This window comes from Triticum urartu, chromosome 7A, assembly GCF_056163025.1.
Source record: "Triticum urartu cultivar PI428250 chromosome 7A, HENAU_Tu73, whole genome shotgun sequence".
In the NCBI taxonomy this organism is placed as follows: Eukaryota; Viridiplantae; Streptophyta; class Magnoliopsida; order Poales; family Poaceae; genus Triticum; species Triticum urartu.
Window position 1 is genome coordinate 623,295,652 of NC_141879.1, and position 72,089 is coordinate 623,367,740.

The 72,089-nt window shown below is 44.7% G+C and overlaps 4 protein-coding genes and 1 pseudogene across 6 annotated transcripts; 3 read left to right on the top strand and 2 right to left on the bottom strand.

The window, feature by feature from the left end:
• The first annotated feature begins 8,979 nt into the window (after positions 1-8,979).
• LOC125523209 (uncharacterized) lies at positions 8,980-11,203 on the top strand (annotated as a pseudogene). The gene is made up of 2 exons (XR_015610089.1): positions 8,980-9,138; positions 9,965-11,203. The product of XR_015610089.1 is annotated as an uncharacterized LOC125523209 (transcript).
• Positions 11,182-12,614, top strand: LOC147960760 (uncharacterized). The gene has a single exon (XM_087535616.1). It carries the CDS (start codon positions 11,349-11,351, stop codon positions 12,294-12,296), a length of 948 nt encoding a protein of 315 aa, XP_087391742.1. The 5' UTR covers positions 11,182-11,348; the 3' UTR covers positions 12,297-12,614.
• Positions 12,615-28,928: 16,314 nt separating this feature from the next.
• LOC125519169 (wall-associated receptor kinase 5-like) lies at positions 28,929-34,653 on the bottom strand. 2 transcript variants are annotated; one of them, XM_087534488.1, is made up of 5 exons: positions 33,792-34,548; positions 33,540-33,601; positions 30,687-30,861; positions 30,394-30,597; positions 28,929-30,304 (listed from the first exon to the last, which is right to left on the bottom strand). In XM_087534488.1, the coding sequence occupies exons 1-5, from the start codon at positions 34,474-34,476 to the stop codon at positions 29,076-29,078; spliced, it is 2,355 nt and encodes a 784-aa protein (XP_087390614.1). In that variant the 5' UTR covers positions 34,477-34,548; the 3' UTR covers positions 28,929-29,075. The 2 variants fall into 2 exon arrangements, with proteins under 2 accessions (XP_087390614.1, XP_048540005.2); XM_048684048.2 differs by having other exon boundaries at positions 30,394-30,546; positions 30,631-31,122; positions 33,540-34,653.
• A 1,090-nt stretch (positions 34,654-35,743) lies between these two features.
• LOC125524627 (DNA-directed RNA polymerases II, IV and V subunit 8B-like) lies at positions 35,744-38,497 on the top strand. The gene is given in 5 exon segments (XM_087534489.1): positions 35,744-36,117; positions 36,451-36,528; positions 36,786-36,850; positions 36,918-37,087; positions 38,091-38,497. Coding segments are annotated over 4 exon segments (570 nt in total). The 5' UTR covers positions 35,744-36,117; positions 36,451-36,455; the 3' UTR covers positions 38,353-38,497.
• A 1,125-nt stretch (positions 38,498-39,622) lies between these two features.
• On the bottom strand, positions 39,623-40,619 carry LOC125524628 (uncharacterized). Its single transcript, XM_048689666.2, has one exon. The coding sequence runs from the start codon at positions 40,409-40,411 to the stop codon at positions 40,034-40,036; it is 378 nt and encodes a 125-aa protein (XP_048545623.1). The 5' UTR covers positions 40,412-40,619; the 3' UTR covers positions 39,623-40,033.
• Positions 40,620-72,089: the final 31,470 nt, after the last annotated feature.

The window sequence follows — 72,089 nt, forward strand, 5'->3', positions numbered from 1 at the left end:
CTGAAGTTTTATGATCATCATCATTAGCATCCTCACTAATTGGTGTAGGAATCACTGGAACTGATTTCTATGATGAACTACTTTCCAATTCGGGAGAAGGTACAATTACCTCATCAAGTTCTACTTTCCTCCCACTCACTTCTTTCGAGAGAAACTCCTTCTCTAGAAAGGATCCATTCTTAGCAACGAATATCTTGCCTTCGGATCTGTGATAGAAGGTATACCCAACAGTCTCCTTTGGGTATCCTATGAAGACACATTTCTCCAATTTGGGTTCGAGCTTATCGGGTTGAAGCTTTTTCACATAAGCATCGCAGCCCCAAACTTTAAGAAACGACGGGTTAGGTTACTTGCCAAACCACAGTTCATATGGTGTCGTCTCAATGGATTTAGATGATGCCCTATTTAACATGAATGCAGCCATCTTTAAAGCATAACCCCAAAACGATAGCGGTAAATCGATAAGAGACATCATAGATCGCACAATATCTAATAAAGTATGGTTACGACGTTCGGACACACCATTACGCTATGGTGTTCCAGGTGGCGTGAGTTGCGAAACTATTCCACATTGTTTCAAATGAAGACCAAACTCGCAACTCAAATATTCTCCTCCACGATCAGATCGTAGAAACTTTATTTTCTTCTTACGATGATTTTCGACTTCACTCTGAAATTCTTTGGACTTTTCAAATGTCTCAGACTTATGTTTCATTAAGTAGATATACCCATATCTGCTCAAATCATCTGTGAAGGTTAGAAAATAACGATACCCGTCGCGAGCCTCAACACTCATTGGAGCGCATACATCAGTATGTATTATTTCCAACAAGTCAGTTGCTCGCTCCATTGTTCCGGAGAACGGAGTCTTAGTCATCTTGCCCATGAGGCATGGTTCGCAAGCATCAAGTGATTCATAACCAAGTGATTCCAAAAGTCCATCAGCATGGAGTTTCTTCACGACCTAAATGGCAGTGCCACAAATAAGTTGCACTATCATTATTAACTTTGCATCTTTTGGCTTCAATATTATGAATATGTGTATCAATACAATCGAGATGTAACAAAAATAGACCACTCATCAAGGGTGCATGACCATAAAAGATATTACTCATATAAATAGAACAACCAGTATTCTCTGATTTAAATGAATAACCATCTCGCATCAAAAAAGATCTAGATATAATGTTCATGCTCAACATTGGCACCAAATAACAATTATTTAGGTCTAAAACTAATCCCGACGGTAGATGTAGAGGTAGCGTGCCGACGACGATCACATCGACTTTGGAACCATTTCCCACGCGCATCGTCACCTCGTCCTTAGCCAATCTTCTTTTAATCCGTAGCCCCTGTTTTGAGTTGCAAATATGAGCAACAGAACCAGTATCAAATACCCAGGCGCTACTACGAGCATTAGTAAGCTACACATCAATAACATGTATATCAAATATACCTTTCACTTTGCCATCCTTTTTATCCGCCAAATACTTGGGACAATTCCGCTTCCAGTGACCAGTCCCTTTGCAGTAGAAGCATTCGGTTTCAGGCTTAGGTCCAGACTTGGGCTTCTTCCATTGAGCAGCAACTGGCTTGTTGTTCTTATTGAAGTTCACCTTCTTCCCTTTACCCTTTTTCTTGAAACTAGTGGTCTTGTTCACCATCAACACTTGATGCTCCTTCTTGATTTCTACCTCCGCAGCATTTAGCATCGTGAAGAGCTCGGGAATTGTCTTTTCCATCCCTTGCATATTATAGTTCATCATGAAGCCTTTATAGCTTGGTGGCAGTGACTGAAGAACTATGTCAATGACACTATCATCAGGAAGATTAACTCCCAGGTGAGTCAAGTGGTTATGGTTCCCAAACATTCTGTGTATGTGTTCACTGACAGAACTATTCTCCTCCATTTTGCAGCTTTAGAACTTGTTGGAGACTTCATATCTCTCAATTCCGGCATTTTCTTGAAATATTAACTTCAACTCCTGGAACATCTCATATGCTCTATGACGTTCAAAACTTCTTTGAAGTCCTGATTCTAAGCCATAAAGCATGGCACACTGAACTATCGAGTAGTCATCAGCTTTGCTCTGCCAGACGTTCATAACATCTGGAGTTGCTCCTGCAGCGGGTCCTGCACCTAGCAATGCTAGGACATAATTCTTCTGTGCAGCAATGAGGATAATCCTCAAGTTACGGACCCAGTCCGTGTAGTTGCTGCCATCATCTTTCAACTTAGCTTTCTCTAGGAACGCATTAAAATTCAAGGGAACGGTAGCACGGGCCATTGATCCTCAACAACATAGATATGCAAAAACTATCAGGTACTAAGTTCATGATAAATTAAAGTTCAATTAATCATATTACTAAAGAACTCACACTTAGATAGACATCCCTCTAGTCATCTAAATGATCACGTGATCCATATCAACTAAACCATGTCTGATCATCACATGAGATGGAGTAGTTTTCAATGGTGAACATCTCTATGTTGATCATATCTACTATATGATTCACGTTCGACCTTTGGTCTCGGTGTTCCGAGGCCATATCTGCATATGCTAGGCTCGTCAAGTTTAACCCGAGTATTCTGCACGTGCAAAACTGGCTTGCACCCATTGTATGTGAACATAGAGCTTATCACACCCGATCATCACGTGGTGTCTTGGCACGACAAACTGTAGCAACGGTGCATACTCAGGGAGAACACTTGTACCTTGAAATTTAGTGAGGGATCATCTTATAATGCTACCGTCGTACTAAGCTTATAATTCTACCGTCGTACTAAGAAAAATAAGATGCATAAAAGATAAACATCACATGCAATCAAAATATGTGACATGATAGGGCCATCATCATCTTGCGCCTTTGATGTCCATATCCAAAGCACCATCATGATCTCCATCGTCACCGGCTTGACACCTTGATCTCCATCATAGCATCGTTGTCATCTTGCCAACTATTGCTTCTACGACTATCGCTACCACTTAGTGATAAAGTAAAGCAATTACATGGCGATTGCATTTCATACAATAAAAGCGACAATCATATGGCTCCTGCCAGTTGCCGATAACTGTTACAAAACATGATCATATCATACAACAATTTATATCACATCTTGACCATATAACATACAACATGCCCTACAAAAACAAGTTAGACGTCCTCTACTTTGTTGTTGCAAGTTTTACAAGGCTGCCACGGGCTTCTAGAAAGAACCGTTCTTACCTACGTATCAAAAACCACAATGATTTTTCATCAAGTGTGTTGTTTTAACCTTCAACAAGGACCGTCCATAGTCAAACTCGATTCAACTAAAGTTGGAGAAACAGACACCTGCCAGCCACATGTGTGCAAAGCACATCGGTAGAACCAGTCTCATGAACGCGGTCATGTAATGTCGGTCCGGGCCGCTTCATTCAACAATACCGCTAAATCAAAGTAAGACGTTGGTGGTAAGCAGTATGACTATTATCGCCCACAACTCTTTGTGTTCTACTCGTGCATATCATCTACGCATAAACCTGGCTCGGATGCCACTGTTGGGGAACGTAGCATGCAATTTCAAAAAAAAAATCCTACGACCACGCAAGATCTATCTAGGAGATGCATAGCAATGAGATGGGGAGAGTGTGTCCACGTACCATCATAGACCGAAAGCGGAAGCGTTAGCTTAACGCAGTTGATGTAGTCGAACGTCTTCATGATCCAACCGATCCAAGTACCGAACGTATGGCACCTTCGTATCCAGCACACGTTCATCTCGATGACGCCCCTCGAGCTCTTGATCCAGTAGAGGGTCGAGGGAGAGTTCTGACAGCACGACGGCGTGGTGACAGTGATGGTGATGTGATCCGTGCAGGGCTTCGCCTAAGCACTACGACGCTATGACCGGAGGAGTAAACTATGGAGGGGGGCACCGCACACGACTAAGAGAAATCTTGGTCTGCCTTTGGGATGCCCCCGCACCCGCATATAAAGGGGGAGGAGGAGGTGGCCGGCCCAAGGGGAGCGCGCAAAGGGGGGAGTCCTACTTGGACTCCTAGTCCAAGTAGGATTCGCCCCCCCTTCCTTCCAACGGAGAGGGGAAAGGGGGGAGAAGAGAAGGAAAGAGGGGGGCCGCGCCCCCTCCCCTTGTCCAATTCGGATTGGGCAAGGGGGGCGTGTGCCTCCTCCCGTGGCCCACCTCCTCTCCTCCACTATGGCCCATTAGGCCCATTAACTTTCCGGGGGGGGGGGGTTCCGGTAGCCTCCCGGTACTCCGAAAAATCCCCGAACCTTATCGGAACCATTCCGGTGTCCGTATATAATCTTCCAATATATCAATCTTTACCTCTCGACCATTTCGAGACTCCTTGTCGTGTCCATGATCTCATCCGGGACTCTGAACAAACTTCGGTCACCAAAACACATAACTCATAATACAAATCGTCATCGAACGTTAAGCGTGCGGTCCCTATGGGTTCGAGAACTATGTAGACATGACCGAGACACATCTTTGGTCAATAACCAATAGCGGAACCTGGATGCTCATATTGGCTCCTACATATTCTACAAAGATCTTTATCGGTCAAACCGCATAACAACATACATTATTCCCTTTGTCATCGGTATGTTACTTGCCCGAGATTTGATCGTCGGTATCATCATACCTAGTTCAATCTCGTTACCGACAAGTCTCTTCACTCGTTCCGTGATGCATCATCCCGCAACTAAATTATTAGTTACATTGCTTGGAAGGCTTATAGTGATGTGCATTACCGCGAGGGCCCAGAGATACCTCTCCGATACTTGGAGTGACAAATCCTGATCTCGATCTATGCCAACTCAACAAACACCTTCGGAGACACCTGTCGAGCATCTTTATAATCACCCAGTTAAGTTGTGACGTTTGATAGCACACAATGTGTTTCTCCGGTATTCGGGAGTTGCATAATCTCATAGTCAGAGGAATATGTATAAGTCATGAAGAAAGCAATAGCAATAAAACTAAACGATCATTATGCTAAGCTAGCGGATGGGTCTTGTCCATCACATCATTCTCTAATGATGTGATCCCGTTCATCAAATAACAACACATGTCTATGGTCGGGAAACTTAACCATCTTTGATTAATGAGCTAGTCAAGTAGAGGCATACTATGGATACTCTATTTGTCTATGTATTCACACATGCACTAAGTTTCCGGTTAATACAATCCTAGCATGAATAATAAACATTTATAAGGATATAAGGAAATATAAATAACAACTTTATTATTGCCTCTAGGGCATAGTTCCTTCACTTCTATATTTCCATCAACATAATCAAGACTTATCAGAGATATTCCACGATAATGAATACAAAGGATCATCACCACATTTTTATCAATATCAGATTTCATCCCTTTTTGTTTGTTATCCAAACGTGAACCACCGGATAGAAACATGGATCTATCATATTTGCAGGAGGAAATACAAGCTATAGGTGCACAAACCTCATCAACCATCTAATCCACCATGATGTCGGAGGCCATCTCATCTGCTTCTTTCTTCACAACAATCATCATCATCCTCTTAACGTCACCAATCACCGTGGTGATTTTTCCTTCATCATCAAACAACCATCATTTCTCTCATGGTTCCCCTCAGTTCTCTCCCATGGCAAAAATCCAGCCACCTCTCCATTTGTGCCAAATTTGGGGATTTGGCTTCCTTCGTAGTCCACACCAATACTTTGAAAAAGGACGGTGGGCAGCCCGCGTGCAGCCTCTTCTGCTCCCCTAGATTTGTGCGGCAGAGCACATCCATCGCGAGACTCTTCATGCTCTGGTACTCGGCCTCTGCCTCCATCTCCTTGTGGAACTTGATATGGGTTCCAGCTTCGTGAACAGCGACATATTGTCTTGTTGTTCCTCCCACCGACTTTGATTGTGAAACCTTGCTAGCCTGGTCACCAGTGGGGTGTCGTCTGACGCCAAGTGTTCACCAAGATCCTCCATCGGATCCAGATCTGGCACCCCTCCTATCTGATTTCCTGAAGATAGCCCGGGATATCGAGGCAGGCAATCGCCCTTTCCCTGAGAGATTGGTACATCTCCCTGAGAGATGGGACATCAATGACATACCATTGCGTCGCTAGGGATGCGGCGAACAAGCTAGGGCAGCGATGATGTAGATGGAGACGTGGTGGTCGCGACGGTGTGGAGGGGGGAGGGGAGCGATGCGGTTTCGGTGGTTGGTCGCGTCGGTCTAGCCCAACCCATAACAAGCACACACAAAATCCCACATTAGGCTCTCAATTCAATACCCCTATGGCCCTGAGAGCTATATGTCGCTTATAGCGAGTATAGCTCTCGTCTCGCCTGAATCGGCTGATTATAAGGTCGGCCCATTAGCTCATGTCGCTCGCATCACTCGCTATCAGACTCAGATCGCTCGCTCGTTATTCCACATAGTGCATTTATTTTATTTTCCCTTTTCATTTCATTTAATTTTTGTTTACGGGTTTTCTTATTTCTTCACTGGTTTTCTTTGATTAGGTTTCTACTTTTCTTCCACTATTTTTATTTCTTTTTTTCATTGGTTTGGTGTTTTTTGCTTTCCTTTTTTATTTCTCAATTTTCTTTTGTTTCTTTCCTCATTTTTATTTGCTTTGTCCTCGGGTTTCACTGTTTTCATTCTTTTGTGTTTGTTTTCTTAGATTTTCATTTCCTTTTTTTGGTTTAACTTGTGGTTTTTATTGGTTTTCGTTTTCTTTGGTTTTTTCCGTTTCTTTCTTGGTTATCAACGGGTTTTATTCTTTTTTTCTTTATCGGGTTTCACTATTTTCCATTCCTTTTGCACTTTTTTCTTCTGTTTTCTTTTCGGTTCATTGTTTTTCATTTTTTCTTTTGGTTTCATTCTACATTTTGTGTACATGTCAAGAATAATGTTCTGTTTAAAAAATTTCAAATACAAATTTAACATTTTCGATACATGGTCAACAATTTCATACACATTTAAAAGATAAATAAATGTTTGATTAAACTTTTTCAAGTAAAACATTAACATTTTTTAGTACATGGTCAATATTTTTTCTATACACATTTAACCCGTTTTAAATGCTTGATTAATATTTTTTAAACACTTGTTTAATATTTTTTCAAATGCTTGACTAAAATTTTCTAAATGAATGATAAACTCTTTTCAAACATATTTTATATTTTTCGACACATTTTTCGTATACAGGAGACATTTCCTTTACATACATTTAACAATTTTCATTTTTTTAATACATGGTCAACATTTTTTCTTTACATATTTTTTATATTCTTCAAATGTTTGATTAAATTTTTTGAAATACAAAACTAACATTTTTTTTGAATACATGGTCATTTTTTCTATACACATTTAAACATTTTGCAAAGGTTGATTAACATTTTTTCAAATACAACTTTGATGTTTTTTAATACATGGTCAACATTTTCCAAATGATTGATTAAGATTTTTCAAATACTTTTTAAATATATTTTCAAATGCTTGATTAATCTCTATTAAATACAAGATCAATTTTTTCACACACATTGTATATAGTTTTTTACATTTTTCGTACACATGAGAAATATTTTATTTATACATATTTAACATTTTTCAAATGCTTGGTTAGCCTTTTTTCCAAATATTTAATATAAAGTGTTTTTGTAATGTATTATCTATAATCTACTATTATATTATATTATACTACTTAAAAATAATGTAAGTTTCCCATTTTACCTTTCTTTTTACCACCCCTTCGTCCAACCTTTCATGTATATGATAAATAATCACCTTAATTTACTTACCTTATGAATCAATTCCACTTTATTTCACTTACCAAACTTATAATCAAAATATAAGGTAATTCACGGTCAGAATTTGATGAACATTTATTTACACAATCGCATTATTATTGACAGGTAAATCAGTAGCTAACGTACTAGAATATTTATATCCTGTTGCAACGCACGGGCATTGTTCTAGTTTATTTATAATATTTGGAAGTATGAACGAAAGTAATAAATAAAAGACAGAAAAAACGAAAGCAAAAAACGTGAAAACCATTAAAACAAGTCCGTGGCCTCGTGCACGCCTGGGCCGGCCCATTAGCGAGACATAGCGCTGCCCCCTACGGCCTTGTTTGGAGAGAGAGAGAGAGAGAGAGAGAGAGAGAGGAGCGCTGCTCGGCAGAACCTATTTGACGCTCGTTAGCGTCAAAAGGTCGCGCTTTCGCTGAGGGGAGCCGCCTGTCTGGCCGGCCCATGTACGGGCTTCGCGTTTTTTCCGTTAGCCACAGCTTCCTTCGCTGTTTCCTGCGTTTTTTTTCTGTGTTTTTTTGCTTTCGTTTTTTTCAATGTTTGTCCGGTTTTTCAGTGGTTTTGTTCTGATTTTTTTGGTTCGTTTTTCCTTTCGGCTTTTCCTTTGTATTTTATTTTTATTTCTTCTTCTCTTTACTATGTGTTATATAAAAAGTTCACCTCCTATTACGACAATGTTCATCATATATTAAAAAATGGTTCGCCATACATTATGAAAAGTTCACTATGCATTCCGAAAATGTTCATCGTGTATTACAAAAATGTTCATCATACATTTAACAATTATTCATGACATATTAATAAAATGTTCAATGTAAATGTTCAGCGTATATCACACAAATGTTCAATGCCTATATCACACAAATGTTCAGTGCCTATTTAGAAAACATTCATTATATATTTAAAATTGTTCATTGTATATTAAAAAGATGTTCAATGGTTGAATTTTTTTTATCCGTCGCTGCGCTTATTTGTTAAATATTCTCGCACCGAATTAATCAGGAGTATTGGTGAGCTCAATTGGTAAAGAAGACGTGCAGTCTATCGTTGGTCGCGTGTTCGATTCCTCGACTGAGCATCTTTTTTGCTAATTTAGTTGCAGCCCGCAGTGAAGCCACCGAATGGGCCGGCCCAATTCGATGCATGCCCTGCGCGAAAGCTCCTCCTGTTGACGCACGCGAGCGTCAGCTAGGAGCACTCGCGCTGCTCGGGCGGCTCTGGAAGCGAATGGGACGGAAAGCGAGCCGCCTGCGGCGACGCCGCCAGCCGCCGGCCGGCATCAGCCCCACCACGTCGCCGTCTCCTTCGCCTGCATCCTCCTCAAGGTATGCACTCTCCCCGTCCTCCCGCTCCTCTTCACCTGAAGCCCAGTTTCTCGTCGCCTTTTCCCTCGTTCATCTCTCGTGTACGCGTTGTTTGTCTACTCCGTCGTGCAACTGTGCAATCAATCGTTCTCGTGGAAAGGGAAGAACTCGAATCGCGTCGCCGCTGTCGTAGGTTTAGATTTTTCACTCGATTTCGCCGTAAAGGATACTACTGAGCCTAGGAACCCTAGATGGGATGTGCATGTACGGATAGTATAATTGGTTTGTTGGTTTTGAGAAGAAAATTAGGTCGAGTGTTCGTCGTACCCCAATATGTGATTTGCAAATGGAAAGGAGTACAAAAAGTACCCAAGCAGAAGAACCCGTGAAATTCCAGAGTATCCGTACTGTACATGTCCTGACAGTCGGTATTGGTAGCACATTGTTATTTATAGAGCTATAACTGCAGCTGTTTTATTCAGTGTTTACAGCCAAGCGAAATGTCATAGCGTCTGTCACCATTTCAGTATCATGATCTGAAGATGCAGATGGTTTTCACTGTCACGAAAAGTTTTAACTACAGGGTGGCTTTCCAAAATAAAATTCTTATCTGTGCATGCTGTCATCTTAGCCCTGTCATATAACCATCTTACAAAATAAATCGATCAACTTGCTGCTTATTTGTAAGTGTCGACTTTCTTGACATTTAAGGGATATACAAGATCTGGAGAACAACACATGCTTAATTGCTTGTCCATGGTCCAAGCATGCTGTCTGCCTTTTTTCATTTGTTACTGGACTAATAATCTTTCTAACCTTTCTGCCTTGAATTTGTTGTGTTTTGCAGAGAGTTTGCCATCATGCAAAGCCCGAGCAAATTGCCTGACCCATCTGTCTCTACTCCCCCAGGAGTGTTGGGGCACCAAGGTTGGGCTGACCTCCCAGATAAACTGCTTCACTCCATTGTTCCTCTGTTGGGATCTTTCCTCGACCTTATTGCGTTTGCTAGCACCTGTGGTTCTTGGCGTGCTGCCTTCTCTTCGTACCCATCCAAATCGACCATCTGCACCAAACTCCCACCTCTCCTCGTCCGACCCAATGTCTGTGTCGATGCCCCTCATCTCCCTTCCAGCAATGGTCGTCACAAGCTACGCACATGTAAGGTCATTGATCTGGCCAACCAGAACAGAGCCCTCCGCTGCCAGATTCCTCAAGAAACTTTTCAGAGGATGCGTTTTGCTGGCTCTTCCTATGGGCATCTCATCTGCTGCCGCCGAGGAAATTGCCTTGTTGTTGATGTGTTCACTGGTGCCGAGGTTTCACTTCCATCTCTCCCATTCAGTGGTGACTGTGAGCAGGAGTTCTACTTTGGCGGCACTCTGACAGCTCCCCTTGCATCACCCAACTGCCATCTCCTTGTCAGCACACGATCCTCCCTGTTTGATTGGCCGGTTGGAAGTGACTCTTGGTCTGAACTCAAGCTTTCTGATGCACGGGTAGATCAGATTGTGGAGTTCATGGTCAGTTCATCGCCATGGATTATTCTCAGAGGATCTACATTCTGAAGTTAGCCCCCCAGCTTGGCCTGCAGGAGATAACAACCGAGTGGTGGGATGACATGACTGAATGCCCATATCTAAGACCATGGCTGGTGGTCTGCGGTGATATGCTTCTCATGGTTGACCATTACATGAGCTTATCATTTGGAGCACCAGTCTTGTATAAACCCTACCACCTTGATATGTCGACCAGACCTGCAAAATGGGTGGAGGTGAAGAAGCTAGACAATTGGGCACTCTTTGTAGGGGGTGATGTGAGGAGCCCGCCGTTTTCTTGCTTGACCCCAGAGAAGTGGGGAGGGAGGAGCAACTGCCTGTACTACGCCCATTACTCTCAGCCTTGGAGCGTACATGGATTAGGTGACGCGGCAGATGCTGTGTGGGATCATTCCACCGACCCTGATCTTGTGTACAAGAGAAACTGGTACGGCCAGCTGCAGGCCTTCTGGGTGTATCCAAGCATGTTCTATTCCGATGCTCCAGTAGTGACGGGGCACCAAGACTGGGCTGACCTCCCAGATAATCTGCTTCACTCCATTGTTCCTCTGTTGGGATCCTTTCTCGACCTTATTGCGTTTGCTAGCACCTGTCGTTCTTGGCGTGCCGCCTTCTCTTCATACCCATCCAAGTCGACCTTCTGCACCAAACTCCCGCCTCTCCTCGTCCGGCCCAATGTCCGTGTCCAAGCCCCTCATCTACCTTCTAGCAATGGTCGTCACAAGCTACGCCACATGTAAGGTCATTGATCTAGCCAAGCAGAACATAGCCCTTCGCTGCCAGATTCCTCAAGAAACTTTTCAGAGGATGCGCTTTGCTGGTTCTTCATATGGGCAACTCATCTGCTGCCGCCGAGGAAATTGTCTTATTGTTGATGTGTTCACTGGTGCTGAGGTTTCACCTCCATGTCTCCCATTCAGTGGCGACTGTGAAGAGGAGTTCTACTTTGGTGGCACCCTGACAGCTCCCCTTGCATCACCCAACTGCCATCTCCTTGTCAGCACCCGATCCTCCCTGTTTGATTGGCCGGTTGAAAGCGACTCTTGGTCTGAAATCAAGCTTTCTGATGCACGGATAGATCAGATTGTGGAATTCAATGGCCAGTTCATTGCCATGGATTATTCTCAGAGGATCTACTTTCTGAAGTTAGCCCCCCAGCTTGGCCTGCAGGAGATAACTACCAAGTGGTGGGACGGCATGACTGAGTGCCCATATCTAAGACCATGGCTGGTGGTTTGCGGTGATATGCTTCTCATGGTTGACCATTATGTGAGCCTATCATTTGGAGCACCAGTCTTGTATAAACCCTACCGCCTTGATATGTCGACAAGACCTGCAAAATGGGTGGAGGTGAAGAAGCTGGACAACTCGGCACTCTTTGTAGGGGGTGATGTGAGGAGCCCGCCGTTTTCTTGCTTGAGCCCAGAGAAGTGGGGAGGGACGAGCAACCGCCTGTACTACGCCCATTACTCTCAGCCTTGGAGCGTACATGGCTTTGGTGATGCGGCAGATGCTGCGTGGGATCCTTCCACCGACCCTGATCTTGTGTACAAGAGAAACTGGTACGGCCAGCTTCAGGCCTTCTGGGTGTACCCAAGCATGTTCTATTCCGATGGCCAGTGATCATCGATGGGGCAACTACAGCTTGCTGCTCTACCAGCTTCTTCTCGGAAACTATCACTTCCAACAGACTTAGGCAGCTGAAAAAAGGTGCTTTTTCATGGTGACAGTCATGCTGAAGCTTCTGCAGTTAGTTTCATCCTTCTGTTTTAAAACATTGTAGGAGGCGTTTAGGGTTGCAATCGGTGCTTACTCTAGCTTTTGCCAGTTAATTTGTCGTTCAATTTGCTGTTTGGTTGTTGCACTGTATGGATATGTACTTGACTACGTATTGCTCATCTGTGCTGGAGTTGACTAGTTAAGCACCATGTTTCTGCATGACGAAGAGTGTTCCTGCATGTGCCCGTGCTCTTATTTGCATCTTAATCTATTTTAATTCGACAAGTTAATTACAACAAGCAGACTTGCATAGCTAATTTTGCTTGAAGATACATGATGTGTCACTCTTGAATTCGCCCGGTCTGTGAACAAGGCATTTTTTTCTTCAGTTATTGTAACAAGAGTTGCCCCGAAGTGTGTTTTGTTGTGCATGTATGATATACAGAGCTGTTGGTGTCAGCGTGAAATATCGCTGCACCGTTCATAATTCGTATGCGCATAGATATCAAGATGCCTGAAATTCGAAACACATTCCCGTTGAAAGAACACTAATTTCTCAGTTTGGTAACCAAAGAAGGCTTCTTCAAACTTCATGTACAAAACAGTAGGGTTCTAACATAGCCCAGTTTCTAATGATATAAGAATCAAAAGGGATATTGATTTTAACAAATGCATTTTTATTGAAAAGATATTTTAGCCCGTAAAGGCAGCAGGATCTCCTTGAACGTATGGTGTTTGTTCAACATTGGACTTTGGATTACTCCCTCACTACAAAAACAGAATTAAGATTCTACATTTACTTCAAGGAATCGTCCGCTTTCATCTTGTAGCAATCAAGTGTGTCCATGTACAATTCTTCTGTTCCTTTCTGTACACTTGGAATAAAAGTTCGGAGGCAGAGGTGAAAATTGCAGTTCCACATATAGGTGTAACATTGCAATGTTCATCTCTTAGTCCCTTTTTTTTTACGAATACAGCTGGTATTTGTCGTCCCGGGAAAACTCTAGCTCTGGAGCTGGTGCTTCTGTCACGAGCTCATCCTTGCAAGGGATCGGAGAGGGGAAGGGGGATGAGATCGAGACTTGGAGAAGGGGGATTTCTTTCCAAGGGTGGAGGTACAGATTAGGTGAGAGGTTCAGAGACTTGACATAATTTCCACACACGCACACCTACTCGCTCCAGCTGGCTATATAGCCAGGCAACACTTGGCAACTCGCCTTACAGGTGGGTCCGTGCCAGTAGGCAGCGGGGCCCACCGAATCACACGTCCACCGCATCAGGTCCTGATGATGCCGGTGTGACATTCCCCTCTTCTTCAGAACGAGCGCCATCTTCCGAACGAGCGCCATCTTCAGGAACGTCGTCATCGCCAGCCGCTGGCGCGTCCCAGGCTGCTGCTTGAGGGAAACGGCGGCGGAGGGTATCGTAGTCCTCCCAAGTAGTTGCTGCCTCGCCACTGCGCCAACGCACCTTGACTTGCACCAGAGCACTTGCGCCCCGCTTGACCATGCGGCGCTCGACAATCTCCACTGGTTCGTCGTCGTAGCCGGCGAGGTCGGGCGGTCGGGGCAGCTCGGAGAAGACCGGTGTGTAGTTGGGAGTGAACGGCTTGAGCTGAGAGACGTGGAAGACGGGGTGGATTCTGCTGTCCGTTGGCAGCTCCAGTTTGTACGCCAGCTTGCCGATTCTGTCCAGCACCACAAATGGCCCGAAGAACTTGTATGCCAACTTGGCGCATGGTTTGTTCGCCACCGAAGACTGCGCGTAGGGCTGGAGTTTGAGAAGAACCTTGTCGCCCACCTCGAAGGAGCGCTCGGAGCGATGCTTGTCCGCCTGTTTCTTGAAGCGATGTTGGGTGTGAAGAATTTGTTCGTGCGGTCGTGCCGTGTGCAGGCCCCAGTCCCAGGGCTCGCCGTCGATGATGGGCACCGTCTTGTCGTCCCAAAGTGTCATGGCGCCCAGGTTGGGTTCAACGCCATACAGAGCTTTGAAGGGGGTGCACTTGATCGAGGACAGGAACGACGAGTTGTACCAGAATTCCGCTGTAGGCAGCCAGCGGCGCCATTGCCTGGGCGAGTCGTGCACGGGGCAACGCAAGTACATCTCCATGCACTAGTTGACACGTTCGCTCTGGCCGTCCGTTTGGGGGTAGTAAGCCGTGGAGAAGAGTAACTTGGTGCCCGCCCTGGCGAAGAGTTCGCGCCAGAGCGTGCTGGTGAAGACGCGGTTGCGGTCGGAGACGATGGAGCTGGGGATGCCGTGCAGCTTGACGATCTGATCCCAGAAGACCTTGGCGACCTGAGGAGCCTTGAACGGGTGCCGAAGCGGAATGAAGTGCGCAGATTTGGTCAGCCGATCCACGACTACCATGATTGAATCGAAGCCCTCTGATGATGGTAACCCTTCCACGAAATCCATGGTGAGGTCGCGCCAGGGAGCAGTTGGCACTGGCAGGGGCGCGAGCGTGCCCGCCGGCTTGGACTGCTCGTGTTTGGCATGCTGGCACAAGGAGCACTGCCGCACGTAGTCGGAGATGTCGGTCTTCAATCTGTCCCAGACGAAGAGCTTCTTGATGCGCTGGTAGGTGGCCGTCGCGCCAGAGTGGCCACCCAGCACGCTGTCGTGCAAAGCGCTGATGATCTTGGTGCGGAGAGCCGTGTTCTTGCCGATCCACAAGCGCTCCTGCTTGCGGATGAGCCCTTTGTAGAGCTGGTAGCCGTCGTCATCGGGACTGTGGATCGCAAGGCGCGCCAGACGATCCTGTGCGTCGGCGTCCGTGGCGTAGGAGTTGGCCACCTCTTGCACCCATGCCGGCTGGCAGATGGAGAGCGCGTCGAGGTTCAGGGTCGCGCCCACACGAGAGAGAGCGTCCGCGGCTCCATTGTCGTTGCCGCATCTGTAGCAGAACTGGAACTGCAAGCCCACCAGCTTGGCCATGGCCTTGCGTTGCAAATCAGTGGCGAGCTGCTGATCTTGCAAGTTGCAGAGACTCTTGTGATCGGTGACGATGGTGAAGGGGGCCCGTTGCAGATATGCGCGCCATTTCTCGACGGCCATCATGACGGCGAGGAACTCCTTCTCATACGCCGACAGCTTCTGATTGCGCACTCCCAGGGCCTTGCTGAGAAACGCCACCGGGTGTCCGTCCTGTGCCAGCACCGCGCCGACACCGGTGTCGCACGCGTCCGTCTCAATCGTGAACGGTCTCACGAAATCGGGGAGCGCGAGCACTGGCGCGGTCACCATGGCGCGCTTGAGGAGATCGAACGCCACTTGTGCCTTCTTGGTCCACTCGAAGCCCTTCTTGGTCAGTAGGCTTGTGAGCGGCTTGGCAATGATGCCGTAGTGTGCAATAAACTTGCGGTAGTAGCCGGTGAGGCCGAGGAAGCCGCGCAGCTCGGTGGCAGTTGTTGGTGTCAGCCATGCCACCATAGCTTGCGTCTTCTCAGGGTCCGTGGCGACGCCGTCCTTGGAAATGATATGGCCGAGGTAGGAGATGCTGTCTTGCGCGAACGAGCACTTGGACTCCTTGGCGTACAGCTGGTGCTCGCGAAGAAGAGCGAGAACGAGACGAAGATGTTCCAGGTGCTCCTCCAGCGTTTCACTGAAGATCAAGATGTCATCCAAGAAGATAATTACGAACTTGCGCACGTACTTGGCGAAGATTGCGTTCATCAGGCACTGGAACGTGGCCAGCATGTTCGTCAGCCCGAATGGCATGACCTTGAAGTGGAAATGGCCATGGTGCGTTTTGAATGCCGTCTTCTCTTCGTCGCCCGCGCACATGCGTATCTGGTGGTAGCCAGCGCGGAGGTCCAGCTTGGACAAGAATGTTGCTCCAGCCAGCTCATCGAGCAGTTCGTCCACTATGGGCAGGGGAAACTTGTTCTTGACCGTAGCGTCGTTGAGCCGGCGATAGTCGACGCAAAAGCACCAGGTGCCGTCCTTCTTCTTGACGAGCAGCACGGGCGCGGCGAACGGGCTCATACTGTGTTCAATGACACCTGACTGAAGCATCTCTTGAACTTGGCGCTCGATCTCGTCCTCCTGCAAGGGCGAGTAACGGTACGGCCGCGAGTTCGCGGGGCGCGCGTCGTCCACCAGGGTGATAGCATGATCATAGCGACGGTGAGGAGGCAGGCCCTTGGGTTCAGCGAACACATCAGCGAAGTCCGTCAAGACGCTCTGCACACTTGGTGGGATTTTGGTCGCCTGCGGCTCAGGTGAGCGGGGCAAATCCAGCACGGCCATGTACCAAATGTCGTTGCCGGCTTGCCATTTGCGCAATTGGTCTGGTTCGATTTCCTCCACCCGCTCGTGCTGCTTCGGTCGAACACCTTGTAGGGTGATCATGGCGCCGTGGTGCTCGAAGGTCAGCGTCTTGTCGAGCCAGTGGCAACTCATCGGGCTGAACTGCTCCAGCCAGTCCATACCGAGCACGCCGTCGTACGCACCCAACTCCAGTTGCCGCATATCAGTGGTGAAGGTGTGGCCCTGAATCCACCAGTTCAGGCCTTGTACCATGCTGTTACAGGTCATGCGCTCGCCGTTGGCCACGCGAACCTCCACTGCGGGCACTGAAACGGTTGGAGCATGCACGCGCTCAACGAACGCCTTGGAGACGAAGCTGTGCATGCTCCCCGAGTCCACCAGAAGCAACATGACTTGATTGCCGACGAGTGCGCGCAGACGGATGGTGCGCGGCGACTCGGTATCGGCGACCGCATGGGTGGAGAGCACGCAGCACTCGGGCGCGGGATCCTGCTCCACCGGGGCGTCGAGCAAGTCCAGGGCGTGCACCGCGTCGTCAGTAAGCACTTCCCCATAGTCGCCAACTTGGATCGTGAGCAGTTGTGTGGCCGGCTTGCATCGATGGTCGCGTGAGTAGCGATCGCCGCATTTGAAGCAGAGTCCGTTGGCGCGGCGATGCTCACGCAGTTGTCATTCGCGCGCGAGGTCATCGTTGGGAGCCGCCGCGCCTCCCGGCCGGGGCGCACCCACCGCGCGGGCCGGAAGCGGCAGTGGTGGTGGTGGTGGAGGTTGTCACGCCCCAAAACATGGTTCGGACGTAACAGCCGCCACACGTTTATAAACAAAAGATTATAAACGTGTGAGGCCTAAACTAAAACTTTTCATAATAATACACATAATAAGCATGTATTCTTTATTCTGGGGATACATAGTTCTTGCTGAAAATAAACTTCTAAAGTACTTCAATTTATTCCCTCCCGGCGCGTGCTACGCCTACTGCTCAAAGCCAAGCTCAGGATCATTACCACTTTGGGCTGCAAAAATAGAAATTAAGCAAGGGTGAGTATGATGATTCATACCCAGTAAGTAGCATTTATTCAAGGGTACAAAAGGAGAAAGTGTTATGGATATCACAACGGTGTAATTCAGTTTCAAGGAAATGATACGACAGCAATGGACAGATTTAGCGGCGGAAAATAAAGTAGTGCAAAAGGCTGAATTAAAAGATGATATTAAACAGAGTTCAACGGAATACTGGAAATATTTATAGCGGTGTATAGGGAAAAATATTGGTATCACACGTGACCAGCAAGGTTCCCTACCCGGGACTCACAGGGGTGAATATTAACACTTTTACACTCTTAAGAGGGGTACTCCGACATCGACAGTCTCGACCAGAGCCACGTGGGTTCTAGAAGAGCAGAGCCCTTCGACCCCCTGAGGCACGACAACTTGACTTACTAGTATGGGTCGTTCCCAAGGATCCATCACCGATACCCTGTTCGGAACAAGTGTCGCCCCCAGCGGAGAACTCAGACAGTCTCATACCTGAACCGTGACCGGTACAATATGTTTGCGGTCGTGACACCAATATAGACAATATGTGAATATGGAAATAAGGAGGTAAGTGGTATGATGAAACTTATGTAGTAATCCTCACGTCTCCACGTAAGCCCAAATAATCATGACGATTACTTGCTCACCGGAACATATTTCTCTTCAACAGTACCGTGGCCAACGAACAGAGGACAGTTGCAGAAGAACTCATATATCATGGTACAGTGGCTAGCAAAAGAAATACTAGCAGCAGTATATCTCTAGATCAGTGTAACAGTGTGCAAGTCGCAGGACCAAGCACAACAACGAAATATGAACAGAGGAACTGCTACTTGCCTGACAGCAGTACCCGTCTACCACGCGGTCGCTAGGAACAACACCAGCGAGAGCTCCAACTTCTTCTTCCAGCAGACGACTCTGACTAGTGTGTCAATGGTCCTACGCTACAGCACCCGGTCGCCTTATATACTGGTAACAAGTGAGTAGCTCCTTGTGAACACATTAATCGTCGTCCAGCTGCCGCCGTAACTCCTGCTTGCTCCAAAGGATAAGCTAGTGCCCCTTTGCTTCACCTAATGGCTGGTTCGATGCACCTACTAGCTCATGCATGCATATGTTTCTAACCAGAGCAATGACACGTACATTCTATCTCTCAAGGAAAAGACACGTAGCCATGCAACAAGCCTTCTCATCGCTGCATGCAAAAATATCTACTGCCCTAGACGGTGGTACAGTGTAATCCAAGAGCTAGCTGGCCTGTGAGAAGAAAATACAGCTAACCTTACTGAGCTAGTCGGCAGGCTACGTACATGCATTACGGCAACGGTGACTAGATGGATGCATGCAGTGCGTTGAGTACAGATCATGGATGTGGTGCATGCCATGCATTGATGCATGCATGTAAGTGTACGTGGATTGCTCAAGCAAATGCAATACTCCACCATCTTCTAATACAAAGAAAATCTACTAATGATTGGGATGCATCTATTGGTCTTAAGATATTTATCTCCAAAATTATTTATAAATACTAGCATGCCTGAGTTATTAGAAAAATGATAGTTAAGCAAAATTTAATTCTAAATGACAATCGATGCATTTTAATTATCCTTAAGTAACACACGGGTGTTACATCCTCCCCGCCTTATAAAAATTTCGTCCTCGAAATTCAATTATCGGTCGATAGAAGATGCGGAAAGTTTTTGTGAAGTTCGTCTTCTTTTTCCCATGTCGCCTCGTCCTCATTGTGGTTACTTCACTGGACTTTGACAAATCGGATAGTCCTTTTTCTCATTACTCGATCTTTGACATCTAGTATTCTCAGGGGGTACTCCTCGTATGATAGGTCTGGTCTCAGTTCCACGATTGGTAGTTGTGTTGCTTCTGGCAGTGTCTCGCATTTCTTCAGTGTGGATACATGAAAAACATTATGTACCCCTGACAATTTTGGAGGCAGCTCTAATCGGTAGGCTACTGGTACAACTCTGCCAATAATTTGAAAAGGTCCTACATACCTTGGACTCAACTTTCCTTTCAAACCAAAACGTCTCGTACCTTTTCGAGGTGGAACCTTTAGGTATACTAGATCTCCCTCTTGAAATTCAACTTCCCTCCATTTGGTGTCTGCTTGTTTCTTTTGACGGTTCTGTGCCGCCGTTAAATGCTCCCGAACTACTCGCAGTTTTTCCTCTACCTGTTGAACTAATTCTGGGCCTATATACTTCCTCTCACCAATTTCTTCCCAGCATATAGGAGAACGACATCTCTTACCATACAAAGCTTCATACGGAGCCATCTTTATACTGGATTGATAACTGTTGTTGTATGCAAATTTGACTAGAGGAAGGGACTCATCCCACTTTTCTTTGAAGTCCAACATGCTTGCTCGAAGCATATCTTCCAGTATTTGTATGACTCGCTCTGTTTGTCCATCAGACTGGGGATGATAGGCTGTACTAAAATTCAGTTTGGTCCCCAAGGTCTTATGTAAACTTCTCCAAAATCTTGAAACGAACCTTGGATCTCGATCTGAAGCAATATTTACAGGGACGCCATAGTTCGTAACTATCTCCCTAATATATAACCTTGTTAATTTTTCAAGGGTCATTGTTTTCTTGACTGGTATGAATTGTGCCACCTTGGTCAATCTGTCTACTATAACCCATATAGAATCATATCTTGCGGAAGTTTTCGGCAATCCGGTAACAAAATCCATACTGATATCCTCCCATTTCCAACTAGGAATTCTTAGCGGTTGCAGGAGGCCTGGTGCTTTTTGATGGTCCACCTTTACCTGCTGACATATTGGACATTTCAGGACGAATCTTGCTATTTCTCTCTTCATATTTGGCCACCAAAAATTTCCTTTAATATCCCGATACATCTTTGTGCTATCAGGATGTACAGTGTATGGAGTGGTGTGAGCTTCTTGCATGATCTCCAATTTCAACTCTGCATTTTTAGGTACACAAATATGTTCTCTCAACCATATAGATCCATCCATCCGTATGTGAAATTCTGATGGCTTTCCTTGCTCTATGCTTTCTCGGAGACTGACAAGAAAAGGATCTTCCAGTTGCTTTATCCTAATTCTTTCTTGAAGATCAGGTTTGACCTGTAGTGCCATAATAGTGATCGATGGGTCACGTACATGCACCTCTATTCCCATCTTGTCTAAGTCCTCCAAAATCTTCCTTTGTGAGGTGATTAAATATGCCACATTGCAATCAGCTTTTCTGCTTAGCGCGTCAGCTACTGCTTTTGCTTTACCCGGATGGTAATTGATATTGACATCGTAGTCTTTAAATAGCTAGATCCATCTTCTCTGCCGCATATTTAATTCCTTTTGTGTGAAGATATATTTTAAACTCTTGCGGTCAGTAAAAATCTCACAGTGTTCTCCATACAAATAATGTCTCCATATTTTTAGAGAAAAGATTATAGCACCTAATTCCAGATCGTGTGTTGGATAATTTTTCTCATATGGTCTAAGTTGTCGAGAGGCATATGCGATTACCTTGTTGTTCTGCATGAGGACACAACCGAAACCAATTTTTGAAGCATCACAGAAAATAGTAAATCCAATCCCATTTATTGGTACTGCGAGAACTGGGGCAGACACTAGTCGACGTTTTAATTCTTGAAAACTTTCTTCGCACTTCTCGGTCCAGTCGAACTTTACTCCTTTGCAAGTGAGCTGTGTCAGTGGCGCTGCAAGCTGAGCAAAACCTTCAATAAATCTCCGGTAATATCCGGCTAACCCAAGAAAACTTCTTATCTCAGTAATCGTGGTTGGTCTGTTCCAGTCCAACACTGCCTGAACTTTTGTTGGGTCTGCAGATATACCCTCTCCAGAAATAATGTGGCCTAGGAATGATACTTTGTCTAACCAAAAGTCGCACTTCTTGAGTTTAGCGTATAACCGGTGTTTCCTCAATGTTTGAAGTACTGCTCTCAAATGTTCGGCGTGTTCCTCTTCTGTCTTTGAATATATTAAAATATCATCAATAAATACCACAACAAACTGGTCCATGAATGGTTTGAATACACGATTCATTAAATCCATAAAAGCTGCGGGTGCATTTGTTAATCCAAACGGCATGACTATATATTCGTAGTGTCCGTATCTGGTGCGAAAAGCTGTCTTTGGAATATCTCCTTCTTTAATTTTTAGCTGGTGATACCCCGATTGCAAATCTATCTTTGAAAATATCCGCGAGCCTTGTAGCTGATCAAATAAATCATCGATCCTAGGCAAGGGATATTTATTCTTAATAGTTACCTTATTCAGCTCCCGATAATCAATACATAATCGCCAACTGCCATCTTTCTTCTTTACAAATAATACTGGAGCGCCCCATGGTGACATGCTTGGACGAATAAATCCCTTTTCTTCTAACTCTTTGATCTGTTGCTTGAGTTCTTTTAGTTCTGCTGGAGCCACTCTGTATGGGGTCTTTGAAATAGGATTAGTACCAGGGACCAGGTTTATGCCGAACTCAATCTCTCGGTCCGGTGGAATTCCAGGTAACTCTTTAGGAAATACATCAGGAAATTCTCTAACCACAGGAATATCCTCTATACGTTTCTCCTTTATTTCCAAGTTCCTAACTTGTGCGTACCTTGTTTTCTGGTGGCTCCCTTGGTACACTATTTTCTGTTGACCAGGTACTTGAAGTATCACTTTCTTCCCATGGCAATCAATAGTTGCATGATTTTCAATCAACCAATCCATGCCTAGTATTATATCAAAATCATGCATATCTAGTACTATCAAATCTGCCCGAAGTTCATGTCCCCTTATAATAACCGGACAATTAGTGCATACCCTTCGAGTTATCATCTCAGCCATTGGAGACTCTACCATGATTTTTTTCTTTATAGGTGTACTTTCTATTCCATGGGTACCAATAAATTTAGAAGATATAAAAGAGTGGGTAGCACCAGAGTCAAACAAAACAACCGCATTATGAGAACATACTCGGAACGTACCTGTAACCACATTGCTATCATTGTCCACCTCATTTTGGGTCAAATGATTTACTTTAGCACGAACAGGCTGTTGCTTCCTTCCAGGATTGTTCGTGTACCGAGGAGCAATATTCGCCTTACGAGGCGGTGCAGGTAGGTACAATGGTGTTTTTGGTGCAGGCAAAGCAAATGACTGATTATGAGTAAAATTCTTGTTCCGGCACTGACTGATAACATGTCCCTCCTTGCCGCATCCGAAGCATTTTCCCTGTCGCTGCTCACACTGGGAAGCCATATGATCTCCATGACAAATAACACATTTATTAACTATGGGCTGATATGTTGCTCGATTATTTGGGCGCCAATTTTGATGTGCCTTCCTTTGCATGTTTCCTTGACCACGGTCGTCGAACCTCATCTTTTTGTTTGGTTTCTCAACTTCAGCACGTTCTTCAAGGTATGCTTGTTCCACTGTAAGAGCCTTGTTAGCTATGTCACGAAATGATTTTAATTCAAATACCTCCACGCGCGCCTTGATGGGTTGACGTAAGCCTTGAGCGAACCTTCGCGCCTTTACTTCATCATTTTCAACGTACGCCATCGCATCCCGTGCAAGTCTAGAAAAATTAATTTCATATTCTGCCACGCTTTTATCACCTTGCTTTAGCTGTAGAAATTCAAGCTCCATTTTCCTCTGAACACTTTCAGGAAAATATTTTCTTTGAAATTCTTGCCTAAATATCGCCCAAGTAACCAAATAATTTTCTGGATATTTCTTTTTGTGCACATTCCACCAATCAAAAGCTCCACCTTGTAACATAAACGTAGCTAGTGTCACCTTCTCTTGCTTTGGACAGTGCCTTGCTTCAAATATTTTTTCTATCTCAGTTAACCAGTCATCTGCGTCCATAGGATTAGCACTGCCAAGAAAGGCAGACGGCTTCAGTCGCATGAATTGGCGCAAGCTGTCCTTTGTCCCACCCTCATGAGAGTTCTCTCCTCGGGGTGACTGTTGTACTAACTGCTCCAAGATTACAGTCTGTCGCATTTGAGTTTGTTCCTAGTGGTTCAAAATCTCCAAGAGCAAATTACTTGGAGGAAGTTGATCTTCTGCGGTCCTTTGAGATCCACCGCTACCTCCGGTGTGGGTAGTAGAAAAATCTCCATGATCGTGGTTAGCCATCTATACAATCATGAAGGATGGAGAGCAAAATAAATAAATAAACTGCCACTCTTCATAGCATGCATCAGTACATAAAAGTTGATTTTACTATATAAGAGGGGTTGACACGTACAACCAAAATTTGCACAGCCTCACCTGACAGGAGTGCTAGTGTCAACATCAAGCTACATGCAAAGGCTAGTAAAAGTGGAAGCAACCTACTACTACTAGGGTTGCTACAGGAGGCAGACATCACATGCGAACTGGATAGGTCACACCATTACACACTAGATACTAGTAGCTCTGCCACTTCATTTATTTAAGTTAGTACGTACGACCACTCAAGTTGTACTATCGTCTGCTAGCTAGTACGTTGCACGCCCTTAGTTCTTTCCTTTCTCATCCTTCATTGCTACAAGCTGCTGACGGAGGCACCAGTTCTCTGCCTTCAAATCCATCATCTCACTCTCCTGTTTGTTGTTGACGTCTTCCAGCTCATCTCTTTCTTGCTTCAGCTTCTTGGTCTTGTGTCCCTCCTCCTCGATCCAGCGATCGCGGTCCTCCACCTCTATTTCATGGTCATGCTTTATTTCATAAAGTTGGGCCTGATGCTCCTGCTCTAACTCGTCTAGTTCTTGCTTCCTACGAACCTCATGGTACTGCTGGAGTTGTGCAATCTCCTCCTGGTGTTGCTGCTCAGAACGTGCCAAGTCCAGCAAAGTCTCCCAGTATTCATAGCTGTGCAAGTCCACTAGGCCAAAGTTCAGACTAAAGTAGAGTGATTTAAGCGCTTCACGAGCCGCCGAGCACTCATCTTCATGATCATCCTCGCCATAGCCATAGAAGGTAGTGTATGCACCAGGGTCATGTGGAGTGACTTGCACGTGCACAGCTCCCTGGATTCCTCCATCCGAAAGAGCACTAGTAGAGATCACTGGTGGCTCTAGGTGAAAATGATCGGCTACCTCCTCGAGGATTTGCACAAAGTTAAGATGGAAGATGGTTGGGCCATCCATCCCTGATTCCAACCACACATATTAGCACTAACAAAATTCATGCATAAGAAGTGAAATACTAAATTTCATGACAGGACATATAATCAAATGAGCCACGTAAATGTTAGCTTCACATAAAATAAGCACAAAAAAGAGCGTTTCTAACTTACACGCACAAAATAATACCCTGGTTATTCCCCATTAGTTGCAACAGTTTTTAATTTTATTTAACCTAAGCTCTGATTACCACTTAAGCTGTCACGCCCCAAAACATGGTTCGGACGTAACAGCCGCCACACGTTCATAAACAAAAGATTATAAACGTGTGAAGCCTAAACTAAAACTTTTCACAATAATACACATAATAAGTATGTATTCTTTATTCTGGGGATACATAGTTCTTGCTGAAAATAAACTTTTAAAGTACTTCAATTTATTCCCTCCCGGCGCGTGCTACGCCTACTGCTCAAAGCCAAGCTCAGGATCATTACCACTTTGGGCTGCAAAAATATCATTTATTCAAGGGTACAAAAGGAGAAAGTGTTATGGATATCACAACGGTGTAATTCAGTTTCAAGGAAATGATACAACAGCAATGGACAGATTTAGCGGCGGAAAATAAAGTAGTGCAAAAGGCTGAATTAAAAGATGATATTAAACAGAGTTCAACGGAATACTGGAAATATTTATAGCGGTGTATAGGGAAAAATATTGGTATCACACGAGACCAGCAAGGTTCCCTACCCGGGACTCACAGGGGTGAATATTCACACTTTTACACTCTTAAGAGGGGTACTCCGACATCGACAGTCTCGACCAGAACCACGTGGGTTCTAGAAGAGCAGAGCCCTTCGACCCCCTGAGGCACGACAACTTGACTTACTAGTATGGGTCGTTCCCAAGGATCCATCACCGATACCCTGTTCGGAACAAGTGTCGCCCCCAGCGGAGAACTCAGACAGTCCCATACCTGAACCGTGACCGGTACAATATGTTTGCGGTCGTGACACCAATATAGACAATATGTGAATATGGAAATAAGGAGGTCAGTGGTATGATGAAACTTATGTAGTAATCCTCACGTCTCCACGTAAGCCCAAATAATCATGACGATTACTTGCTCACCGGAACATATTTCTCTTCAACAGTACCGTGGCCAACGAACAGAGGACAGTTGCAGAAGAACTCATATATCATGGTACAGTGGCTAGCAAAAGAAATACTAGCAGCAGTATATCTCTAGATCAGTGTAACAGTGTGCAAGTCGCAGGACCAAGCACAGCAACGAAATATGAACAGAGGAACTGCTACTTGCCTGACAGCAGTACCCGTCTACCACGCGGTCGCTAGGAACAACACCAGCGAGAGCTCCAACTTCTTCTTCCAGCAGACGACTCTGACTAGTGTGTCAATGGTCCTACGCTACAGCACCCGGTCGCCTTATATACTGGTAACAAGTGAGTAGCTCCTTGTGAACACATTAATCGTCGTCCAGCTGCCGCCGTAACTCCTGCTTGCTCCAAAGGATAAGCTAGTGCCCCTTTGCTTCACCTAATGGCTGGTTCGATGCACCTACTAGCTCATGCATGCATATGTTTCTAACCAGAGCAATGACACGTACATTCTATCTCTCAAGGAAAAGACACGTAGCCATGCAACAAGCCTTCTCATCGCTGCATGCAAAAATATCTACTGCCCTAGACGGTGGTACAGTGTAATCCAAGAGCTAGCTGGCCTGTGAGAAGAAAATACAGCTAACCTTACTGAGCTAGTTGGCAGGCTACGTACATGCATTACGGCAACGGTGACTAGATGGATGCATGCAGTGCGTTGAGTACAGATCATGGATGTGGTGCATGCCATGCATTGATGCATGCATGTAAGTGTACGTGGATTGCTCAAGCAAATGCAATACTCCACCATCTTCTAATACAAAGAAAATCTACTAATGATTGGGATGCATCTATTGGTCTTAAGATATTTATCTCCAAAATTATTTATAAATACTAGCATGCCTGAGTTATTAGAAAAATGATAGTTAAGCAAAATTTAATTCTAAATGACAATCGATGCATTTTAATTATCCTTAAGTAACACACGGGTGTTACAGAGGTCGCCCTGCCGGAATGATCCGTGGTCGAGCACGTTGCGTGCCGGCCTCTTCTTCCATGATCCGAGCCAACACTGTCGCGCGTGTGATGCTTGACGGCTCTTGGAGGCGAACCGCAGCCCGCAGATCGTCGCGCAGACCCAGCAGGAACTGTGTGACGAACAACTTGGGGTTGAGCATCGCATCCAGGGCGAGCAGGTGGTACATGTGGGTCTCGAACACCGTCCTGTACTCGGCGACGGTGCTGGTTTGGCGAAGGTGCAGCAACTTGTGCATCTCCATCTCAAATTCGTCTGGAGCGAATTCGCTGATGACGGCCGCGGCGAACTCTTCCCACGTCGGCGAGCGATGTGTCTGCCAGTACGCCTGGTACCAGCGCGTGGCGTGGCCGTCGATGTAGAGCGAGGCCGTGGTCACCCAGCTGTGCAGAGGAACACGGTACAGGTCGAAATAGGTGATGCAGCGATCGATCCAGAGGCTTGGCGCGTCGTCGTCGAAGTGTGGGAAGTCGTGCTTCGGCGGCTTGACCGTGTACTCCACGCGCTGCCCGGTGTGCGCCTCGCGGCCCGCCATGAACGCGGCGGACTGCCCCACGCCCCCGTACGGCATGGTGTGCCGAGTGGGTAACAGGGGAGGGCCGTTGTTGGCGAGGCGGACGGCTGGACCTTGAGGCCGAGATCCACGGGCGTGCTCCAGCGGCGTCACCGTAGAGGCCTGGGTGTCGCCGTCGTGGTGGTCGGCGGTGTGCGGTGGGTGGCGCTCCGCTGCGGGCGGCGAAGGCGGGAGGTCGCGCTGCTGCTGGCGAACCTCGTCGACGTCAGCTTGGGTGAGATCCAGTTGCTTGCGGATGTGCGCCAGATCCGCGGAGACTTGCGTGTTGAACGCGATCTGGGCCTCGCGCTGCTTGTCGCTCGCAAGCGTGGTCTCGTCGAAGCGCTTCAGGAGCGCCTGCAGCATGGTCTTGAGCTCTCCCGTGGATTCCGTCATGGCGGTGATGATGTGACGAGACTGAGCAGAAGGTTTGCTGGGCGGCGCCGTCGCACTCGCTCCAAATCAGGCCAACCCCGCTGGGGCTTTCGCGCGGATCTCGCCGGAGCAAGACCGCACCCGCAGCGGTGGATGTTACGGCTCGATCGAGAGGGTATGAGTGGTAGCGAAGAAAAAAAAATTGCGGGGGGGGGGGGGCGAAACCTAGCTCTGATTACCAAATGTCACGAGCTCATCCTTGATTTCTTTCCAAGGGAGGAGGTACAGATTAGGTAAGAGGTTCAGAGACTTGACATAATTTCCACACACGCACACCTACTCGCTCCAGCTGGCTATATAGCCAGGCAACACTTGGCAACTCGCCTTACAGGTGGGTCCGTGCCAGTAGGCAGCGGGGCCCACCGAATCACACGTCCACCGCATCAGGTCCTGATGATGCCGGTGTGACAGCTTCATCGAAGGAAGAAAACAAACGCCATAAGTTCAAGGCAATGTGAGCATGTCAGTAATATGTGTACAAATCCAAGAGTTTTAGACTGAACTTCTCCAAATTATGATAAGTTTCCATTATGGAACTTAAACCTCATATATTCCAATGGGCTCTGTACACCTCAGGGATGCTTCGATTTATGAAGATTGAAGAGCTGAAAGCACCTTCATTCTAGAAAAAAAAAACCTTGATACAGCAGAGCCAGACATGACACCCTACACCTTATGTAACCTTTTTTTTAGGGATACATCGTATGTAACCTTTGACTAAAGGAAGATGCAAAACACTTAGAAATTCAAAGAATAAAAAGAATATGCAGCACTCTAGCTGGTTACTTAAAAAAAAGGAGAAATATACTTATAGCAGGAATGGCTCCAGTTCAATATGGGAATATCATTTCAGCAAGGGATGTGTGTTGATAGAGTGCAATATATCAAGGATGAAACACCAAGTTTGTTGAGTAAATCCATCATTCATCAACTAAGATGGAACTGTATGCTCAAACAGAAAAAGATGGTACTGCATAATACATTTTGTGAAGAAGAGGATTGCATGTAGGGCCTTACAAGATCAGGTGATCTAAGACGGTGCTGCAAAATACAATTTTTGCCTCAGCTTAGAAAGAACAACCATGGCAAAAACACTAGAGAGCTGACAAGCATATCTAGCGGGGCAGGCTAGCGGATGCGAGGAACTCCTGCTCCAAGCTATAGCATGCGTTTTGGCTGCGCTGAGATGTTACATTGTAAGTTCTCCCGGCTAGGTTCATGGCCATGGACTGGTGGCCTTGCATCTCATACTCAACGGCTGGATAAACTTGAGATGAATTTGTACGATTCATTCGTAGTTGCTGCAATGTTGTCTCGACTTCCTTCATTGTAGGCCTTTCCTCACCTTTTAGCCTCAAGCACTTTTCCGCAAGAGAAGCAACCCCGTTGATCTCCTCCTCGCTCGCTTCTTCAAGAACTTGTGCCGCCACTATTTCTTTGGGTTGCCTCGACCTGATCTCCAAGAGGAAGTAGTTACACAAGCTCTCGTCCATTCCCGACTCAGCTGTAAAAACAGGTTTTTTCCTGATAAGAAGTTCTAGGAGTACCACACCAAAACTGTAAACATCACTCTTCTCATTTAGCTGCCCAGTCTGGTAGTATTCTGGATCAAAATAACCGAATGTGCCCTGAACATTTGTAGCAACATGAGTTTGATCAATGGGGACAATTCTTGAAGCACCGAAATCCGAAACCTTTGCTGCATTGTTTGTGTCTAGGAGTATATTAGAGGACTTCACATCACGATGAAAGATTGATATTGAGGCTGCAGAGTGGAGATAACATAGAGCACCCGCAGCTTCTGATGCGATCCGTAGGCAGTCATTCCATGTCAAAGAAACCATGTTGCTAGAATCATGATGAAGACTTTCAAACAATGAACCATTGGGAATGAAGTCGTACACTAGTAAGGGGACCTCAGTTTCAAGACAGCACCCGAAAAGTTTCACGATATTCCGGTGATTTATCTGAGAGAGAATTGCAACCTCATTGATAAAATCGCTGATCTCACCTTCCCTGATAATCTGGGATTTTTTTATGGCTACCACATGCTGGTTTGATAAGATCCCTTTGTAGACTGTGCCATGCCCTCCACGTCCAAGGATACGTGCAGGATCAAAGTTATTTGTTGCCCTTTTAAGCTCTTCAAAGGAGAAAATCTTTTTCCTCTCGCTCGCATTTTCATCCCCTGATATCAATTGTTCCAAGAGAAGGCCATTGTTCCTTCGGAAATACTTCCTTCTTAGTTTCTTCTGGACGTCTCTTTTCCATCTTTGAACGAGAAATATCGTAGTTAAACCGAAAAGTAGCATGCCAAGGCCACTGCTTAACCCAATCACAATACCTACATAACGAAACTGATCCATCAATCCTCATTATATCCCAAGTATCTTTTGAGGGGATGAACAGAACATACAGTAGAGATGGGCTCACCTAAGTAGAAATTTTGCTTTCTTACTGGAGTGCACTGCATTTTTGTTATATCATACTCTGTATGATCAGGGCACTTGGTGCAGGTGTAGTTTCCGATAGTGTTCTGGCAATTCCCTTTGCAAAGTCCTGGTGTCCGTTTGCACTCATCAATATCTGTAACCATATATCTGTCAGGAGATACATAACATTTGTACAAATAATAAACTACAGTTGTAAAGATAAAGAGAAGGGGAGTACCTTCACAACCATCTGGGATGTATGGATTTCCTTCAAAACCGCGCAAGCATGCACACCTGTATCCAACATAACCTTCCATGGAGCTGATGACACCCAGGCAAAAGCTATGGACACTAACGCACGCATATCCAGAGGTGTTTTTTTCCGCCTCTTGGCATGTAAGATTAGCGACAGCCCACTGCACAGAGGCTGATTCCAGAGGATTGACATACAGGTTCGGTTCATCAGCTTCTGAAGATTGTAGCATAATGTTAAATGACTCGTCTCCAACACTCGACTCATATTTGATTCCCAGGAGCCCCTCATTGACATTTATGTATGTCACTTCAACGAAGCCATTATTATGCCAGAGAACGGGCGGTGTAGTGTCTGAGCAGTTGAGCTTAAAAGTTTTCCTCGCAGAACAACCTTCTTCTATGCCAAAAGGAAATGGGACACTTATATTTCCACACCGTCGAGAACAATTCGCCTTAAGTGGTCTTGAATTATACTCTATTTCTCAAAAGATATTCAAATTCATCAGATTAGCTAAAGAAGCAAGATAATGTGCTCAAATATGGAAGTCATTTATCAACATAGCACTGTATAACTGTAAAAGTTATGGTGGAATAATGATATTTTTATCCTTTTCTAGCTATTTTTATTAAATGGCCCAACTCCTCAATAGGACTAGTTTACACTCCCTCTGTTCCTAAATATAAGTCTTTTTAGAGATTTCAATGTGGACTACATACGGATGTATATAGACGTAGTTTACAGTGTAGATTCACTCATTTTACTCCTTATGTAGTTCATATTGGAATCTTTAAAAAGACTTATATTTAGGAATTAAGGGAGTAGTTTATACTTGTAGTTGTGGTGATAAGATTAAAAATCACCAACACGCAATCAGATGAAAATGCTGGTAGCTCGGTAGATTAATGAGACTAAAGTGAATCTTAAGAATTTAAATGACATCCCACCAAGGCAAGTTTAATATTTCTAGCACATAATGGTGCTTGTACATTAACTCAATCACAGCCGTATTATACTTAAATATACATAACAATCCAAGGCATAGAATAATACTCATCTTTCAAGTGGGATAAAAATACATAGAAAAACTCATAAGTCGCTCTTGTTCTCAACACCACATGCCACACATCTCGGTTCACTCACAAACACTCTAAGATTAGTTTTATTGATCATCAGCCTGTGCGTCTGCATTGGCCAATTCAGATGAACACAAAAGTAGCAGAGGTTTTTAAATAGCATTTATTATACATACATTTGTCCAAATTAGAAATACTGGAAGAAACTAAGTAGCAATATATGTATTTGAAATATTACCATTATACATCCAATAGTTTTCATTGCTACTATAGAGATGGAAGTAGCAATCATATGACCAGTGGGGCCCAACAATAAGCGTAATTACAAATTTAAGTAAATAATTTAAAACACAGATTTTCTTCTTGTTTTTAATAATATGCATGTATTTTTGTGAAATTAATATTAGTGATTCTCCCTTTTTCACATATTTGTTGATCTTATGATTGCCATCCTTTATCTTCTTTGCTAATGCGATCAAATTAGATTTGAACTTCAAATGCAAATGAATGTGTGGCAACCAGAGAACTACATGCGCAGTGTGTTTGTCAATTGGTCATGTTAAGCTGCTAACCTAGCACAAAATAAAAAATATTGTTTACTGAGATGAACCTCTAAATGCTACTAGTAGAAGGCACGCGCTATGCACGTGTTTTTCACTTCTTCTTTTTTTCGAAAAAGTGACTTCATCATTTAATTTGTTGGATTTTGAGAAAGGATTGTCAAGGTGCTGCATTTGGAATTCGGTGGATACAAACGACGTCGAGTGCTTTGATTTGTAAAAGCTTAATGTCTTATATTTTAAGACGAAGGGAGTATATGTTCACCCATCGATTTGACAAATGTTAGTTGTTCAGTGAGTCGTTGTTTGCTAGATATTCCAGACCTCCCGTCATTGAGCAATGAAGTTCAAAATAGCCACAGAAGATCCAAAATAGCAGACTTTAAGTTGCACCAGGACGTGTGGTGTGTGGTAGCATTCGGTGCCGTGAGTGTTCCAGAAAGATCGTGGAGTCATGTTGGCATGTGTTTGTACAGAGCAAATCCAGGAAACATGAACCGTTAGATCACTTGGGTGTGGTACTGATAAACGGTGGATATTCATCTTCTAGAACAAATCAATGGCTCACAGTTGCTCATGAATCTTGATGGATAGCTAGTCCGAATTCAAAAAATATTGTAGTATAGTACTCCCTCTGTTTTAAAATTCTTGTCTTAAATTTGTCTAAATACGGATGTATCTAGTTACGTTTTAGCGTTAGATACATCCATATCTAGACAAATCTAAGACAAGAATTTTGAGACGGAGGGAGTAGTAGAGAAAATGGAGTCCCAGTAGTGTCACAGGTGAAAAGCAAAACGTGTACATGACTTCAAAATAATGCTGCTTAAGTTGGACTAGACATGTTCCTAAGATTACTCAGTAATTCCTCCATTTCAATATATAGTGTGTATTTTTTATTTGTTAAGACGAGTTATTTCACCAATAGTTGTCAGTTAATTTGTGGTTTATGTTATAAAAAACCACAAACATAAGTAAATACTTTTTAAATGAATCGGGTGACATCAATTCCATGTCACATATACCACATATTAAAGCAATTGTTGGTCAAGGCCTTGTCATACAGAGAGACCGAAGAAGCCTTATATTTCAAAATAGAGGGGGTACTTAGTGAGATAGTAGATATTAATTTTAACAAATAGTTGGTATTGTTTCTTTGATTATCGTGGAGTTAGTTTCATAGAACTACATATTTTTTTGTTAAAAACAAATCCAAAAGGAACTTCAAAAGATAAGGTATGATGGAGGAGATTATTACCATGGACAGCTGAGCAGCCACCGGAGATATATGGATTGCCTTCATAACCACTGATGCACCGGCAGATATAACCTTTATCGGCAAGAGGAACCGTGCATTCGCTGTGGTGGCTGACACATGCATAGTTGCTATCCTCCATGCTCCTGGAGCAGCTCGTTTGGTCGAGGATACTCCATATGATTAAGATATTAATAGTTATGTCGATTGTATCCCACAAGATGTTGAGTCTAGATTGTGTTTTTATCTTACTTGTCTTGTGGGGAACAAATTGAAACTCGAGGGTGCGGACTGTTAATGCAGAATATGTAAAAGAACACGACCCAGGGCCATGTCGGTCCTGCCTATAAACTTGCTCCGCAATTTCTATGCTGGGGCAGGATACCTTGCAAATCAACTCACGGTTACCAAGGTCTTTATGCACCAAGTACACACCCAAGTCGCAAGCAATGACAGAAAGGGACATTGTACTGAGAAGGCTAAAAGTTTTCCCTGGAGTCCATGACATGTTGTAGGCATCGAGACCAGATTTCATGGGGATGGTTTTGGAGAAGTTGACAAAAAAAGAGCTGAACTGCAAGTGCTTGCCCCAGAAGTTGACTGACATGCCACTGGGGTAAATATCGCCCACAACCTGGGTTGTACTTGTACTACTACCATCGTGCAAGAAGAGTTTAGGGGGATTGGTGGTGTGGTTGCAAATGAGACTGAATTCAGGATTCCTAAAGCAACCAGCTCCTATGCCGAATGGGTAGCTGAAGGTCAAGTGACCGCATCTATTGGCACAGCTGAGAGTCAAATTTGAAGAACCCATGCCGGCGTCCAACCGACGGATCAGGCGGTTCAGAGACTGGGTGGTGCTCCCATCAAAGCTTCTCACAACTGCAGATGCTCGTGCTTCAGCCATCCCTAGCATGGCAAGTATGAGCAAAACAAGCATGGTGTTGAACTGGGTAATTCGCTCGACACCTTGCTCAGCAAGTGAGGTGTGGGAGAATTTGTGGAGAAGTAACTGGCATAGAATACCACAGCTGATGGGCTCTATTATAGGAGGACATGGAAGATGTCAAAATCACTAATGGGCCCATGCACTGTACTGTACTGGTACTTACGGAGGAAGTTTCTCCATTTCTCTTATTAGGACAAGAAGTTTCCTCTATAATACAATACAAAAAGGAAGCATGATAGGGTTTACATTAAGGCCACACAAAAGAAGCATGATACTCCAATATTAACCATGTGCTTAGATAAAACCATTTTGGCGGATATAGGTAAGGTTGTATCTGCTTTTGCTTTTATCAAACAGATCCACAACATCTGTATTCTGTAATTAACATACTAATTTCTACCATAACAGGAGTCCCAACTTTAGATTCTCTCAAAAGCAAATTTTCTTGTGCGAAGGAACGAGCATAACTAATCGGGGAAGAAGCAATGGACTAAAATCAAGTCTTAGATTGCGGCCACTCAATGGACAGAAACATTCTAACCCATGAAATGGGGCACTGACTCCATTGACCTTGAGCAATGGACTAAAATCAAGTCTTAGATTGCGGCCACTCAATCCAAGCAGGTACCACTCCATTGACTCCATTGGGTGGACTGAAAGTCAGTCATTGATGGAACTGTGTACACTCAATCCAGGCAGGCACATGTATTCATTTTTTGCGGTGGACAACGATAATACTGGAAGCTAGGATCTCCGTTTATTTTCCATCTGAATAATACTGTGTTGTTGTGTGATGTTTCTTTGATTTATTTAGGGGAGAAGCAATTTTTTGGTGTGGGCATGCGGAGTTACAATTTTTCGTGTTTCACGATAAATATTTCAACCACCTTCCTTCTTTTTCGACACCTACAATGTTTACATTAGACAGAAAATGCTTCATTGTTCACAGCTAATGCATTTTCCAATTTTCACAGTTTAAACTTGGCCATTCACCCACCGGTGCGTTCAGACAAAGCTAGTACTACTAACAATTTACAGATTCAAATGCCCGAAGAATTACCTTGCTACGTTGGTCCAGTGCTCCTTGCTGCCCGCTGCTCGCTGCACTTGCGGCTCACCTGCTCTGCTAGTCATTGCCCAGCTGCAGCTGCCAACGAGCGATTCAATCAGATTAACCGATGCATGGTGTGATTGTGGTGTCATGACCAGTAGGTCGAAAAGAGGGAGAAAACTGAAGTCAAAAAGGCTTTACAGGTTTGCTGAATCTCCGATGGCCCTGATGTCCTTGTGGCTCTTGCGCGAAACTGTGAGTGTGCCGGCGGCCACGGCCATACGCCCGGCAGCACCGCACGGAGATCGGACCTCGGAGGGGACGGCCGTCGGCAGGGGGTTCGGATGTGAGGCTGAGGCTGTGGGGTCTGTATGGGCTGTTGTGGTCGTGGGCATAGACTAAGGCCCACTGAGGCTCTAGAAAAGGCTAAAGGCCCAGTGGCTGCAACCAAAGCCTCCACCGCCGGCTCGCCACCGAGCCGCCTTTCCCCTGCCGGCGACCGCCGCGGAGACGGAGGCCAGCTCTCTGCCGACAGGTCCTCTCCTTTGCCCCCTTCCCCGTTGGACATCCCACTTTGCTTGGTAAACCCTAATCCACCTCTGATTTCCCCTCTTGTTTTCTAAGCACAACTGATTCCATTTATTCTTCAGAAAGGAACCATGTGAAAACTAAATATTAGTCATGGACTTGATATCCTTGAACCTCAGACGCTCGGTTATTTGTGGCGTTTGGGGGAACTGGGCCGCGCCACATTTGGAAGATTTTTTTTCTTGGAAAACATGAATTAAGAGGCACTTGTTTGGATTATTTTTAGGACCAGTCGGTAGGATACAAGGATTGCTGTGAGCTGCTAGCAATTCTTTTTTACTTTAGCACTGTGCAAGATTTAAGTTCTCGCTCTCCCTCTTGGACAGGAAAAATGGCTGGGCATCTCTTTGAGGATATCTTCATTATGACCAGGATCGATCCTGATGGGAATAAGTTAGACAGAGGTGATTCTCTCTGGCTGTTCCACCTGATGAATTTTGTTCTACTAGGCCGCGCTTTACTCTGCCGAACCGTGCCACTCATGTATGTTGATTCTTTGAGTGCTGTTAGCAAGACTTGGTAATAATTTATGTCTAGCCATTTTACAGTGCACTATGTAAATATTTAGATCCTGGGGTGTTCAAATCATAGCTACACTTACACAACCTCGTTGATTCAGATGTTTATTGAACTGTGTTTTCCTTTCCATATTCGTGTGCAGTTAATCGCAGCGAGGCTAGATGCGAGTAGTTCGATATGTAGATGGAATTAGATGTCGCTACCGATGTCAACCTGATCCATTATGTGTTACGATTAATTGTTGTTATTTTCAGATGGACGTGCCTTCATGGAGGGCACGTGTTTAGGGCCTGATGATACTTTGTGCAGGAAGCTCACATTGTATTCATTTCTTTCCTTCTTTCAGGCTGGTAGGAAAACCCTTGCTGACAAGTATGACTATGTCATGCATGGAAAGCTTTACAAGATTTCAGAGGACAGTTCCAGTGGTCAAGCTACTAAAGTGTATGATCTCTTAACTTTAGATTAGTGATTTTTTTAATGTAGCAGGATTTGATTGTGCGATATATTGCGTGCAATATATATGATTTCGTGTGAGGTTGATTCCTGATCTTCATATAGCTTATGAAGCTTTTGTTCTGTAACATGTTGCTGAAGTAGATGAGTCTGAGAGTACATAGTGATTCTCTTGTTTTCCCTTGAGCTTGACAATCCTTAATCCCAGCACCTAATGCATGTCTACATAATCTTTTGTGGCCGGGGTGGTGGTGGGGGGCAGAGGTGCCGTGGGAAGGCGTTGAAATTGCTTAATGTGAGTGTTACTGAGTAACATGATGTACATACATGGTCCAAGATAACAGGCGGGTTTTGAGATTTCTTAATTTGGGTGTTATGAATAACTTGCTGTATATACATGGTTCAAGTCTCTAAAGATAAGAAGCTCCATTGTCATTGACAAGTACTCCCTCCGTTCGGAATTACTTGTCGCAGAAATGGATGTATCTAGACGTATTTTAGTTTTAGATACATCCATATCCGAGACAAGTAATTCCGAACGGAGGGAGTATGGGTTAGTGGCGGAGGGGGCATGGGCCGCTTTCACTGGAACTGAATGCTATTCCAAATGAAATAATGCCATGGGCTGTTCCCATGTGAGGATCTTGGTGTGACTCGTACAAAGAATAAGGTTCCATCTGCTGAATGGCTACCCCTCAAAACAAAACAAAAAACTGGTGAATGGCTGATTGAAGGGTTTGGTTTTACATATTTGATATTCCTTTTATAGTAGTTTGTACTTAGTAGAAAACCGCTTAAATATTTGCAAGATGCTAAAAATGTATTGATAGTGTGTTGATGGTATTTTCTCGTTTTTGAGTCATATAAGTGCTGGGATTGTTATTTACATTTTCTCACAATGCCTATGGTGTATATCTGACTGCAGCTGATCTGAACAATTCACCAGTGCAACTGCTCTAACGATTGTACTCTGCCCGCTATCCTTTTCCAGGGAGATTTATGCGTCTTTTGGTGGCCTCCTGGTGTTCCTCAAAGGCGATCCTTGGAGTGCCGCCAACCTCGAGCTGGATCAAAGGCCGTTCCTCCTCATACGAAAGGTGCAAATGACCAGTGCTTCTTCTCCTTTTGTCGGGGCAAAAATTTACCTCTTGCGTGGCAAGTCACCAACGCTTCTAGTTCATCAAGGCTATACCGAGCCTCCCTTCAATGCCAATTATCCTCCCCTGGAATGTACTCTACTCTTCTGGTGGTAAATATAACTCTAGTCTCTAGATTTGCCCAACCGCTCCTCTGTGGCACCGGCCACTTATTCTTTGTTCCTCTGGAGCACATTACACGTGTTTCCACCGTACGTTACCGATGTTTCACGTAGTACATCACAATGTTGCATCAATGTTATTTTCGATGATTACCATGGCACGACGCCCCGGTACTCTGGTGGCACTGCCGCATCTTTGCTTGCCTGAACTTCCCACACCCGGTCCAGTATATCCTCAGCCAGATCTCCAGCAGGCGATCGGTGAGTTTACATGGAGGATAGCTGTCGCCAGTGCAGGTGGAGTCTGGGATTGGTTGCAAAGTTGACATGCAGTTTCCTCCCCGGCCTTGGCAAGGACGGGGGCGCACGAACAGGGAAGCCTTTACTCCTGCCGCATACATTTAACTCCCCCTGCCACCCACAGAAAGGCTCAAGAACAATTGCCCCAACCCCAAAGGCCCGGACGGATCGGATCGGAGCTGGCCTGCCCGCATGGACCACCACTGACTGTTCACCAGTTTGCGAGAGCCGGAAGCGGCCTCTGGGCCAAGAATAATCCGTGAAGCTCTCATTGCGCCTTGGAGCCGAGCAAGCCGAGCAATCACTCACTCTCACACGCACGCACAGAGAGAGCGTACTGCCGCTGCCTGCTTTCTTTTCTTCCCTGGGGCCGTATCTCCCGAAGATGCACATCCGGTGGCCCTCCCCTCTTTATCTTGTACTACGAGTGCTACGAAATTACACTACGGTGGTACGTTTTGGAGTCGGCATGGGGCTTGCCTTCAATCCGAGCACCGAATGCCTGTGCTGATTAAGAGCGCTGGACGGGCAGAGCGGTACAGGAGCATTGATAATGATTCCAATGATACTACGCACTGCTCATTCGAAGAAAGCTATGGCTGTTCATGGCTGGAACAGTGCCGTCTCCGAGTGGCTAGTACCAGTAGTAATCATGGGAGCCAATAAGAAACTGTGTTGTTGAGTAGTAAGATGTGGTCACAAGAACTATTTTTCGGCCAGGATTGGACCAAAGCCAGCCGTTGTGATTCTGCCATGATGGTGCAGGGCCGGCCTACCCACACGTATGTGAAAGGCCCGCAGCTTTCTACGTGCACGTACAGAGAGAGATGCGCATGAAATCTTTCAGGCTCCACAAGCACGATCATGTCATGTGATGGCTGAGGGCTCCAAGCCAACTCGGATGCGATGAACGGAAGAATCTTCCCGGTCCGAGGGTCGGAACAAAGACCCCCCGCGGAAGGAGCCATGGAGGCCAAGGGCGAGTTGAGCGAGAGAACAATTCTTGTTTCTGATGGTGGAACAAAAGGACACCGGCTAGGCGGAATATACACCCAAGTACTCGCGGACAAGAGCGCAAACAAGCGAGAAGCGGACAAGATCGTCGACGTCAAACCAAAAATCAAGCGCTTGCTAACTATGGCTAACTAATAGGAGTAGATATCTGTCCCATGATGGACAGAGGATGCTGATGCTGATGCTGATGGGCACCGGGCAGAAGGACCCGCTCGGGAGCGGGAAATTCTGACTGGCGCTCCGGTTCCGCAGCAGCTCGCCGCCGGCGCCGGAGTGTCTGCTCTGCTCCTCCTTGCTTCTTGCATTTGCAGCTCTGCCCCCGGCCTTCGCTTGGCCGCTACTTAGTTACGGCGGACGCGCGATCACCTGTTGTGGAGAGGGTTGGGGCCCGTCGGGATGCGCCGCTTGTCGTCGTCGTCGCACGCGGCGTCGTCGCGGCCGCCGGCGGTCGGCTTCCGCTTCCACGCCGCGCTGGTCTTGCCCTTGCTCTTGCACCGGGCGGCTGCGGAGGTGGCGGTGGCGTCGAAGGCGACCGCGCGGGCGCCGGCTCTTGGACTGGGCTTGGGCACGGCGTGGTGCACGGGCGTCGAGGGCCACCTCTGCGCAGCGCTTCCGCGCGCGCGCGTGGAGAAGGCCGGCGTCCTGGCCGAGGCGCCCGCGCAGTGGACGGCGGCGAGCTGCAGCAGGACGGCAATGGCGAGGCATAGGGCGGCGGCGCGCGCCCAGCGCCGCCTCCTCATGGGCGCCGAGCTCAGCGGGTGGCACGCACGTAGGAGCGGCACGTACGTGCGCTCTCTCTGAGTCTGGTTGTTGGGGAGCTCTGTTGTTGGAGGCAGAGGGGGAGGGGGGGAGCGAGGCGCACGCAGGCAGCTGACCAGCAACGGGACTATTCAAAGGGTCTGAGGAGCCGGGCTCGCTCCGAGTTTTAACAGCGCCGCGCGTGGTGACCACCACTGACACCCACAAGAGCGCCACAACCACAAGCAATAACTCGATGGTAATCTAACAAGTTCCCTGCCAAAACAGAGCGCGGCAATGGTCCTACGATGGGATTTATTTTCTCGCAGCTTCTAAACATGGAGGGAGGGAGGGAGAGGGCGCGCGCGCGCGCAGCTGCACGTACAGGTACAGCCCCATTCCAACCACATTGATGAGCCTTCACTCCCTCCCCCGATGGCGCGACAGCGACGTGCCGCCGGGGCCGTGGTGGCCACGGAGCTAGCTAAGGGCTAGGGATGCGTACGTTCACCGCTGGGCGCAGGCGTGCAGCCAAGCGCCGGCATGCCATGCCCGTATCCCCGCCCCGCGCGTCGACCACCAGTGCGGCATGGCATTGGCATGGCATGCCGCCCCGCCGCGTGCGCTCGGTTTGACCGGCCTCCTGCCGTTCGCGTGCTCACCGGTGAGATCCGTCGATCCGTCGCCCGTCCGGCCGTCAGTCCGCCGTTGCATCATCATCATGGCAAGCTAGCTACTTAGCTCGGCTGCTCTCCCCTTCCCTTGTCTCGCGGACGCGCCCACTCTCCCTCCTATCGACCCGTCTCGTCAGTGCCGTTCGCGCGCAATTCCTTCTCGCTCTCTCTCTCTCTCTCTCTCTCCCCCCCCCCCCCCTCTCTCTCTCTCTCTCTCTCCCTCTCTCTCTCTCTAGGGTGCAGATAGGAGTGTGCTGCTCGCTCGCTCGCTCGGCAGCTCGCAGTCGCCGGTGGCCGGTGGCCGATGGACTATGCAGCCGTCCTAGGGTAGGCAGCACTGAATTCGTGCAAAAGCCTTCGGCCCTTCTGCATGCATCCCTCGCTCTCTTTCTACGGTACATGGATCGATGATGGCCTCGCCAGAACGCGGCACGTACAAAAAGCCTTCTCTTTCGGAACAAGACCTGTACCGTATATCGTACACATTGGTGTTCGTGACCCCATTGATCGAACGATGCACTCCTACAGGCTATAGTCCTGCAGTACAGTATGTACTCGTACGCGGCAGGAGTAGGAGTAGGAGTAGGAGCAGGACGGTCACTGCTTCTGGGCCAGTTTTTTTGGACGATTCTATCAGAATCGCCCCCTTCCTCAACTTCTTTCAGAATCACCACTTCATATGTTTTTTACAATCCTAACTAATTAGACCTTAACTAGATAGGATTGTAAAAAAAATATGGAGCGACGATTTTGAGAGAAGCTGGAGAAAGGCACGATTCTGGAAAAATTGCCGAAAAGAACTGGCCCTCTGTCGAGTTTGCTTCCTCGCCGGGTACGGCCGTACAGGTGCAGTTACGCTTCTTTGCTTTAAATAAGTATTACTAGTACATCAGTACAGTGGTACTATGTGTGTGTGTGTTTTCGAGCAAAAGAGAGGCTTGCCCCCTTTGATTTCATTTAATGAAACCATTCTCCAGTCTTACAATATCCCAGCATCCAACTAAAACTAAAGCGCAAATAAAGCAGCAGTTCTCTACAAAGTTCTGTTACAAGCATTTACGGTCAGACACCTCAAATGCCCCTCAAACTTTCGGGCGGACGCCCGATCACTGACATGTCAAAAAAATCTGACGCAGATAGACGTCTCAAACCGGTCTCAAGCACCCGGGCTGACCGGCACCTCACATATTCAGCCCAAACATAGGGCGGATATATGGGGTGGGCCAGGCGTGACCGGGTGCGTCCGTCACGTCGGACCCGGCCCACACTAGTCCACCCGATCCCATATATATAGTGTTACTATTCATCATCCAGGGTGTAGAATAAGTTATTCTTCAACCGAGGTAATCTTACGATCATTTCATAATTAAATTACATTTGAAATTCAAATAGTTACATTTCTATTGATTCACTACGTAAAATTTGACATAAGAAAATAAAAATATAGGTCGTAAGACAAGAAAATTTGCAGTTTATGTGTATTTTAGACTATATTTTTACGTTTGTAATTTTACATAACATAAAATATTTTTTACGGCGATTATATATTTTCTTACGGTCTCTTTTTGCGTCGAAAATAAGACAAAACTTACGGAACGTAAAATTACGGTGCATTGATGGTAAAATGAAGGGGGTGAAGAATAACTATTCCTCACCCAAAATATATATAGGGTCACGCTATTCATCATTCTAGGTGAGGAATAGTTATTCTTCACCCCCCTTCACGGCCCCCACGTCGTCGGCCATGTCCACGGCCGTGCACGACCAGCTCCACCGCTGGCCCACCAGGCCCGGGTGGAACGCGGCGACAGGCTGCTCCTCCAGCACTTCCTCCCTGACCTCCTCCTTGACGTCCATCATCTCCAGCTCCGGCACGGCCACGTCGCCGGCCGCAGAGAGGGCAATCATGGTCTCCAGGCCCTCCCATTGGCGCTCATCGTGCGTGTTCATGGAGTCTTCCATGAGACGATGAAGGAGCCGGGCCTCCCCCTCCTCTGTCATGCGAGGAGGTGGTGGTGGCGACGGAGAGGGCGACGGCGTCGACGTGATGCCGCGCACCCACGTACGCCCGCACATGTAAAGCCTTTGAAATCATGTTGGGTGATAGTTGATTTGATCTAGTTGAAAAACAGAAACTTTTGCGCCTACTAAAATAATTTTCATAAATCACAGAAGCGTGACAAAATTCTGTAATTTTTACACAAGATTGATATACAAATTGTCTATGTTGTCCTAATGTTTCGGAATGTTTTGAGTTACAGAAGTATACGAAGTTTTTAGATTACTTCAGATTGTTCTGTGTTTAACAGATTCTATTTTCTTTGCGTTGTGTGCTTATTTTGATGAACCTATGGTTTGTATCGGGGTATGAGCCATGGTAAAGTTGGAAAATTATATATATATATATATATAATGCAAAAATAAAATATGAATGGGTTTGCAATAGTACTTAGAGTGGTGATTTTCTTTGTTATAATAACGGATCTCACGAAGGTTGGTTGAGTTTTGTGTGATTGAAGTTTTCAAGTTTTAGGTGAGATAACGATGGATGAAGGAATAAGGAGTAAGAAGATCCTAAGCTTGGGCATGCCCCGTGGCATCCCAAATTATTATCCAAAGAGAAACAAATAACTAAGCTTCGGGATGCCCGAGAAAGCATCCCCTCTTTCTTCTAACAACCATCGGTATTTTACTTGGAGCTATATTTTTATTCGTCACATATTATGAGTTTTACTTGGAGCGTCTTGTATTATATGAGTCTTTGCTTGTTTTGCTTCTTTTTGTCATCTATCCTTGCTGGACACACCTATTTGAGAGAGCCAAAATTATGCTATGATTTGTTAGATTTGCTCTATGTGCTTCACTTAAAAAAATTTGAGCTATGAAATTGCTTTAATGCTTCATTTATATCTTTTTGAGCATGGTGTGATTTAATATTATTCAAGAAATGCTCTCATGCTTTGATTAGGTTTATTTGGGAGTTAGTAAATTTTTGAAGAAATTCTCTCATGCTTCACTTATATTATTTCAAGAGAAGAAAAATTTTATGCTCATGTTCTTCACTTAAATTTGTTTGAGCTTATCAAAAGCAACATATGAAAATAGTCCCAAAGTGATAGATATTTAAGAGGGATATAATAAAAACTTTCATGAAGATCATTGGACAAAATAAACTTAATTCTTTGTAATAGTTTTGTGATATGATGATAGTGATATGTGAGTCATGTTGGCGAGTAATTATGCTTTAGTAAGAATATTGGTGTTAAGGTTTGTGATTCCTTATGCAAGCACGAAAGTTAATAGTTATGCAATGAAACTACATCCTACTTATGGTTGCATTATTCGGTGTTAGTTATGCTTAATGCTAGCTTATGTGATTTTTCATCTCTTGGTTGGTTGCTTCTCAATCTATTTGTTAGCCTCCAACATGGGTGGAGCTAGAAAATTTAGCCATTGGGTTCACTCATTTTATGATAGGAATGAGATTACCTAGGTGGTTATTGCTTGCCAAAAATTGTCCCAGTGACACCTTCACCATGGACATCCCTGCTTGTGGGGACAAAAAACTTCCCACCCCCATCGAGGTTTTTCCTCCCCGAGGAACATGGTTTTTTGTGGTGTCTAGGTTAGATTTTTTTTGGTCCTTGGGCCCGATCAAGCCTATTTTAGACGCAGCAGCGCTGAAAAAAATTGGGTAAGACGGGCAGGATTAGCTTAAGGCTAATGATTTTTTAGGAGACCACATATGAGGTGTTCATAGGTATGGCGGGTGCCCGTATAGGTAGCACGTTGCTGGTTGGGTACCATATTTGATCCAGTAACTTCCTTGTCTTGTAGGGATGCATGGCGGCGTCCCGCATATGTCTGTAAAAGTTTAAACTCAAACCAAGTCATTAAAGAAACATACAACTAAGGTGACTTGTTAAATATGCCGACTCTGATGGTACCAAGGACCCCGACTCAGAGGACGAAAGATCTAGAAAGGGAAAGAAGAGTAATGGCATGAAGGGACAACAGTACAACTCTACCAATCAAGGCAGCAACGGTAAGCACAAAGCTGATGACTTTGTGGCCAACACAGGTGCACGCAATGATAACCAGCGCCGTAGGGGACAGACGGGGCCGCCGGCTCCGAGGACAGGATTCGACCTTGAGGCAATGTTAAATCAGCCCCAAAACACAGAACGGATCGTAAGCCGGCTACTCATTCGTGGAAGGATTGCAGCATAATGAGAAGCTTTCGGGAATCCATCCAGCACCACCATGGCCCAAATGGCGGATCAGGGTCCGACTCTCACGGTCCGAATCATGGAGGCGGCGGTTCAAGTTCCGGGTTTCAAGGTCACGGTAACCAGGGTGGTTACAATCAGCAGAATAATCAAGGGAATCAACAGCAGCAGCAGTCCAGTTATCAGAGCAATCCAAAGCAATTGAGTAGTGGGCAGTACCATGTTTTCACCACTAGTTTGTGTAAACGGGATCAGAAGCTTCACAAGAGAGATGTGAACGCTGTTGAGTCGGTGGTCCCATGTTATCTACGATGTTCAGAACAACCCATTGTATGGAGTCGAGAGGATCATCCACTCCGAGTCGATAATCCGGATCATCTGGCTTTGGTGGTGGCACCTCAGGTTGGGGGTTATAAGTTTACCAAGGTGCTCATGGATGGAGGTAGCAGCATTAACATATTGTATTATGAGACCTTCTGACGCATGGGACCGATAGATAATAATCTCAAGCCGTCAAACACTGTCTTCCATGGTGTCGTGCCGGGTAAGTCAGCCTACCCAGTGGGGAAGATATCGTTAGAAGTTGCCTTTGGAGATGAGCATGATTCCAGGTCTGAGAGGTTAACTGAGGGAGTCATGGACTAAGGGGTCCTCGGGCGTCCGGCCTGTTGGACATGGGCCGGACTAATGGGCTGTGAAGAAACAAGACCGAAGACTCTCTCCTGTGTCCGGATGGGACTCTCCTTGGCATGGAAGGAAAGCTTGGCGACCCAATATGAAGATTCCGTTCTCTGTAACCGACCTTGTACAACCCTAGTCCCCTCCGGTGTCTATATAAACCGGAGGGCTTAGTCCGGATAGGGGGGCAATCATTACCATAATCATATAGGCTAGGCTTTTAGGGTTTAGCCATCTCGATCTTGTGGTAGATCAACTCTTGTAATACTCTATTCATCAAGATCAATCAAGCAGGAAGTAGGGTATTACCTCCATAGAGAGGGCCCGAACCTGGGTAAACATCGTGTCCCCTGTCTCCTTTTACCATCGATCTTAGATGCACAGTTCGGGACCCCCTACCCGAGATCCGCCGGTTTTGACACCGACATTGGTGCTTTCATTGAGAGTTCCACTGTGCCGTCCTCAAAAGGTTTGATGGCTCCTTCAGTCATCCACAATGACGCTGTCCAAGGGGAGGTCTTCCTCCCCGGACAGATGTTCGTGTTCGGCAGCTTCGCACTGCGGGCCAACTTGCTTGGCCATCTGGAGCAGACCGACAGCTACGCCCCTGGCTGTCAGGTTAGATTCAGGAACTCAAACTACGTCACGGATATCCGCGGAGACTTGATCTTCAACGGATTCGATACCACGGCAATCGCTCCCCGTCACCTCGATGAACATGACTTAGATCTGTCATCGGGCCATACCCAGGAAATTGCACCTATAACCGCTCTGGCCTTAGATCCAGAGCAGGTCGCGTCATCCGAGGACAGGAAGCTTAACCCCTCCACGGAAGCCGCAGACTCCACGGCGTTGGAGCCGCACACAGACCTAACCTCTGGTAATGCCTGTGTCACCGGAACCTCGGGCTCGTTTCCGGTTAAAAGTTCCAAACTATGTGCGTCCGCGCATGTCGAGCATGATCGGTTATCGATTGCCGAATTCAGCACCGCGGACATCTTCCGGCACTCACCCTTGGGCGATGTGCTGAATCCATTAAAAATATATCCTTAGCGGGGAATTCACAGCCGAACTATATTCAGTTCGAACTAGAAGCTGATGATAGGATATTTCGCTCCCCGCCCGCCACCCACTTTATAGCCACTGTCGAAAACTTAACAGACATGCTCGATTACGGCTCCTAAGACATTGACGGTATGGACGACGATGCAGACAAGGAGCATGGCCAAAACCCGCCGTTTACCAGACGCTGGACGGCCACTTCTTCGTACGATGTATATATATGGTGGATACGCCTAAATAATCTAACGACGACGACAAAGAAGATCCAGTCGAGGACAAACCTCCTGGGACACAACCTAAGCGCCGACGTCAGCGGCGCCGCTCTAAGTCACATCGTGCAAAAAATAGCAATACTAGCACAGGAGAAGATAATACTCCTGACGGTGCCGACGATAATGAAGACGCCGTCGAAGCAACTCCTGAACAAGAAGAACGGGAAGATGGGCAAGTTAGCCCCTATGAACAGGCCATCAATGAAGACTCGGAGGACAGTAATTATCTTCCGCTCTCCGAGGATGAGGTGAGCCTCAGCAACAAGGATTTCATCGTGCCTGAAGAACCTCTCGAGCAGGAGCGCTTCAAGCGCCAGCTAATAGCCACCGCAAGAAGCCTGAAAAAGAAGCAGCAGCAACTTCAAGCTGATCAAGACCTATTAAATGATAGATGGACTGATGTCCTGACAGCCGAAGAATACGGCCCTAAGCGCCCAGCCAAAAGTTACCCGAAGCGCAAATTGCTACCTCAGTTCGATGATGAGGCGCTGGAGCCCATACCATCATCACGCAATGAGGCTGACCGACTACCACGTGGTCGGGATAAAGCGGCAACTCAAGCCGAACACCAGCCCGCCCCGCCCCATTATAAAGGCAAAGATAAAATAGCTCGTGGTCACACATATGACCTCCGGCAGGACCTGAACAATAGAGCAGGGCATACCAGATCGGTCTACGGATCACGAGAACGTACCTGGGCACGTGTCGACGGCTATCTATTCGGATGTGACAAGCCTAGTCAGGCACGGGCCGAACACTGCAGACGGACTCCATCGGAGCTACGTCACGATGTGGCCCGATATAGAGGTGCCGCACACCCTCTTTGCTTCACTGACGAAGTAATGGATCACGAATTCCCAGAAGGGTTTAAACCCGTAAATATCGAATCATACGATGGAACAACTAACCCCATGGTGTGGATCGAGGACTTTATTCTCCATATTCATATGGCTCGTGGAGATGACCTCCACGCCATCAAATACCTCCCTTTAAAACTCAGGGAGATGAACTGTCGCAACAGTGCATACTCAGGGAGAACACTTATACCTTGAAATTTAGTGAGGGGTCATCTTATAATGCTACCGCCGTACTAAGCAAAATAAGATGCATAAAAGATAAACATCACATGCAATCAAAATATGTGACATGATATGGCCATCATCATCTTGTGCCTTTGATCTCCATCTCCAAAGTACCGTCATGATCTCCATCATCACTGGCATGACACCATGATCTCCATCATCTTGATCTCTATCAACGTGTCGTCACATGGTCATCTCGCCAACTATTGCTTTTGCAACTATTGCTAACACATAGCGATAAAGTAAAGCAATTATATGGCGCTTGCATCTTATACAATAAAGAGACAACCATAAGGCTCCTGCTAGTTGCCGATAACTTTAACCAAACATGATCATCTCATACAACAATTTATATCTCATCACGTCTTGACCATATCAAATCACAACATGCCCTGCAAAAACAAGTTAGACGTCCTCTACTTTGTTGTTGCAAGTTTTATGTGGCTGCTACGGGCTTCTAGCAAGAACCGTTCTTACCTACGCATCAAACCACAACAATTTTTCGTCAAATGTGCTGTTTTAACCTTCAACAAGGACCGGGCGTAGTCAAACTCGATTCAACTAAAGCTGGAGAAACAGACACCCACTAGCCACATGTGTGCGAAGCACATCGGTAGAACCAGTCTCATGAACACGGCCATGTAATGTCGTCTGGGCCGCTTCATCCAACAATACTGCCGAATCAAAGTAAGACATGCTGGTAAGCAATATGACTATTATCGCCCACAACTCTTTGTGTTCTAATCATGCATATAACATCTACGCATAGACCTGGCTCGGATGCCATAGTTGGGGAATGTAGTATTTTCAAAAAATTCCTACGCACACGCAAGATCCATCTAGGTGATGCATAGCAATGAGAGGGGAGAGTGTTGTCCATGTACCCTTGTAGACCGTAAGCGGAAGAGTTATGACAATGCAGTTGATGTAGTCGTACGTCTTCACGATCCGACTGATCCTAGCACCGAAGGTATGGCACCTCCGCGATCTGCACACGTTCAGCTCGGTGACATCCCACGAACTCTAGATCCAGCTGAGGTCGAGGGAGAGTTTTGTCAGCACGACGGTGTGATGATGAAGTTACCGACGCAGGGCTTCGCCTAAGCACTACAATGATATGACCGAGGTGGAAATCCGTTGAGGGGGGCACCGCACATGGCTAAACAATCAACTTGTGTGTCTATGGGGTGCCCCCCCTCCCCCGTATATAAAGGAGTGGAGGAGAGGGATGCTACCTCTTGAGCACTGCGTTGGTTTTCCCTTGAAGAGGAAAGAGTGATGCAGCAAAGTAGTGTAAGTATTTTCCTCAGTTTTTCAGAACCAAGGTATCAATCCAGTAGGAGACTACACGCAAGTCCCTCGTACCTACACAAACAAATAAGAACCTCGCAACCAACGCGATAAAGGGGTTGTCAATCCCTTCACGGTCACTTACGAGAGTGAGATTTGATAGAGCTAATAATAATAAGGTAAATATTTTTGGTATTTTTATGATATAGATAAGAAAGTAAAGATTGCAAAATAAAATAGATTGGAAACTTATATGATAAAAGATAGACCCAGGGACCATAGGTCTCACTAGTGGCTTCTCTCAAGATAGTATAAGTATTACGGTGGGTGAACAAATTGCTGTCGAGCAATTAATAGAAAAGTGCATAATTATGAGAATATCTTGTTGGGGAACGTAGTAATTTCAAAAATTTCCTACGCACACGCAGGATCATGGTGATGCATAGCAACGAGAGGGGAGAGTGTTTTCTACGTACCCTCGTAGACCGTTCGCGGAAGCGTTATATCAACGCGGTTGATGTAGTCGTACGTCTTCACGATCCGACCGATCCAAATACCGAAAGCACGGCACCTCCGAGTTCTGCACACGTTCGGCTCGGTAACGTCCTCGCCTTCTCGATCCAGCAAGAGGGGCAAAGTAGTACATGAGTTCCGGCAGCACGACGGCATGGTGACGGTGTTGGTGAAGAACAATCTTCGCAAGGCTTCGCCTAAGCACTACGAAAACTATGACGGAGGATAAACTAGAGGGGACGGGGTTGCCGGCACACGGCTTGGTGTTTCTTGATCTGTCTTTGGTGCTAGCCCTGCCCCTCTATTTATATGTTGAGCCCTGGGGTCGAAACTTGGAGTAAAAGCCTCCACAAAGTCGGTTTCACCCGAAAGGCAAGAGTCCTTCTCGGACTCCAGGGCCAGACGCCAGGGTTCCCGGTGTTTGGACCCAGACGCCAGGGACCCTGGCGTCTGGCCCCTGGATTCCGCAAAACTTCCTTTTGCGCTTTCCAAAAACCTTATGGGCTTTCCCCTTTGGCCCAAATAAAGTGTTCTCGTACCCAAACATTTCGGGAAACATCCGGAACCCCTTTCGGTGAATTCCGGAACCCTTCCGGTGACCAAACACTATTATCCCATATATCAAACTTTATCTCGGACCATTCCGGAGTTCCTCGTCATGTCCGTGATCTCATCCCGGACTCCGAACAACATTCGGTCATCAACATACATAACTCATATAGTACTATATCGTCAACGAACATTAAGCGTGCGGACCCTACGGGTTCGAGAACTATGTAGACATGACCGAGACACCTCTCTGGTCAATAACCAATAGCGGGACCTGGATGCCCATATTGGCTCCTACATATTCTACGAAGATCTTTATCGGTCAGACCGCATAACAACATACGTTGTTCCCTTTGTCATCGGTATGCTACTTGCCCGAGATTCGATCGTCGGTATCTCAATACCTAGTTCAATCTCGTTACCGGCAAGTCTCTTTACTCGTTCCGTAATACATCATCCCGCAACTAACTCATTAGTTGCAATGCTTGCAAAGCTTATAGTGATGTGCATTACCGAGTGGTCCCAGAGATACCTCTCCGACAATCGGAGTGACAAATCCTAATCTCGAAATACGCCAACCCAACAAGTACCTTTGGAGACACCTGTAGAGCACCTTTATAATCACCCAGTTACATTGTGACGTTTGGTGGCACACAAAGTGTTCCTCCGGTAAACGGGAGTTGCATAATCTCATAGTCATAGGAACATGTATAAGTCATGAAGAAAGCAATAGCAACAAACTAAACGATCAAGTGCTAAGCTAACAGAATGGGTCAAGTCAATCACATCATTCTCCTAATGATGTGATCCCGTTAATCAAATGACAACTCATGTCTATGGTTAGGAAACATAACCATCTTTGATCAATGAGCTAGTAAAGTAGAGGCATACTAGTGACACTCTGTTTGTCTATGTATTCACACATGTATTATGTTTCCGGTTAATACAATTCTAGCATGAATAATAAACATTTATCATGATATAAGGAAATAAATAATAACTTTATTATTGCCTCTAGGGCATATTTCCTTCAGTCTCCCACTTGCACTAGAGTCAATAATCTAGTTCACATCGCCATGTGATTTAATACCAATAGTTCACATCACCATGTGATTAACACCTATAGTTCACATCGACATGTGACCAATACCCAAAGGGTTTACTAGAGTCAATAATCTAGTTCACATCGCTATGTGATTAATACCCAAAGAGTACTAAGGTGTGATCATGTTTTGCTTGTGAGAGAAGTTTAGTCAACAGGTCTATCACATTCAGATCCGTAAGTATTTTGCAAATTTCTATGTCAACAATGCTCTGCACGGAGCTACTCTAGTTAATTGCTCCCACTTTCAATATGTATCCACATTGAGACTTAGAGTCATCTGGATCAGTGTCAAAACTTGCATCGACGTAACCCTTTACGACGAACCTTTTGTCACCTCCATAATCGAGAAACATATCCTTACTCTAGTAAGGATAATTTTGACCAATGTCCAGTGATCTACTCCTAGATCACTATTGTACTCCCTTGCCAAACTCAGGGCAGGGTATACAATAGGTCTGGTACACAGCATGGCATACTTTATACAACCTATGGCTGAGGCATAGGGAATGACTTTCATTCTCTTTCTATCTTCTGCCATGGTCGGGCTTTGAGTCTTACTCAATTTCACACCTTGTAACACAGGCAAGAACTCTTTCTTTGACTGTTCCATTTTGAACTATTTCAAAATCTTGTCAAGGTATGTACTCATTGAAAAAACTTATCAAGCATCTTGATCTATCTCTATAGATCTTGATGCTTAATATGTAAGCAGCTTCACTGAGGTCTTTCTTTGAAAAACTCCTTTCAAAAATTCCTTTATGCTTTGCAGAATAATTCTACATTATCTCCGATCAACAATATGTCATTCACATATACTTATCAGAAATGTTGTAGTGCTCCCACTCACTTTCTTGTAAATACAGGCTTCACCGCAAGTCTATATAAAACTATATGCTTTGATCAACTTATCAAAGCGTATATTCCAACTCCGAGATGCTTGCACCAGTCCATAGATGGATCGCTGGAGCTTGCATATTTTGTTAGTACCTTTAGGATTGACAAAATCTTCTGGTTGCATCATATACAACTCTTCTTTAATAAATCCATTAAAGAATGCAGTTTTGTTTATCCATTTGCCAGATTTCATAAAATGCGGCAATTGCTAACATGATTCGGACAGACTTAAGCATAGATACGAGTGAGAAACTCTCATCGTAGTCAACACCTTGAACTTGTCGAAAACCTTTTTGCGACAATTCTAGCTTTGTAGATAGTAACACTACTATCAGCGTCCGTCTTCCTCTTGAAGATCCATTTAATCTCAATGGCTCGCCGATCAATGGGCAAGTCAATCAAAGTCCATACTTTGTTCTCATACATGGATCTCATCTCAGATTTCATGGCCTCAAGCCATTTCACGGAATCTGGGCTCATCATCGCTTCCTCATAGTTCGTAGGCTCGTCATGGTCAAGTAACATGACCTCCAGAACAGGATTACCGTACCACTCTGGTGCGGATCTCACTCTGGTTTACCTACGAGGTTCGGTAGCAACTTGATCTGAAGTTACATGATCATCATCATTAGCTTCCTCACTAATTGGTGTAGTAGTCATAGGAACATATTTTGTGAGGAACTACTTTCCAATAAGGGAGCAGGTACAGTTACCTCATCAAGTTCTACTTTCCTCCCCACTGTTCAAGATATCTTCCGATATGCCGATAAATCGACCGATTTATCGCTTACCGCTGTTAGACCGATAGGATAAATCGGTCGATAAAGCAGCCGATATGGCGATAAATCGGCCGATATGCCGATAAACTGGCCGATTTACCCATTATCATGGGTCGGCCGATAAGTTCCCGATAAGCGATATCCCCAACATTGTTCCTCCCACTCACTTCTTTTGAGAGAAACTCCTCTAGAAAGGATCCATTCTCAGCAACAAATATCTTGCCTTCAGATCTGTGATAGAAGGTGTACCCAATAGTTACTTTTGGGTATCCTATGAAGACACACTTCTCCGATTTGGGTTTGAGCTTATCAGGTTGAAACTTTTTCACATAAGCATTGCAACCTCAAACTTTAAGAAACGACAGCTTAGGTTTCTTGCCAAACCATAGTTCATACGGTGTCGTCTCAATGGATTTAGATGGTGCCCTATTTAACGTGAATGCAACTGTCTCTAATGCATAACCCCAAAACGATAGTGGTAGATCGGTAAGAGAAATCATAGATCGCACCATATCTTATAAAGTACGGTTATGACGTTCGGACACACCATTACACTGTGGTGTTCCAGGTGGCGTGAGTAGTGAAACTATTTCACATTGTTTTAACTGAAGGCCAAACTCGTAACTCAAATATTTTACTTCTGCGATCATATCGTAGAAACTTTTATTTTTGTTACGATGATTCTCCACTTCACTCTGAATTTCTTTGAACTTTTCAAATGTTTCAGACTTGTGTTTCATCAAGTAGATATACTCATATCTGCTCAAATCATCTGTGAAGATCAGAAAATAATGATACCTGCCGTGAGCCTCAATATTCATCGGACCGCATACATCAATATGTATGATTTCCAACAAATCTGTTGCTCGCTCCATTGTTCCAGAGAACGGAGTCTTAGTCATCTTGCCCATGAGGCATGGTTCGCAAGCATCAACTGATTCATCAAGTGATTCCAAAAGCCCATCAGTATGGATTTTCTTCATGCGCTTTACACCAATATGACCTAAACGGCAGTGCCATAAATAAGTTGCACTATCATTATTAACTTTGCATATTTTGGCTTCAATATTATGAAAATGTGTATCACTACGATCGAGATCCAACAAACCATTTTCATTGGGTGTATGACCATAGAAGGTTTTATTCATGTAAATAGAACAACAATTATTCTCTAACTTACATGAATAACCGTATTGCAATAAACATGATCCAATCATATTTATGCTCAACACAAACACTAAATAACATTTATTTTAGGTTTAACACTAATCCCAAAAGTATAGGGAGTGTGCGATGATGATCATATCAATCTTGGAACCATTTCCAATACACATCGTCACTTCACACTTAACTAGTCTCTGTTCATTCTGCAACTCCCATTTCGAGTTACTATTCTTAGCAACTGAATTAGTATCAAATACTGAGGGGTTGCTATAAACACTAGTAAAGTACACATCAATAACATGTATATCAAATATACATATGTTCACTTTGCCATCTTTCTTATCCGCCAATTATTTGGGGTAGTTCCGCTTCCAGTGACCAGTCCCTTTGCAGTAGAAGCACTCAGTCTCAGGCTTAGGTCCATACTTGGGCTTCTTCACTTGAGCAGCAACTCGCTTGCCGTTCTTCTTGAAGTTCCCCTTCTTCCCTTTGCCGTTTTCTTGAAACTAGTGGTCTTGTCTACCATCAACACTTGATATTTTTCTTGATTTCTACCTTCGTTGATTTCAGCATTACGAAGAGCTTGGGAATCATTTCCGTTATCCCTTGCATATCATAGTTCATCACGAAGTTCTACTAACTTGGCGATGGTGACTAGAGAATTCTGTCAATCACTATCTTATCTGGAAGATTAACTCCCACTTGATTCAAGCGATTGTAGTACCCAGACAATCTGAGCACATGCTCACTGCTTGAGCTATTCTTCTCCATCTTTTTAGCTATAGAACTTGTTGGAGACTTCATATCTCACAACTCGGGTATTTGCTTGAAATATTAACTTCAACTCCTGGAACATCTCATATGGTCCATGACATTCAAAACGTCTTTGAAGTCCCGATTCTAAGCCGTTTAAGCATGGTGCACTAAACTATCAAGTAGTCATCATATTGAGCTAGCCAAACGTTCATAACATCTGCATCTGCTCCTGCAATAGGTTTGTCACCTAGCAGTGCATCAAGGACATAATTCTTCTGTGCGGCAATGAGGAAAATCCTCAGATCACGGATCCAATCTGTATCATTGCTACTAACATTTTCAACTTAGTTCTCTCTAGGAACATATAAAAATTAAACGAGGAGCAACATCGCGAGCTATTGATCTACAACATCGATATGCAAATACTACCAGGACTAAGTTCATGATAAATTAAAGTTCAATTAATCATATTACTTAAGAACTCCCACTTAGATAGACATCCCTATAATCATCTAAGTGATCACGTGATCCATATCAACTAAACCATAATCGATCATCACGTGAAATGGAGTAGTTTTCAATGGTGAACATCATTATGTTGATCATATCTACTATATGATTCACGCTCGACCTTTCGGTCTCCAGTGTTCCGAGGCCATATCTGCATATGCTAGGCTCGTCAAGTTTAACTTGAGTATTCTGCGTGTGCAAAACTGGCTTGCACCCGTTGTAGATGGACGTAGAGCTTATCACACCCGATCATCACATGGTGTCTGGGCACGACGAACTTTGGCAACGGTGCATACTCAGGGAGAACACTTTTATCTTGAAATTTAGTGAGAGATCATCTTATAATGCTACCGTCAATCAAAGCAAGATAAGATGCATAAAAGATAAACATCACATGCAATCAATATAAGTGATATGATATGGCCATCATCATCTTGTGCTTGTGATCACCATCTCTGAAGCATCGTCATGATCTCCATCGTCACCGGCATGACACCATGATCTCCATCGTCTTGATCTATATCAATGTGTCGTCACATGGTCGTCTCGCCAACAATTTCTCTTGCAACTATTGTTATCGCATAGCGATAAAGTAAAGCAATTATTTGGCGCTTGCATCTTATGCAATAAAGAGACAACCATAAGGCTTCTGCCAGTTGCCGATAATTTCAACAAAACATGATCATCTCATACAACAACTTATATCCCATCACGTCTTGACCATATCACATCACAACATGCCCTGCAAAAACAAGTTAGACGTCCTCTACTTTGTTGTTGCAAGTTTTACATGGCTGCTACGGGCTTAGCAAGAATCGTTCTTACCTACGCATCAAAACCACAACGATAGTTTGTCAAGTTCATGCTATTTTAACCTTCGCAAGGACCGGGCATAGCCACACTCGGTTCAACTAAAGTTGGAGAAACTGACACCCGCTAGCCCCCTGTGTGCAAAGCACGTCGGTAGAACCAGTCTCACGTAAGCGTACGCGTAATGTCGGTCCGGGCCGCTTCATCCAACAACACCGCCGAACCAAAGTGTGACATGCTGGTAAGCAGTATGACTTATATCGCCCACAACTCACTTGTGTTCTACTCGTGCATATTAGATCAACGCATAAAACCAGGCTCTGATACCACTGTTGCGGAACGTAGTAATTTCAAAAATTTCCTACGCACACGCAGGATCATGGTGATGCATAGCAACGAGAGGGGAGAGTGTTGTCTACGTACCCTCGTAGACCGTTCACGGAAGCGTTATATCAATGCGGTTGATGTAGTCGTACGTCTTCACGATCCGACCGATCCAAGTACCGAAAGCACGGCACCTCCGAGTTCTGCACACGTTCGGCTCAGTAACGTCCTCGCCTTCTCGATCCAGCAAGAGGGGTGAAGTAGTAGATGAGTTCCGGCAGCACGACGGTGTGGTGACGGTGTTGGTGAAGAACAATCTTCGCAGGGCTTCGCCTAAGCACTACGAAAACTATGACGGAGGATAAACTAGAGGGGACGGGGTTGCTGGCACACGGCTTGGTGTTTCTTGATCTTTCTTTGGTGCTAGCCCTGCCCCTCTATTTATATGTTGAGCCCTGGGGTCAAAACTTGGAGTAAAAGCCTCCACAAAGTCGGTTTCACCCGAAAGGCAAGAGTCCTTCTTGGACTCCAGGGCCAGACGCCAGGGTTCCCGGCGTCTAGACCCAGACGCCAGGGACCCTGGCGTCTGGCCCCTGGACTCCGCAAAACTTCCTTTCGTGCTTTCCAAAATCCTTGTGGGCTTTCCCCTTTGGCCCAAATAAAGTGTTCTCGTACCCAAACATTTCGGGAAACATCCGGAACCCCTTCCGATGAATTCCGGAACCCTTTCGGTGACCAAACACTATTATCCCATATATCAAACTTTATCTCCGGACCATTCCGGAGTTCCTCGTCATGTCCGTGATCTCATCCTGGACTCCGAACAACATTCGGTCATCAACATACATAACTCATATAGTACTATATTGTCAATGAACATTAAGCGTGCGGACCCTACGGGTTCGAGAACTATGTAGACATGACCGAGACACCTCTCTGGTCAATAACCAATAGCGAGACCTAGATGCCCATATTGGCTCCTACATATTCTATGAAGATCTTTATCGGTCAGACTGCATAACAACATGCGTTGTTCCCTTTGTCATCGGTATGTTACTTGCCCGAGATTCGATCGTCGGTATCTCAATACCTAGTTCAATCTCGTTACCGGCAAGTCTCTTTACTCGTTCCGTAATACATCATCCCGCAACTAACTCATTAGTTGCAATGCTTGCAATGCTTGCAAGGCTTATAGTGATGTGCATTACCGAGTGGGCCCAGAGATACCTCTCCAACAATCGGAGTGACAAATCCTAATCTCGAAATACGCCAACCCAACAAGTACCTTTGGAGACACCTGTAGAGCACCTTTATAATCACCCAGTTACGTTGTGACATTTGGTGGCACACAAAGTGTTCCTCCGGTAAACGGGAGTTGCATAATCTCATAGTCATAGGAACATGTATAAGTCATGAAGAAAGCAATAGCAACAAACTAAATGATCAAGTGCTAAGCTAACGGAATGGGTCAAGTCAATCACATCATTCTCCTAATGATGTGATCCCGTTAATCAAATGACAACTCATGTCTATGGTTAGGAAACATAACCATCTTTGATCAATGAGCTAGTCAAGTAGAGGCATACTAGTGACACTCTGTTTGTCTATTTATTCACACATGTATTATGTTTCCGGTTAATACAATTCTAGCATGAATAATAAACATTTATCATGATATAAGGAAATAAATAATAACTTTATTATTGCCTCTAGGGCATATTTCCTTCATATCTAGGCATGATGATGTATATAGGCATCACGTCCGCGACAAGTAGACCGAAACGATTCTGCATCTACTACTATTACTCCACACATCGACCGCTATCCAGCATGCATCTAGAGTATTAAGTTCATAAGAACAGAGTAGTGCATTAGGCAAGATGACATGATGTAGAGGGATAAACTCAAGCAATATGATATAAACCCCATCTTTTTATCCTCGATGGCAACAATACAATACATGCCTTGCTGCCCCTGCTGTCACTGGGAAAGGACACCGCAAGATTGAACCCAAAGCTAAGCACTTCTCCCATTGCAAGAAAGATCAATCTAGTAGGCCAAACCAAACTGATAATTCGAAGAGACTTGCAAAGATAACCAATCATACATAAAATATTTCAGAGAAGAATCAAATATTGTTCATAGATAAACTTCATCATAAACCCACAATTCATCGGATCTCGACAAACACACCGCAAAAAGAGTTATATCGAATAGATCTCCAAGAAGATCGAGGAGAACATTGTATTGAGATCCGAAGAGAGAGAAGAAGTCATCTAGCTAATAACTATGGACCCGAAGGTCTGTGGTAAACTACTCACACATCATCAGAGAGGCTATGGTGTTGATGTAGAAGCCCTCCGTGATCGATTCCCCCTCTAGCGGAGCTCCGAAAAAGGCCCCAAGATGGGATCTCTTGGGTACAGAAGGTTGCGGCGGTGGAAATAGGGTTTCGTGGTGCTCCTGGCTATTTTCGGGGTATATGGATATATATATATAGGAGGAAGAAGTAGGTCGGTGGAGCTGCGAGGGGCCCACGAGGGTGGGGGCGCGCCCAGGGGGCAGGCGCGCCTCCCTGCCTCGTGGCCGCCTCGTTTCTTTCTTGACATCTACTCCAAGTCCCCTGGATCACGTTTGTTCCAAAAATAACTCTCCCGAAGGTCTCATTCCGTTTGGATTCCGTTTGATATTTCTTTTCTGCGAAACACTGAAATAGGCAAAAAAACAACAATTTTGCACTAGGCCTTGGGTTAGTAGGTTAGTCCCAAAAATAATAAAAAAAGTGTATAATGAAGCCCATTAAACATCCAAAATAGATAATATAATAGCATGGAACAATCAAAAATTATAGATACGTTGGAGACGTATCAGGGGAGGGCCGGCCCTCTATGGCGCGCCACAAGGGGGGAGTCCTACTCCCGGTGGGAGTAGGATTCCCCCTTCCCTTGTTGGAGTAGGAGAGAAAGGAAGGGGGAGAGAGAGGGAAGGAAGGGGGGCAGACCCCAACCCAATTCGGATTGGGCTTGGGGGGGGCGCCCTCCACCTTGGCAGCCTCCTCCTCTCTCCCAATAAGGCCCATACACTCCCCGGGGGGGGGGGGGGGGGTTCCGGTAACCCCCCCAGTACTCCGGTAAATGCCCGAACTCACCTAGAACCATTCCGATGTCCAAACATAGCCTTCCAATATATCGATCTTTATGTCTCGACCATTTCGAGACACCTCGTCATGTCCGTGATCATATCCGGGACTCTGAACTACCTTCGATACATCAAAACACATAAACTCATAATACCGATCGTCACCGAACGTTAAGCGTGCGGACCCTACGGGTTCGAGAACTATGTAGACATGACCGAGACTCATCTCTGGTCAATAACCAATAACGGAACCTGGATGCTCATATTGGTTCCTACATATTCTACGAAGATCTTTATCGGTCAAACCGCATAACAACATACGTTGTTTCCTTTGTCATCGGTATGTTACTTGCTCGAGATTCGATCGCCGGTATCTCAATACCTAGTTTAATCTCGTTACCAGCAAGTCTCTTTACTCGTTCCATAATGCAACATCCCGTAACTAACTCATTAGTCACATGGCTTGCAAGGCTTATAGTGATGTGCATTACCGAGAGGGCCCAGAGATACCTCTCCGATACACAGAGTGACAAATCCTAATCTCGATCTATGCCAACTCAACAAACACCATCGGAGACACCTATAGAGCATCTTTATAGTCACCCAGTTATGTTGTGAAGTTTGATAGCACACTAAGTGTTCCTCCGGTATTCGGGAGTTGCATAATCTCATAGTCATAGGAATATGTATAAGTTATGGAGAAAGCAATAGAAGTAAACTAAACAATCAAAGTGCTAAGCTAATGGATGGGTCAAGTCAATCACATCATTCTATAATGATGTGATCCCGTTCATCAAATGACAACTCTTGTCCATGGCTAGGAAACTTAACCATCTTTGATTAACGAGCTAGTCAAGTAGAGGCATACTAGTGACACTCATTTTGTCTATGTATTCACATATGTACTAAGTTTCCGGTTAATACAATTCTAGCATGAATAATAAACATTTATCATGATATAAGGAAATATAAATAACAACTTTATTATTGCCTCTAGGGCATATTTCCTTCAACTTGAGCATTGGATGTAGCTAATAGGAGAATTTTTTTCATGAATTGATCAATGATTGAGCATGATGGGCTAGGGATAACTTTTTTTAATGTTGATATTTTGAAAGACATGGTTGCTTGTTGATATGCTTGAGAATTGAAATCTTCATGTCAAAACTAGACTATTGCTTTTGAACCATTTAAAAAGTCCAAATGTCCATGCTACAAAAAAAAGAATATGTTAGTCAGCATTCCACATCAAAAATTCTTTTTTTATCACTTACCTACTCGAGGACAAGCAGGAATTCAGTTTGGGGATGTTGATACGTCTCCAACGTATCTATAATTTTTTATTGTTCCATGTTGTTATATTATCATTCTTGGATGCTTTACAATCATTTTATAGCAACTTTATATCATTTTTTGGGACTAACCTATTGACATAGTGCCCAGTGCCAGTTTTTATTTTTTTGCTTGTTTTTTTACATCGTAGAAAATCAATACCAAACAAAGTCCAAATGCAGCGAAACTTTTTGAAAAAAAATTCTGGACCAGAAGACACCTGTTGGGCCAAAGAAGTACCAGAGGGGGGCTCCGAGGGGAGCACAACGCACCAGAGCGCGCCTGAAGGCCCATGCGCACCCAGGAGGGTTGTGCCCACCTCGGTGGCCTCCCGTACCGCCTATTTGCTCTATAAATTCCCAAATATTCCAGAAACCCTAGGGGAGTCGACGAAACACAATTCCAGCCGCCGCAAGTTCCAGAACCACAAGATCCAATCTAGACACCATCACGGAGGGGTTCATCATCCTCATTGGTGCCTCTCCGATGATACGTGAGTAGTTCATCATAGACGTACGGTTCCGTAGTCAGTACCTAGATGGCTTCCTCTATCTCTTTTGATTCTCAACACAATGATTTCTTAGAGATCTATTTGATGTAACTCTTTTTTACGGTGTGTCTGTTGGGATCCGATGAACTTTGAGTTTATGATCAGATCTATATATCCATGAAAGTTATTTGAGTTTTCACCTCGTATATGCATTATTATTTATAGCCTCGTATTTCTTCTTCGAATCTTTGGTTTAGTTAGGACGACTAGATCTATTTTTCTTGACATGGGAAGAGGTGCTTTGTGATGGGTTAGATCGTGCGGTGTTCTTTCCCAGTGACAGAAGGGGCGGCAAGACACGCATGTGTTGTTATTATTAAGGATAACAAGATGGGGTCTATTCCTACATGAATAGATCTCGTCTACATTATGTCATCGTTCTTATTGCATTACTCTGTTGCTCCATGAACTTAATACACTAGATGCATGTTGGATAGCGGTCGATGTGTGGAGTAATATTAGTAGATGCAGGTAGGAGTCGGTCTACTAATCTTGGACATGATGCCTATATATTGATCATTGTCTCGATATCGTCATAATTATTTGAGGTTCTATCAATTGTCCAACAGTAATTTGTTTACCCACCGTGTGTTATTTCTTGAGAGAAGCCACTAGTGAAATCTACGACCCTGGGTCTATTCTTTATCATATTTGCATTCCGATATATTATTTGCCTTTGAGACCTATTTTGATTTGCTTTTATTTTCAGATCTATTATTCCAAAAACCAAAAAAATACTTTGCTGCACTTTTTATTTTTATTTTTTATTTCGTGTTTATTCGAGATCTATTTATCCATTCTATCACAATTTTATCCCGTCAACTTGACAATTTCCTACGCCATTACCCGTAAGAGGGATTGACAACCCCTCATAAGCGTCGGGTTGCAAGTATTTGTTCTTTGTGTGCACGTACCGTTTACATAGTGTTGCTTGGTTATCCTACTGAATTGATACCTTGATACCATAACTGAGGGAAATACCTACAGTAGTTGTGCTACAACATCCCTTCCTCTTTAGGAAAATACTTGCGTAGTTCAAGCGACATCACTTCTTCATGTTCCGACAGAACAACAGTTCGCCGATGTGATTGTTAGACTAATATATCATGGGATCGTGATATAATCCTAATCGCCTAAATTGAGGAGAATCGAATATGTGCGATCTCCCATTTATGGTAAGATTGGGTAGGATTGCATATACTTGTCTATATAATTAACACGTAATGGAAAGGCCCAGGTGTGGTCTATTCCTTCTCCAACTTTCATGGTATCAGTTTGCGATCTATCTTGATCGTTTCCGCTGCTCTTCCTCTACGTACTCCAGCTCGTCTAGCTGTGTCTGCCCTTGAGCAGCCTGCTTCCGCGCCTGAGCAGCCTACTATTGTTCCCAAGCTACCAACGGACCGTGTAGCCACTGATGCACCAGTACCTATGCGCACCCGCTCACGCACACGCGCGTCCTTGCCTGCACCCTTGCATACCATGCGCACATACAGCCGTTCTGGCATCCATGTGGCCGCCCGCAAGCAGCTTAACCTGCATGTTACTTATGTTAATAGGTACTCGCCGGTTCCCACGTCCGTCCATGCTGCTCTCAAGGATCCTAATTGGCTAGATGCCATGAATGTGGAGTATCGCACTCTCCTCGTGAACAACACTTGGGATCTTGTGCTTCCTCCCAAGAATGCGAACGTCGTCTCCGGTAAATGGGTCTTTCGCCACAAGCTCAAACCGGATGACTCTCTCGATCGCTACAAGGCTCGTTGGGTGCTTCGTGGTTTCTCTCAGGAGCAAGGTGTTGACTTCGATGAGACCTTCAGCCCGGTTGTCAAACCGTCGACGGTGTGGGTTATTCTCTCCATTGCGCTCTCCCTCAATTGGGAGACTCACTAGCTCGACGTCAAGAATGCCTTCCTCCATGGCACTCTCTCCGAGGTCGTCTACTGTCGACAACCCACCGGCTTCATCGACTCTACGCGTCCTGACCATGTATGTCGCTTGAACCGTTCCCTATACGGTATCAAGCACGCACCCCGCGCATGGTGATACGTCTCCAACGTATCTATAATTTTTGATTGCTCCATGCTATATTATCTACTGTTTTGAATGTTTATGGGCTTTATTATACACTTTTATATCATTTTTGGGACTAATCTATTAACTCAGAGCCCAGTGCCAGTTTCTGTTTTTACCCTATTTTAGGGTTTCGAAGAAAAGGAAAACCAAACGGAGTCCAATTGACCTGAAACTTCACGGAACTCATTTTTGGAAGGAAAAAAGCCCAGAAGACTTGGAGTGCACGTCGGGGGATCTGCGAGGAGGTCACGAGGCAGGGGGCGCGCCCACCCCCTGGGCGTGCCCTCCACCCTCGTGAGCCCCTCGTGGCCCCCCCTGACGTATTTCTTCCGCCTATATATCTCCATATACCCTAAAAACATCCGTGGACACAATAGATCGGGAGTTCCGCCGCCAGAAGTCTCCGTAGCCACCGAAAGCTAATCTAGACCCGTTCCGGCACCCTGCCGGAGGGGGAATCCTTCTCCGGTGGCCATCTTCATCATCCCGGTGCTCTCCATGATGAGGAGGGAGTAGTTCTCCCTCGGGGCTGAGGGTATGTCCCAGTAGCTATGTGTTTGATCTCTCTCTCGTGTTCTTGAGGTGGTACGATCTTGATGTATCACGAGCTTTGCTATTATATTTGGATCCTATGATGTTTCTCCCCCCTCTACTCTCTTGTAATGAATTGAGTTTTCCCTTTGAAGTTATCTTATCGGATTGAGTCTTTAAAGATTTGAGAACACTTGATGTATGTCTTGTCGTGCGTATCTGTGGTGACAATGGGATATCACGTGATTCACTTGATGTATGTTTTGGTGATCAACTTGTGGGTTCCGCCCATGAACCTATGCATAGGGGTTGGCACATGTTTTCGTCGTGATTCTCCGGTAGGAACTTTGGGGCACTCTTTGAGGTTCTATGTGTTGGTTGAATAGATGAATCCGAGATTGTGTGATGCATATCGTATAATCATACCCACGGATACTTGAGGTGACATTGGAGTATCTAGGTGACATTAGGGTTTTGGTTGATGTGTGTCTTAAGGTGTTATTCTAGTACGAACTCTAGGGCTGTTTGTGACACTTATAGGAATAGCCCAGCGGATTGATTGGAAATAATAACTTTGAGGTGGTTTCGTACCCTACCATAATCTCTTTGTTCGTTCTTCGCTATTAGTGACTTTGGAGTGACTCTTTGTTGCATGTTGAGGGATAGTTATGTGATCCAATTATGTTAGTATTGTTGAGAGGACTTGCACTAGTGAAAGTATGAACCCTAGGCCTTGTTTACTAGCATTGCAATACCGTTTACGCTCACTTTTATCATTAGTTACCTTGATGTTTTTATAATTTCAGATTACAAATACTATTATCTACTGTCCATATTGCACTTGTATCACCATCTCTTCGCCGAACTAGTGCACCTATACAATTTACCATTGTATTGGGTGTGTTGGGGACACAAGAGACTCTTTGTTATTTGGTTGCAGGGTTGCTTGAGAGAGACCATCTTCATCCTATGCCTCCTACGGATTGATAAACCTTAGGTCATTCACTTGAGGGAAATTTGCTACGGTCCTACAAACCTCTGCACTTGGAGGCCCAACAACATCTACAAGAAGAAGGTTGTGTAGTAGACATCAAGCTCTTTTCTAGCACCATTGCCGGGGAGGTTAGCGCTTGAAGGTATATCTTTAGATCTTGCAATCGAGTCTTTTAGTTTCTTGTTTTATCACTAGTTTAATTTATAAAAGAAAACTATAAAAAATGGAATTGAGTTTGTCTCATACGCTTCATCTTTTTAATATCTTTCGTGAGTATGATAGAAAGGAAAATTGTGCTCAAATGCTAGAAGAAGAATTACATAGAATGCTTGGCATAAAATATGTGAATGATGAGCATGATTGCAATGTTGTTAGTATGAATTCCTTGAATATCCATGATGCTAATGATATGCAAAGCCACAAGCTTGGGGAAGCTATGTTTGATGAAGATGATATTTTTTGTCCCCCAAGTTTTGATGAGCAAATTTATTATGATGAAAGCATGCCTCCTATTTATGATGATTATATTGATGAAAGTGGATTTGGAGAGGTCATGACTTTATTTTATGATGAATCCACTATTTCGGAGGAGGTTCCAATTGATTATGAGAACAAAGTTGCTATCTATGATGATTATTGTGATGACTTGTATGCTATAAAGAATAATGATAACCATGAAACTTGTCATCATGATTTTAGTTTTCAATTGGATTATGCCTCACATGATAGTTATTTTGTTGAGTTTGCTCCCACTACTATTCATGAGAAGAATTTTTCTTATGTGGAGAGTAATAAAATTTATATGCTTGTAGATCATGAAAAGAATGATTTAGGTGCTGGTTATATTGTTGAATTCATTCATGATGCTACTGAAAATTATTATTATGGAGGAATATATGCTTGTAGGAATTGCGATAATATCAAGTTTCCTCTCTATGTGCTTAAAGTTTTGAAGTTATGCTTGTTTTACCTTCCTATGCAAGTTGATTCTTGTTCCCACAAATTGTTTGCTCACAAAAACCCTATGCATAGGAAGAGAGTTAGACTTAAATGTGCTTGTCATATTCTTCATGATGCTATCTTTATGTTTCAATTCTTATCCTTTATATGAGCATCATTGAAATCATCATGCCTAGCTAGGGGCATTACACGATAGCGCTTGTTGGGAGGCAACCCAATTTTATTTTTATTCCTTACTTTTTGCTCCTTTTTAGTAATAAATAATTCATATAGCCTATGTTTAGATATGGTTTTATTGTTTTAGTTAGTGTTTGTGCCAAGTAGAACCTTTGGGAAGACTTTGGGAAAGTCTTGTTGATCATGCTGTAAAAAACAGAAACTTTAGTGCTCACGAGAATTGCTGCCATTTTTATTTGGAGAGTGATATTTAGTTAATTCTTTTTGAAGATTATTAATAGATAAATTCCTCAGGTCCAGCAATTTATTTGAGAATTTTATGAGTTCCATAAGTATACGTTTGATCCAGATTACTACAGACTGTTCTGTTTTTGACAGATTCTGTTTTTCATGTGTTGTTTACTTATTTTGATGAATCTATGGCTAGTAGAAGAGTTTATAAACCATAGAGAAGTTGGAATACAGTAGGTTTAACACCAATATAAATAAATAATGAGTTCATTACAGTACCTTGAAGTGGTGTTTTGTTTTATTTTGCTAACGGAGCTTACGAGTTTTCTGTTAAGTTTTGTGTTGTGAAGTTTTCAAGTTTTGGGTAAGGATTCGATGGATTTTGGAATAAGGAGTGGCAAGAGCCTAAGCTTGGGGATTCACAAGGCACCCCAAGGTAATATTCAAGGATAGCCAAGAGCCTAAGCTTGGGGATGCCCCGGAAGGCATCCCCTCTTTCGTCTTCATTCATCGGTAACTTTACTTGGAGCTATATTTTTATTCGCCACATGATATGTGTTTTTCTTGGAGCGTCATTTTATTTCATTATGTTTTGCTTGTTGTTTCAATAAAATACCAAATATGAAATTATTAAATGTTAGAGAGTCTTCACATAGTTGCATAATTATTCGACTACTCATTGATCTTCACTTATATCTTTCGGAGTAGTTTGTCATTTGCTCTAGTGCTTCACTTATATCTTTTAGAGCATGGTGGTAGTTTTATTTTGAAGAAATTAATGAACTCTCATGCTTCACTTATATTATTTTGAGAGTCTTAAATAGCATGGTAATTTGCTTAAATAATCCTAATATGCTAGGCGTCCAAGGATAGTAAAAACTTTCATATAGAGTATTGAATACTAAGAGAAGTTTGATGCTTGATGATTGTTTTGAGATATGGAGGTAATAATATCAAAGTCATGCTAGTTGATTAGTTGTGAATTTGAGGAATACTTGTGTTGAAGTTTGCAAGTCCCGTAGCATGCACGTATGGTAAACGTTGTGTAACAAACTTGAAACATGAGGTGTTATTTGATTGTCCTCCTTATGAGTGGCGGCCGGGGATGAGCGATGGTCTTTCCCTACCAATATATCCCCCTAGGAGCATGCGCGTAGTGCCGAGGTTTTTGATAACTTGTAGATTTTTGCAATAAGTATGTGAGTTCTTTATGACTAATGTTGAGTCCATGGATTATACGCACTCTCACCCATCCATCCTTGCTAGCCTCTTCGGTACCGTGCACATTGCCCTTTCTCACATTGAGAGTTGGTGCAAACTTCGCCGGTGCATCCAAACCCCGTGATATGATACGCTCTGTCACACATAAACCTCCTTATATCTTCCTCAAAACTGCCACCATACCTATCTATTATGGCATTTCCATAGCCATTCCGAGATATATTGCCATGCAACTTTCCATCATTCTGTTCATCATGACACATTCATCATTGTCATATTGCTTAGCATGATCATGTAGTTGACATAGTATTTGTGGCAAAGCCACCGTTCATAATTCTTTCATACATGTCACTCTTGGTTCATTGCATATCCCGGTACACCACCGGAGGCATTCATATAGAGTCATCTTTGTTCTAGTATCGAGTTGTAATCATTGAGTTGTAAATAAATAGAAGTGTGATGATCATCATTATTAGAGCATTGTCCCAAGTGAGGAATAAAAAAAGAGAAAGACCATAAAAAAGAGAAGGCCCCCCAAAAAAGAGAGAAAGTCCATAAAAAAGGAGAAGTCCCAAAAAATGAGAGAAAAAGAGAGAAAGGACAATGTTACTATCCTTTTACCACACTTGTGCTTCAAAGTAGCACCATGATCTTCATAGTAGAGAGTCTCTCATGTTATCACTTTCATATACTAGTGGGAATTTTTCATTATATAACTTGGCTTGTATATTCCAACAATGGACCTCCTCAAGTGCCCTAGGTCTTCGTGAGCAAGCAAGTTGGATGCACACCCACTAGTTTCTTTTGTTGAGCTTTCATACATTTATAGCTCTAGTGCATCCGTTGCATGGCAATCCCTACTCCTTGCATTAACATCAATCGGTGGGCATCTCCATAGCCCATTGATTAGCCTCATTGATGTGAGACTTTCTCCTTTTTGTCTTCTCCACATAACCCCCCTCATTATATTCTATTCCACCCATAGTGCTATATCCATGGCTCGCGCTCATGTATTGCGTGAAAGTTTATAGGTTTGAGATTACTAAAGTATGAAACAATTGCTTGGCTTGTCATCAGGGTTGTGCATGATGAGAGCATTCTTGTGTGACGAAAATGAAACATGACTAAACTATATGATTTTGTAGGGATGAACTTTCTTTGGCCATGTTATTTTGAGAAGACACAATTGCTTAGTTAGTATGCTTGAAGTATTATCATTTTTATGTCAATATGAACTTTTGTCTTGAATCTTATGGATCTGAATATTCATACCACAATTAAGAAGAATCACATTGAAATTATGCCAAGTAGCACTCCGCATCAAAAAATTTGTTTTTATCATTTACCTGCTCGAGGACGAGCAGGAATTAAGCTTGGGGATGCTGATGTCTCCAACGTATCTATAATTTTTGATTACTCCATGCTATATTATCTACTGTTTTGAATGTTTATGGGCTTATTATACACTTTTATATCATTTTTGGGACTAACCTATTAACCCAGAGCCCAGTGCCAGTTTCTGTTTTACCCTGTTTTAGGGTTTCGAAGAAAAGGAAAACTAAACGGAGTCCAATTGACCTGAAACTTCACGGAACTCATTTTTGGAAGGAAAGAAGCCCAGAAGACTTGGAGTGCATGTCGGGGGATCTGCGAGGAGGTCAGAGGCAGGGGGCGTGCCCACCCCCCTGGGCGCGCCCTCCACCCTCGTGAGCCCCTCGTGGCCCCCCTGACGTATTTCTTCCGCCTATATATCTCCATATACCCTAAAAACATCCGTGGACAAAATAGATCGGGAGTTCCGCCGCCATAAGCCTCCGTAGCCACCGAAAGCCAATCTAGACCCGTTCCGGCACCCTGCCGGAGGGGGAATCCTTCTCCGGTGGCCATCTTCATCATCCCGGTGCTCTCCTTGACGAGGAGGGAGTAGTTCTCCCTCGGGGCTGAGGGTATGTACCAGTAGCTATGTGTTTGATCTCTCTCTCTCTCTCGTGTTCTTGAGGTGGTACGATCTTGATGTATCGCGAGCTTTGCTATTATATTTGGATCCTATGATGTTTCTCCCCCCTCTACTCTCTTGTAATGAATTGAGTTTTTCCTTTGAAGTTATCTTATCGGATTGAGTCTTTAAAGATTTGAGAACACTTGATGTATGTCTTGCCATGCGTATCTGTGGTGACAATGGGATATCACGTGATTCACTTGATGTATGTTTTGGTGATCAACTTGCGGGTTCCGCCCATGAACCTATGCATAGGGGTTGGCACACGTTTTCGTCGTGATTCTCCGGTAGGAACTTTGGGGCACTCTTTGAGGTTCTATGTGTTGGTTGAATAGATGAATCTGAGATTGTGTGATGCATATCGTATAATCATACCCACGGATACTTGAGGTGACATTGGAGTATCTAGGTGACATTAGGGTTTTGGTTGATGTGTGTCTTAAGGTGTTATTCTAGTACAAACTCTAGGGCTGTTTGTGACACTTATAGGAATAGCCCAACGGATTGATTGGAAATAATAACTTTGAGGTGGTTTCGTACCCTACCATAATCTCTTTGTTCGTTCTCCGCTATTAGTGACTTTGGAGTGACTCTTTGTTGCATGTTGAGGGATAGTTATGTGATCTAATTATGTTAGTATTGTTGAGAGGACTTGCACTAGTGAAAGTATGAACCCTAGGCCTTGTTTACTAGCATTGCAATATCGTTTATGCTCACTTTTATCATTAGTTACCTTGCTATTTTTATAATTTCAGATTACAAATACTATTATCTACTATCCATATTGCACTTGTATCACCATCTCTTCGCCGAACTAGTGCACCTATACAATTTATCATTGTATTGGGTGTGTTGGGGACACAAGAGACTCTTTGTTATTTGGTTGCAGGGTTGCTTGAGAGAGACCATCTTCATACTACGCCTCCTACATGTTGATAAATCTTAGGTCATCCACTTGAGGGAAATTTGCTACGGTCCTACAAACCTCTGCACTTGGAGGCCCAACAATGTCTACAAGAAGAAGGTTGTGTAGTAGACATCACATGGTACTAGCGCTTCACGGCTTTCATCATCTCGACCGGCTTCACGTGCTCGAAGTCTGACACCTTGCCGTTTGTTCTCCGGTGTGAGGGGAGCACGACCTTCCTCCTACTCTATGTGGATGACATTGTGCTCACTGCATCATCGAGTCGGCTTCTCGACAGGATCACGGCCTCCCTTCGCTCCGAGTTTGCCATGACGGACATGGGTAGTCTCCACTACTTCCTCGGCGTTGCGGTCACCCGCGACTCCGCTGGCATGCACCTCTCGCAAGCCAAGTACGCCGCGGAGATTTTGGACAAGGCCGGCATGTCTACCTGCAAGTCTGTGATGACACCGGTTGACACGTCATCCAAGCTCGCCGCCACCACTGGCTCTCCTGTGGATGATCCGAAAGAGTATCGGAGTCTTGCTGGGGCATTGCAATACCTCACCTTCACGCGCCCCGATATCGCCTATGTTGTCCAACAGGTATGTCTCCACATGCATGATCCTCGTGAACAGCACCTTGCGGCCATCAAGTGTATCTTGTGTTACATCAAGGGCATACTCTCTCATGGCCTCCAACTCTACTCTACATCGTCGGATTCCATGATCACCTACACCGACGCCGACTGGGTTGGATGCCCTGACACTCGTCGTTTCATGTCAGGCTTCTGCGTCTTTCTTGGTGACAACCTTGTCTCTTGGTCATCGAAACGCCAACATACAGTGTCCCGTCCTAGTGCCAAAGCTGAAT

What these genes read in the sequence shown, in the direction of transcription:
- LOC125519169 (XM_048684048.2), bottom strand. Translation starts at nt 34,476, where the DNA reads ATGCTTGTTTTGCTCATACTTGCCATGCTAGGGATGGCTGAAGCACGA. An exon ending in TGGCTGCTCAGCTGTCCATG is followed by an intron (nt 31,123 to 33,539) that starts GTAATAATCTCC and finishes TTTGAGAAATAG; the next exon opens with AGTATAATTCAAGACCACTT. An exon ending in AAAGCAAAATTTCTACTTAG is followed by an intron (nt 30,305 to 30,393) that starts GTGAGCCCATCT and finishes TTCGTTATGTAG; the next exon opens with GTATTGTGATTGGGTTAAGC.
- LOC147960760 (XM_087535616.1), top strand. Translation starts at nt 11,349, where the DNA reads ATGTCCGTGTCCAAGCCCCTCATCTACCTTCTAGCAATGGTCGTCACA.
- LOC125524628 (XM_048689666.2), bottom strand. Translation starts at nt 40,411, where the DNA reads ATGAGGAGGCGGCGCTGGGCGCGCGCCGCCGCCCTATGCCTCGCCATT.